The sequence below is a fragment of the Lethenteron reissneri genome, chromosome 58 (assembly GCF_015708825.2).
Source record: "Lethenteron reissneri isolate LAM-NWPU_2019-01 chromosome 58, ASM1570882v1, whole genome shotgun sequence".
Taxonomy (NCBI): Eukaryota; Metazoa; Chordata; class Hyperoartia; order Petromyzontiformes; family Petromyzontidae; genus Lethenteron; species Lethenteron reissneri.
The window spans coordinates 5,230,772-5,297,007 of NC_083836.1; the positions used below are offsets into that span (position 1 = coordinate 5,230,772).

General features: G+C 51.6%; 3 protein-coding genes across 7 annotated transcripts; 1 reads left to right on the forward strand and 2 right to left on the reverse strand.

Moving 5' to 3' along the window:
• Positions 1–6,540: 6,540 nt before the first annotated feature.
• LOC133357480 (uncharacterized) lies at positions 6,541–17,147 on the reverse strand. 5 transcript variants are annotated; one of them, XM_061575428.1, is made up of 2 exons: positions 17,015–17,147; positions 6,541–13,796 (listed from the first exon to the last, which is right to left on the reverse strand). In XM_061575428.1, exon 2 carries the CDS (start codon positions 13,698–13,700, stop codon positions 9,348–9,350), a length of 4,353 nt encoding a protein of 1,450 aa, XP_061431412.1. In that variant the 5' UTR covers positions 13,701–13,796; positions 17,015–17,147; the 3' UTR covers positions 6,541–9,347. The 5 variants fall into 5 exon arrangements, with proteins under 5 accessions (XP_061431412.1, XP_061431417.1, XP_061431413.1 ...); XM_061575433.1 differs by lacking the exon at positions 17,015–17,147 and adding an exon at positions 16,970–17,003; XM_061575429.1 differs by lacking the exon at positions 17,015–17,147 and adding an exon at positions 15,965–16,242.
• Positions 17,148–20,779: 3,632 nt separating this feature from the next.
• On the reverse strand, positions 20,780–37,223 carry LOC133357531 (zinc finger protein 850-like). Its single transcript, XM_061575502.1, has 8 exons — positions 36,927–37,223; positions 34,741–34,824; positions 32,867–33,118; positions 31,623–32,516; positions 30,250–30,351; positions 28,324–28,488; positions 26,957–27,031; positions 20,780–25,640 (listed from the first exon to the last, which is right to left on the reverse strand). Exons 2-8 carry the CDS (start codon positions 34,820–34,822, stop codon positions 24,205–24,207), a joined length of 3,006 nt encoding a protein of 1,001 aa, XP_061431486.1. The 5' UTR covers positions 34,823–34,824; positions 36,927–37,223; the 3' UTR covers positions 20,780–24,204.
• Positions 37,224–38,983: 1,760 nt separating this feature from the next.
• On the forward strand, positions 38,984–47,551 carry LOC133357521 (signal peptidase complex subunit 2-like). Its single transcript, XM_061575489.1, has 5 exons — positions 38,984–39,138; positions 42,368–42,451; positions 43,199–43,358; positions 44,319–44,454; positions 45,847–47,551. Exons 1-5 carry the CDS (start codon positions 39,046–39,048, stop codon positions 46,031–46,033), a joined length of 660 nt encoding a protein of 219 aa, XP_061431473.1. The 5' UTR covers positions 38,984–39,045; the 3' UTR covers positions 46,034–47,551.
• Positions 47,552–66,236: the final 18,685 nt, after the last annotated feature.

Genomic DNA, 66,236 nt, shown 5'->3' on the forward strand with positions numbered 1-66,236 from the left:
GAAGGAGGGGAACCGGAAGAGCAAGGGAAGTGACGGGGAACCAGGAACAGAGGAAGGCCACGAAGGGCGAAGCGGGGTGTGGCGAGATCGCCACGAACACGGGGGAAGCAAGGATCGGCACCGTTGGCCAGCGGTGACCGACCCGAAGCAGCAAGGAGGCTGCAGTCAGCAGCGGGGCTGCACAGAGAGAGTGGGCAGCGGGTCTGCATACAGTGACAGCCAGAGGGTCTGCACATAGGGGTAGCAGCGAGTCTGCAGGGAGGAGGTTACAGTAGATGAAGCAGAGAGTCAGAGGGGTGAGGAAGCTATAATAGCAGTGAATAGCCGGGGGCTACAAATACAGGAGTTATAACAGCGTGCCGTGTGGGTAAAGACGTGAACCTGAATAAAGACACGAAGACAGAAAGAAGTGTTCGAGTCCTTTTATTACACCTGTATAAAAGACACCTGGGAGTCGGAAATCTTTCTGATTGAGAGGGGGACAAATACTTATTTCCCTCATTAAAATGCAAATCAATTTATAACCACCCTCCCCACCCAGCCCCTCCCCACCCAGCCCCTCTCCACCCAACCCAGCCCCACCCAGCCCCTCCCTGCACGACGGACGGACGGACACAACAATCCCCTGTGGGCTGGTGTAACCAGGAGGTTCCTACCAGTAACAAATGTAATGTTAACAGCTTGAAAAAGTCAAACAGTCTCCACTTTCTCGCCATCGTTGTCAACGCGTGGCCTGGAATCTTCTTCAAGGTGGTCGGTCTCTCCAGAGCCCGAAGGCTGCAACATTTCTCGTGGTGGTGGTGTTGTTGCAAATTCTCAGAATTGTTCACATTTTTTGAAACACCCTGCATATACATGTGTCGTTAAACCCGCCACCACTCGACACAGCCCAATTTAGTAAGGTTTGTCACGTACACGGAACATGCAAATTCGTTACTAGTGCAGCACACCGGTGATGCAGAGCAACTGCACAACATTTACAATCGGAGTGCGATGTTTCAATTCGTGTGCACGGCGATTGATGGTAAGTGTGTCAGTAGTGCAAAGTGCAGTGATGAGTGTACAGTGTGGTGGGTACAGTGTGAGTGCGTACAGTGTGGTTGATGTACAGTGTGGTTTATGTACAGTGTGATTGTGTACAGTGTGGTTGATGTGGGGGGGGGTGAGGTCCACCCACCCAGGTGCCCCCCCCCACCCACCCACCCGCCCCCCCACCACCCACCCACCCAGGTGCCCCCCCCACCCACCCACCCAGGTGCCCCCCCACCACCCACCCACCCAGGTGCCCCCCCCACCCACCCACCCAGGTGCCCCCCCACCCACCCACCCAGGTGCCCCCCCACCACCCACCCACCCAGGTGCCCCCCCACCCACCCAGGTGCCCCCCACCCACCCAGGTGCCCCCCACCACCCACCCACCCAGGTGCCCCCCCCCACCCACCCACCCGCCCCCCCACCACCCACCCACCCAGGTGCCCCCCCCACCCACCCACCCACCCAGGTGCCCCCCCACCCACCCACCCAGGTGCCCCCCCACCACCCACCCACCCAGGTGCCCCCCCACCACCCACCCACCCAGGTGCCCCCCCACCCAGGTGCCCCCCACCCACCCACGTCCCCCCCCCACCCACCCACGTGCCCCCCCCCACCCACCCGCCCCCCCCCACCCACCCACCCAGGTGCCCCCCACCACCCATCACAACGATCGTCACCACCGTCACCACCACCACGACGGTCACAGCGAGAGAGAGCGGGCGCGGTGTGTTGAAGGCGCGAGGGGTAAACTCACGTGCGCAGAGACGCGGGCTGCTGCCCGACGACTCGTCGACGAGGAGTTCAACTTTCTCGCGGCTCGCTCGCTCGCAGCTGAGGTTGGGTGTGGGGGGTGGGTGGGGGGTTGTGTGGGGGGTGGGTTGTGTGGGGGGTGGGTGGGGGGTTGTGTGGCGGTTTGGGTGGAGGCGGTTGGGTGGGGTGGTGTGTGGGGGGGTGGAGGGGTGGGGTGTGGGGGTTTGGGTGGAGGCGGTTGGGTGGGGTGGTGTGTGGGGGTTTGGGTGGAGGCGGTTGGGTGGGGTGGTGTGTGGGGGGGTGGGTGGGGGGTGGAGGGGTGGGGTGTGGGGGTTTGGGTGGAGGCGGTTGGGTGGGGTGGTGTGGGGGTGGGTGGGGTGTGGGGGTTTGGGTGGAGGCGGTTGGGTGGGGTGTGTGGGGGTGGGTGGGGGGTTGGGTGTGGGGGGTGGGTTTGGGGGGGGGTTGGGTGTGGGGGTGTGGGTGGGGGTTGGGTGTGGGGGGGGCTACGAGTGGGGCTGGGGGGGGGTGCCGAGCTGCAGGGCGCGCGCGTTCACAGACGCGGGCGGTGGTGGCGCGTCACGTGACACGCGCAGGTTACAGCCCCGCGCGTGTCACGTGACACGGGGGGAGGGGTGATGGTGAGAGGGGGGGGGAGGTGTTAAGGGGCGGGGTGTTAAGGGGCGGGGTGATGGGGGGAGGGGTGATGGGGGGAGGGGTGAGTGGGGGGAGGGGTGATGGGTGAGTGGGGGAGGGGTGAGTGGGGGGAGGGGTGATGGGGGGAGGGGTGAGTGGGGGGGGGATGATGGGGGGAGGGGTGATGGGGGGAGGGGTGAGTGGGGGGTGGGGTGATGGGGGGAGGGGTGAGTGGGGGGAGGGGTGATGGGGGGAGGGGTGATGGGTGAGTGGGGGAGGGGTGAGTGGGGGGAGGGGTGATGGGGGGAGGGGATGATGGGGGGAGGGGATGATGGGGGGAGGGGTGATGGGGGAGGGGAAGGGGTGAGTGGGGGGAGGGGTGTGTGGGGGGAGGGGTGAGTGGGGGGAGGGGTGTGTGGGGGGAGGGGTGAGTGGGGGGAGGGGTGATGGGGGGAGGGGTGATGGGGGGAGGGGTGATGGGGGCAGGTGTGAAGGGGCCATCCACTTAGTAGGCTGCGCAAAAAGTCTGTCAAACCTTGACCCCCCCTCCCTGTACGCACGCGAACCTTTGACACCCCCCCCCCCGAATCCTATAGAACGGCCGATATTAATCCTCGCAGAAACGATCGAGGATTAACAATATTGCCGTGACTGCAGGGATCCATTCACTTTGGTTCTTTCGGTAAAGTCACGGAGGTAGAAAATTAATAAAATCAACGACGTTTCGGGCGCAACACCAGCCTGATGACTGACGCTTGTGTTGCGCCCGAAACGTCGTACTTTAATTTATTTTATACCTACGTGACTTTACCGACAGAACCAGAGTAATATTAACGTGTTTAAGCAAACAGATCGTCCACCGCCGGACGATCCAATTCATCTTCTTGGTTCTTTCGGTAAAGTCACGTAGAAGAAAAATAATAAAATAATAAAAATAAAACATAATAAAATCATTGATAATTGGTTTTTTTACCCTTCTATCTGGTAACAAAACTGACAACTTTTTACGAGGAGTCATGTTTGCATAGACCGCAATACCTGCAGTCATAATGCAAACAAAAAACATAACTCTGATAATGTGCACTGTCCTTGAAGTTGATTGGTCCACACCCGAGACAGCTTTCCTTAGAGCCCAGTCTCACATGGGTTGGACCAGATGACGCCAAAAGGCGCAATAAAATAATTCTCACGACGTTTCGGCCACAACGCAAGCAGCCGTCATCAGGTGGAGAACAGGTCTGCCTTCTCGACAGACCTGTTCTCCACCTGAAGACGGCTGCTTGCGTTGTGGCCGAAACGTCGTGAGAATTATTTTATTATGTTTTATTTTTATTATTTTATTACTTCCCTTCTACGTGACTTTACCGAAAGAACCAAGAAGATGAATCCCTGCAGTCACGAAATCTTTAAATCGAAGGTCAATGTAGATAAATTGTTATCGAGGCTTCAACCCCCCCCCCCCCCGTTTCCTATGCGCACATTGTCAGTAGCCCCCCCCCCTCCATAGGCACGCTACGAATTTGGGTTAAACCTCCCCCCTTCATGCGTACGGACTAAATGGATGGCCCCTAATCGGTGTATCGACTCCGAATGGAATCTTGCGATTCAGTGAGCGGAATCGATTGTTGACGCACTCAGAGAGGGGGAGGGGTGAGGAGTGAGGGAGGGGTGAGGGAGGGGTGAGGGAGGAGTGAAGTGGGAGGGGGGAGGGAGGGGGGGAGGGGTGAGGGAGGGGTGAGGGAGGGGTGAGGGAGGGGTGAGGAGGGAGGGGGGAGGGAGGGAGGAGAAAGGGGGAGGGGTGAGGGAGGGGTGAGGGAGGGGGGAGGGAGGAGAAAGGGGGAGGGGGGAGGGAGGGGTGAGGGAGGGGTGAGGGAGGGGTGAGGAGGGAGGGGGGAGGGAGGGAGGAGAAAGGGGGAGGGGTGAGGGAGGGGTGAGGGAGAGGGGAGGAAGGAGAAAGGGGGAGGGGGGAGGGAGGGGTGAGGGAGGGGTGAGGGAGGGGTGAGGAGGGAGGGCGGAGGGAGGGAGGAGAAAGGGGGAGGGGTGAGGGAGGGGGGAGGGAGAGGGGAGGAAGGAGAAAGGGGGAGGGGGGAGGGAGGGGTGAGGGAGGGGTGAGGGAGGGGTGAGGAGGGAGGGCGGAGGGAGGGAGGAGAAAGGGGGAGGGGTGAGGGAGGGGGGAGGAGGGAGGGGTGAGGGGTGAGGTGTAGTGGGGGGGGGGGGCAGCTTGATCATCATCACGATCCATGTGCAGATATCCCGTAATCAGTGTTCACCGCACATTTCGTCATTTGTTTCCACTTACATCTGTCTCGTTGTGCCCACACAGCTCAAGTAGTGGCCACATCTTTCTGGCATCAAATCTCTTCTGATGTCGTCAAGCACATTCTCTGTGAGCTCTTCCTCTCTTTCCGAACAACAACAACCACCACACTTTGAATGTCCCCGTCGTCGTTGTTGTCCATCCTACAGATGTGTCCAAATAATGCTAATTCCCTTCTCAACCAGGTGGTTCCTTTTCGATTTAAAGCTTTCGTGACTGCAGGGATTCATCTTCTTGGTTCTTTCGGTAAAGTCACGTAGAATGGAAATAATAAAATAATACGCATTTCACAAATAGTACTAATCGCATATCTGCATTTCCCATAATTATGCTAAATGCCTCTTGATATGCTAATTATTTTGTCAAGGCGCTCTTCCCCCCTCCATCCCAGATTAAATAGTCGCTCCAAGCCTGGGGTGTGTCATTCAGACTCTGTCTTCTCGACAGACCTGTTCTCCACCTGAGGACGGCTACTTGCGTTGTGGCCGAAACGTCGTGAGAATTATTTTATTATGTTTTATTTTTATTATTTCCATTCTACGTGACTTTACCGAAAGAACCAAGAAGACAGGTGGTTCCTACCAGTATAATTGATCTCTGTCTGGTACCATGTGTTGTTGGGAACCATTCTCATAATTTCCTGTCCAAACCTTAAATGCTGACTTTGAACCTTTCACCGATATCCTGCAGAATCTTTGAGTAATTTTCCGACTCCGTATGATCTGGATTGCGATCCGCCGAGGGGGAGTTGAGTAGCTTGATAAGCGGTCATATTTACATTGCTATATACAGGCGGCTTCAATAAAATGTTAACACCTACATGGGACTGTCGTTTTTAATGGAAAAAGGACGGATGATACACTGTAACATGATAACAAATGTGTGTTACTCTTTGGTTCTTTCGGTTAAAGTCACGTAGGTAGAAATAAATTAAATCACGACGTTTCGATCGCAACACAAGCGGCCGTCATCAGGCGGAACCGATACAGCAGGACAACTGCTGATTTAGGAGAAAGATCTGCTAACAACAAGAGCTCATACAGGGTTTTGGTGGGATCAACCCCAGGGGCAAGTGGGTGGAGCGTGAGAAGGAAGAACAGGGGGGATGGAGGGGGGCACAGGTAATAGATGGAAGCTGGATTAGTGATGCTGAGACAATTAGCATGTCAATGATACTGGATGTTGCAGCGTTGGCTGCCGCGCTGAGACAAGGGGAGGCAGGGAGGGAGCTGGGCACAGGTAATAGATGGAAGGGAGAGAGAAGCTGGGTTAGTGATGCTAATGTGAGACAATTAGCATGTCTATGATACAGGATGCTGCAGTGTTGTGAGAAAGGGGGGGGGAGGTAAGGGGGGAATTGGGCACAGGTAATAGATGGATGTTAACAAGATTGTTATCAATCAGAGTAACAAACGTCGTGATTTATTTTATTTCTACCTACGTGACTTTACCGAAAGAACCAAAGAGTATGGATTCCTGCAGTCACGAAAGCTTCAAATCAAAATGTATGGTGATAGCTTGAAAAAGCTGTCTCGGGTGTGGACCAATCAACTTCAAGGACAGTGCATATCATTATCAGAGTTGTTTCTTTGTTTGCATTTTGACTGCTTGTGTTGTGGTCATTGCAAACATGATCCCTTGTATAAAGGTGTCAGTTTTTGTACCAGTTGAAAGGGTAAAAAACCTACTACTAAATAATTTGTCGTTGAACCAAATCTTGACTGTAATCATGGCTATTTAAGCCGCACATCTTCACGGTGATGCTGAAGTCGTAGAGGTAAGCAGAGGAGGCGGCGGCAATTGGGAAAAACAATCTAACTTTTTTTATTTAACCAGATGAATCCGTTCAAATTCACTATGCATCGTTACAAACCACAAGCAATAAAATATATTCACATAAACACAGCTCGGCTAGTAGAAAGCTACACGGTTTCCCATTCATGCGCTCACACTAAGGACACAGAAGCCGTTCTGCACCAACTCAAATTTCCGAATTTCCACGTTGCCTCTGGTGCTTAGCTAAGCTTTATGGACACGGACTAAGCAATCAGAAACGTGAGCTAAAACATCTGAAATGTTTAAAGAATATAGTTAATCTATGTCAGTTGAACCATTTAAAGTTAGGCTTGTGTAGCTCTATACACTCGTTGTCTTCATTTTTCAAAAACACCAAGTCAGAGAGAGGGATCACATCGCTACCAGCATGTGCTGCTGCTGCCAGAACATGTCTGCTTGCACCAGATACTGTTGGTGACCGACAAACCACGTGTTTCTCAGTTGTCCTCTGACATCTACGCACGACTTACATATAGTTGTAACAAAAAACGTGAGTAGATTACAATAGAAGGCATTTAAAACTATATTATTCACCTAACATTGATACGGTGGATACAAGGACAAAAAAAACGAGTTACGCGTCCACATGGCAAGAAACTACCAACTCCTTTCTCACGATAATTACAACACGTTACCGCTCATGTCATCTGCACAGCAACAAACACAACCGCACAAACCCGGAGACCCGCAAGCTCAAGTCCATGTCAACGAAGGGCGAGACGGTTCACCAGCAACTCTTAATGTGATATTGCCTGTGATGATAGGAATTCTAATTTACCTAGAATATGATCTGAAGTATCCCGTTTAAAACGTTATGATGAAACCTCTTTGTACATACGTGTGTGTGTGTCTGCAATCCAGTGAAAAGTGCACGAGGTTTAAACTGAGCGTGCAGCAAATATCAACTATTCGCTGTGCCATGAGTTCGGCAGGCGGGCATCTCTCGTGTCTAGATTGCAGAAGTCGTTGCAGACAACTTTGCCAAATTCGCTTTTGTTCGAACGGGGAGAACACGTGGGCCTTGGCAATTTTTGTTCCAATTTGTTGGCAATGGAGACCATTGGCACATTTTCATCAAATAAATGAACGATCACTTGCAGCCCAACTTGTCAATCGGCTGCTGGTTGAGGGCCTCCACACACCATGTCGGTTGTTGAAGGGGCGGGGGGGGGGGGTTAACCATACTTCACCACGCTGGTCATTGCGGGTTGGGAGGCGGTGGCCCCAGTACCAGTTCAAATATCACTCGCTACTGACGCGAGCCGTGGCTAGAGACTGAGCTCAGGCAGCCGGATTCGTAATGAACGTAAGCAAATCAATACACCACACCACTCCACTAATGGGTTCTTGACCAACTTTCCTGTATTTTTTTTACCACATCTTATCATTAAACAGGCGTTGGTGCGACGCAATATTCGTTGCGGTGAAATGCCAGCTCAGATCTTCTTACAGCGTAAAAAAAAAAAAACTTGATCCGAGTTGCCACTTTTACTGCAGTTTGGTAAAAAAAAAAGAGACTAGCCAAACACGTGAATGGGTCACCCCCCCCCTCGCCTCACCTTTACACGCAGACACGTTGACGACCAGTGCGGGAGAATGCGCGCCCCTGCGACAATGCAAACCGGCTACAATTTGGCTGTAGTGAGGTCACGTGGGTTGTAAAAGGCTGTTGTGGAGGGTTTGTTACTGCTGAGAAAATAGCGACACGTTTTTCTTCCTCGGGTAAAATTCAACAAAGATGTAACTGGATAACAAATAAAAAAAAATCCTCTAAAAATTAAAGGATAATACATCCTTTATCAATTCTGACTCTAGCGGGTTTCTTTATCAGCAGTATCTGGGATTCGTTTTTATTATTTGTACACAATTGAGTAGGGCAAAGAAGGCCGCAGTTTGTCCCTTTAAAGAAAACAGGCCTCTGGGCCTATTTCAACACGGATTTAATGAATCAACGGATTATCATAGGTTACAATAGCTTAATAAAACACTCTACAATACGTAAGAAACAAATTGTATGCAGTCGTGATGTTCAACAGAAACTTTTACAACACGTTCAAGTTGCTACCACAATGCAACGTTGAAGTACAGCTTTGTAATGCAGAAGTGTCACAACGGACTTGGTTCACGTGGCAGTAATAATTGGGTGAGTGTGAAACCCATATATATATCGGGTGGAAACCAAAACAATCAAAAGGAAAATTGTGGGTCACCTTCAATACTCTTTGGGTCTTTCGGTAAAGTCACGTGACTTTACCGCAAGACCCAAACAGTATGAAGACCTACAGTCACGAAAGCTTTAAATCACCTTCAATACTTTTCAAAAAAACAAAAAAACACGTCTTTGGAAACGTAACGCAATGTGCAGTAACAACAAAACGAGATACATCCAAATTAAGGGAAACACTGAACAATTCACTTTCCAAGGCATATTTACAAACGGTCAACATTGATTTAAATTTGAATGTATTTTAATGCACTTATTGCTATTTATATGTTTCATACATGCCGAACCTTAGCTGGAGCGCCAATGAAAAAGCACTCCGCGTGACATAGCCATAAAACACCCGGCGACAACTTAATATAATTTCTCCAAATGTTAAGATCACCTTCTCACCGCTAAAAATATCCATTACTGCTGCCCATGGCAGTGTGTGGTGTAGCCTTGTGAAACTGGGTTGCCAACTGGACGAAAACAAAGCCTTTCAATAGAACCAGGACTTTTCGATGCAACAAACTACAATGCCATCAACGACAGCGACCGAGAGGAATCGCCAACTCAGCCACTGTGGCTTTCGGGAGCAGCGTCGCCGTCCCAGTGGAAACTCTGCCTGTGGCTCCAGAGGCGGAAGTTTGTGCGGAAGGACTTGTTGCAGTCGTGGCACTGGAACGCCTTCACCTCGCAGAACAGCTCCTGATGACGCTCCAACTGCTGGAAGAGGCTGAACACGACGCCGCACTTGGTGCACGTGTGCGGGAAGTCCACGCCCTGCGCCGCCGCCGCCGCCACGGCGCTGGGCTCTAGGTGTGGAGAGCTCTCCACGTCGGCGGCGGTCACGAGCGGAGCTGCTCTCCGATCCGCTCTAGCCGCCCGCGCCTTCAGCTGTCTCGCTTGGGCCGCACTGTCCCTCCTCAATCGCGGCGGCGGCGACACAGGATGCACAAGCCGGGGCTTGCGGCAGCTGGCGTGCGCCGCCTCTTCCTCCTCGCTGCCCAGCTCGTGAACCATCTTGGGCTGCGGCTTCGTCTTATCCTCACCGATATCAGCGCCGCTCTCAACTGCGGGGCTCTCCGACTCTGGGCTGGCGGAGCTCGGGATCGCGCCCTCCGCTTGAGATTCCTGGAAGTCGTCATTGTGGTCATCGCCGCCACCGCCGTCATCGTCGCCGTCACCTTTGTGAGTGTTTACCTCGACAGTCACGAAATTAGTGTCCGCGTCTTGACACTCCACTTTTTCCTCTTCTGCGGAAAGCATCTCATTTGTTTTGGGGTCATGCTTTAGCGCTGGGCCCAGCACTATCAGGATTTCTGAAACCGCCTTGGCCTCTTTGTCGCTGTCAGTCTCCACTGGAATGTCGCTCTGAAGCGAGCCGGCCGCTGCAGCGTCAGAGAGGGACAGCAGAGAGTAGGCCGACGGTTCGGCCGCAGAGGCCGATGCTAGATAGATGGCAGGCAGCGGTGACGAGTGAGCGACGATTTCCTCGGACTTGTCCGCGTCTGACACCGCGTCCGACACAGCGTCCGACACAGCGTCCGACACAGCGTCCGACACCCCGTCCGACACCCCGTCCGACACCCCGTCCGACACCGCGTCCGACACCGCTTCCGACACCGCTTCCGACACCGCCTCAGCGGCGCCAGCGGATTCCTCTCGCTCGGCGGCGGCCTCGGCGGGGGATAAAGGCTGGGCAGCAGGGCTCTCGGGGAGGAAGGCGAATGTCTCCGAGTCGTGGTGCACCTCCAGGCGGTGGCGCCACAGGCTGAAGGCCGTGCGGAAGGTGCGTCCGCACGCTCTGCACATGAGGCGCTGCTGCCCACACATCACTTCATGCTCCTTCCGCTCGTCGGCCGACCACAGCACCAGATCGCACAGCCGGCACGGCACCGGCTCTTTGTCGCCCTGCTCGGCCGCGGAATCCTCACCCGTTGTTTTCGTACGGGGTGTTAGACTGGGCGCGCCAGGGCTTCCCGCTAGCCCGAAACGAGGACCCCTCCTCCCCACGTACTTCCTAACCCCGGGCGTAGCGAGGGCGGCGTCCGGCGACGTGGGCGAGGTGTCCAGCTCGGCCAGCAGCTCGAGCCGGTGCCTGCGTTGGTGCATGCGGAGGTTGCCCTCCCTGCGGAACGACTTGGGGCACACGGAGCATACGTACGGCCTCTCCAGCATGTGAGTCTTGGTGTGCTCCCGGAAGCGGCAGTAGAAGGGGAAGCTCTTGCCGCATTCCCTACATATGTAGCCGCAGCCCTTGCCAGCGGTTTTCACCTTTTGGCCATCTTGGGCGCTCAGGTTGGCCTCTTGCGACTCTGCCGGGGGCTCCTCTTTCTCATGATCGTCCTCGTCATCTTCTTCTGTGTTGTTCTGCTCAGAATCCTCGCCAAATTGGGCAAGTTTTTTCACGAGAAGCCTCTGCTCCAATTTCCCACCTGCAGCTTCGTCGCCCCACGAAATGTTTTTGCGTTTCCGTGGAACCTTTTTCTGACTTTCCTCCGAGACAGCATCTGTCTGCGTTTCACTGTCAATGCCAGTGACTGATTCTTGGTCTTGACATCCTTTGTCTCCATCACCAGATTTGGGGTCAGTCGACTTTTCCGGACTCAACTTAACAATGGATTTCTTGGCTTGAGAAATGTCCACTTCTGCAGAATCTCCTTCAACATTTGGGCTGCTCTTTTGGTTTCCATTAATTTCTCCACCGTCGTCAATGTGGAACTCGATGTCATTGACTTTATTCAATGTCGCGTTTCTCTCCCCACTGACCAGAAGGGTCTGCCCATCACTGCTCATTTTCAACGCATCATCATCTTTGTCCCCCTCCACTGCTTGGCTCCCATCATACGACAACGTCTCCTCCTGAGCAGCTTCCAAGACGTGGTCCTGTGTAACAGCTTTGATTTCATCTTCAATGCCTTCGACAGTTGTTTCAACGTTCTCCATCGCATGCTCCACATCGTCCTCGTCAGGTTTAACATCAGCAGGCTCTGTCTGCAGTAACTGTTCACTGCTAGAGATTTCTTCATTCGTGACATCCGCTTTCTCCGCATCTGCCAGAAGACCGTCAGACTCTAAAGCATCGTTCTGGCTCCTGGCAGCGCTTCTATTCCCCCGTTCAGCCCTGGCACGCCTTCCCAACCCCAGCGGCGCGCGACCCTCCTCCACCCCGTCGGCGCCTCCGTCCCCGAGGCGGTCGCCGGCATGAGGCTCCGCCTGTCCATCCAGCGCCCCGCTCACGAAGGACGGAATCACGAGGAAGACGCGGGAGGTGGCGTCTTCCGAGGACTCCTCCAGACCGGCGCCCAGCGACGCGGCGTGCTGTGTGCGCCGGTGCGTCCAGGCCTTGTAGCTCGTGAGGAAGCGCTTGCCGCACACGGCGCAGGGGTATGGCCGGTTGGCGCTGTGGTAGACATCGCCGTGGCGTTTCAGAGCCCGCACCGTGCGGAACACCTGGCCGCACTCGTCGCACCAGATTTTTGAGGTGTTCTTGACGCGGAGCTTTTCCAGCGACCACTTTTGCGCGGTGTCGCAGTCGGCGGCGGGGGGCCCCTCCTCCGCGAGTCGGCCCAGCACCAAGCTCGTGCGAAAGCTTTTCAAGCTGGGGCTCCCATCGTCAGCTACATTGCAGGGTCTCTTGTTGGAAACGCCGCGCTTAAGGCCCGGGCCAGACGCCGCTCTGCTACCCTTGTGGCTACCAGTACCCTGCATAGCCCCCGCCGACGAGGAGCCCTGCAGTGATCTCTCTACCTTGGCCTGCATGGAAAAAAGACGATCGGGGCTGCAGGCTTTGTCTTGTTTCTCCACGTCCTGCTGCAGTTTTCTAATCGTCGCCTCCAGTGGGGTGGTCCGTTTTGCTACCGTCGGTCTCACGGGGGCTTCCAGCGGCAGCGAGTCCTGCTCGCACCGGGTTCCATTCTTGACGCTTTCGCCAGGATCTGCATCGGGACGGACGTCGCCACTTTTGCCTTCGTGGCAGACGGCCGTGATAGAAATGCTGACGAGGGTATCCAGAGCCTCGCAGCCACCGTGTTCCCGAGACTTCGCCGCAAGCTCCGGGGTCTCCAGCGCGGAGTTCTCGGAGAAGTCGGCACTTAACTCTCGTTGATCTGGAGCACCTCCGACTGTCCCCTGTTCTTCTTCGCTCGCCTCAATCCTTTCTGGCTCGTTCACTCTCACACCTCCACCGCCGGCCTCTTCCCCCTCACAGCAGGCTTCTTCAACGTGGGCGCGCAGGTGACACACCGACTGCACTGCGCCCAGGCCATTGTCCACAGGGGAAACTACTCCGACGATCGCAGGAACGTCATCCTCATCCGAGTGAGTCCCATCGTCCGCCTGCCCTTCGCCAGTCGCGCCGTCTGCTTGCCCTTCGCTCACCTCTCCCTGTCCCACCGCCTCACCCAGGGGATTGTCGCTCACCGGCACGCCCTCGGTGCTCACGTCGCCGCCGCCGCCGCTTCCGCTCTCGCGCGCCGCGTGCTGTGCAGGCCGCCCGCTTGGCAGCGCGGCCAAGAAGGGCACACCCAGCGCTCGGCCCAGCGCCCGCACAGCGCGCGCTCGCGCCGCGTCCACGCGCACGCTCGCCGTGTACAGGAAGGACAGCACCAGCTCAAAGGTGCCAGGTTCCACGCCGGCGATCTCCACGTTGTACACGGCCGAGGAGGTGCCGGCGCTGCCGCCTGCGAGAGAGAGGCGCTCCTCCCCGGGCGCCGACCCGCACGGCAACGCCGAGAACAGGCGGCGGAAGTAGACGCTGCCCGCGGCCAGCACGGTGCGGTGAGCACGGAACTTGCGTTCGCCCGCAATGAGCGTCACGTCGCATAGCGAGAGCGCGGGGCGCGCCTCCCGGTCTGCATCCAGGAAGCGCAGCAAGGCCCTAGCGTAGGTCTCGTCCGTCGCGCACAGCATCGACTCGGCCATGATGATACTGGATGCCCAGTTCACGGTGCCGCAGCGTGAGAGTGGGGGATGTCGTGTCCCGTGCCGCCAGAGATTCAATTCACCTTGAATGTCCCCCTGCACACACACACACAAGGGAGAGCACAGTTGGAAATTAAGACCTGCACACAGTAGTAGAGCTTAACAAAGCACATTCTACAGAGCGATGCTTCAATCCATCAGGGAGTCGTTCCTGTCAAGAGCATTGCGAGTCATCTTTGTGGTTGTTGAGCGCTATGTTGCCCATGGCTGTGGTTGTTTAAAAGCTTACTTCAAACGATTTAATAAAGTTATAACATTGTGTACTACTCTTTCAATACTGTTACCCTTTCTAACATGGTTAACATTTATAATGATAGAATAAACTATAAGGTGAACCACTAAATTCTGGGTTAACGTCACAAAGGTGTACACCTGAAGTACACCTGAAGACGGAAGCTTGTGTTGCCTCTGAAACGTCGTGATTTTTATTTTATTTTAATTTTATTAATTTTGATTTTTTTACCTACATGACTTTACCGAAAAACCTAAGAATATGTGTACACCACCCACATCGGGCATGCAGTTTACTCCTTCCCCCACCCCCGAGTCCCTGAGAATCATAAGCGGAGCTTCTGCCACAAGAGCAGCTCTTCATGGAAATTGGCGCCAAAATCCGACTGCAGCCGGACTGGCTGGTGAAGCGGGAGCAACGACGTAACAACGTGTCGTTACCACTTGGCTGTGAAATTCGCTTTTCTCGCTGCGATTCTTTTCGCAGAGTACACAGATAGTTTCCTGCTTAGATTAACACGATTTTTTTCTGGCTTCCACACAACGGGTTTGGCACCTGTAATCACACGTACAGTTCAACAAACTTGTTGAGTTCTGCAGATCATTCGCCCTCTTATGCTGCCTTCAAACGGTACTCAATTTGCACGGTAGTTGCACTCAAGTGAAAAGCAGAACTAAGAGGCGGTGTTCAGAACTCCACCAGCAGCAATTGCGGCATCCCTTCTTCCCATCGCTTTTGTGCAAAAAACTCTCCCCTGCGCACACATTGAGACCCAAACTGAAGAGAGTGTGACACTATGAGGTGCCAGTGCAAGACAAAGAACCAGGCATTCAAAACCCATCACATGGCTAATTCCATGACAGCCTGACGGACCAGGCTCTATTCTATTAAACCAGGTGGCAGTCCATTTCAGTCTGTGGTCCAAACAAAGCGTTAGTTGCTACCAAGTGAGGTGAGAAAACGTTAGTGGTGGCCAATAAGGGGATTGGTATAGCCCACAGATTACTGGCTTCCATCGTCCGCGAAGCTTAGGGGCAACCCTTAACCGCAAACCACGGCAGATGTGAATACTTGACGTGCAAATGGAAAATGTAAAAACGCTCCGGTGTGCGACTGTGGTCACCCAGAACAGATTGGAACATATAACCCGATTCAGGAATAAGAAGGAAGCATCACAGCGATTCACCACTTGACTACTCCTGACGGAATTGTCTGGCTCAACCACCTCAATGTAAAAATCAGTTTCATCGGCCACACGCAGATGCAGAGAACTCTGCATCACGACAGCCTCAGGTCTTACCAACACAAAGAACATCAGCTCTTGAGCTCATGTGCCATGCAAGGCGGTAATGATGTGTGGGTTGCTCGGTCAATGGCCAGGGTCAACGGCGGCGTGGTGTATTCCGCAAATATGGCCGACTGTGAGGGCGGATATGCCACTAAGTTGAGCTATCATTTGTGGTCAGGTCGCTCCTGAAAAATAGCTGTATTGATCGGTCGGGTATTACCTGGTATTAAACATGGCAATGTGAGATACAGGACTACGTATGTATAACTTATTTCATATTGTACGTAGCCAACCGTGTTATGCATTCTAGATTTGAAGCTTTCGTGACTGCAAGGATTCATACTCTTAGGGTTTTTCGGTAAAGTCACGTAGGAAAAAAATAAATAATAAAAATAATAAAAATTAATCTATTATTTTTTACATTTATTATTTCTATTATTTATTTCTATTATTTATTTCTATTATTTTCTTTTTTACCTACGTGTTATGCATGTAGAACTTCTTTCGCGCCGTACGTAACCAACCGTGTTATGCATTCTAGATTTGAAGCTTTCGTGACTGCAAGGATTCATACTCTTAGGTTTTTCGGGAAAGTCACGTAGGAAAAAAAGAAATAATAAAAATGTATCTATTATTTTTTAAATTTATTATTTCTATTTTTTTATTTTTTTATTTTTTACCTACGTGTTATGCATGTTGACCTTCTTTCGCGCCGTACGTAGCCAAACGTGCCAACCGGGAGGCGCGGGCGGGTGGCAATGGCAACCAAGTGGACAACACAAAAAGGAGCAGCTCTGGAGCGAACCGATAGGAGCTTGCGCCGTACAAATGCCGGCCCGTGTGAGGACGCAACTCTCTTTGAGCAAACTTCGCGGATGCCCGAGCGGAGCCACGACAAAAGTGTCGCGTTGCGGCCAAGACCACAACAAGTGCCGTGGAGGCGGCGACGGCGGCGTCTCTTACACTTCCCGTTCGAGCCTTTTAACAATGCGAAGAGACTGGGGGGGGAAGGGAAAATCGTCACCATTGACGTCAATCGCCAGTGACGTCACCGCGCACGCGCGCCGCTCCCCAAAAAAATTACAAAATGCAACGCGATGACGTCATCGCGGCTTGGACCGCCAACGGCTTCCCGCGCGACGCGATGACGTCAGAGCGCGACGGTACAACGCGATGACGTCACCGCGCCGTGATGACGTTGGGCGCAACGATACGACGCGATGACGTCAACGCGCCGTGATGACGTTGGGCGCAACGATACGACGCGATGACGTCACCGCGCCGTGATGACGTCGGGCGCAACGATACGACGCGATGACGTCAACGCGCCGTGATGACGTTGGGCGCAACAATACAACGCGATGACGTCACCGCGCCGTGATGACGTCAAGCGCAACGGCACGACGCGATGACGTCATCGCGCCCGACACAATTGAAAGCGCCGCTTTTAACGGCCCTCAAAATGGGGCGGCAGAGCGCGATGACGTCGTCGCCTCGCAATGTGCTCGACGCGATTACGTCACCGCCGCCAGCCAATGGCGAGGGCGGCCCGTGACGCCGTGCCATTACGTCACCCCGCGGAAAAAAAAAAGGACAACGCAAGTTCTCTACGGACAAAAACACGCAAAAAAAGCAGAAAAAAAGGCGCTTAAGTTTAAAATCTCCCGCCGTTTTTGCGCCGAGATGTACCCCGAGCCGAGAGCTGCGACGTGCCCCCGTTCCCCGCGCGTTCACCTGGCGAGGCGCGGACGGTTCCCCTCACGCAGCGCTGCCTTTCCGCCTGGGCGGGAAAGAGCGCGCTCCGCCGTCAGCAAGACACACCGACCATGTTGAGATGACGTCATGCGCTGCGCCGGATGAGGTAATGCGCGCGCGGTGGGGGGGGGGCGTGGTCAAGTGTGGGTGGTTGGGGCGGGGGGCGTGGTCAAAGAGGTGGGGGCTCGCTAGAATGGGCGTGGCCAAGCGCGGGGGGGTAACGGTGGGCGTGGTCATAGCGTGTGGGGGGAGGGGCTTGCGTGGTGTATGGGGCGGGGGAGTGGTCAAAGAGGTGGGGGCTCGCTCGAATGGGCGTGGCCAAGCGTGGGGGGAGGTGGGGGGGGTAACGATGGGCGTGGCCATAGCGCGTGGGGGGAGGGGCTTGCGTGGTGTATGGGGCGGGGGGCGTGGCCATAGCGCGTGGGGGGAGGGGCTTGCGTGGGCGTTGTGTATGGGGCGTCGCCTCGCGCGCTGCGAACGTTGGGATTTAAAATAAAACATCAAAATCGTTTTTATTTTTATTTTAATGTTTTACTTACGTGACTTAACCGAAAAAAACCCTAAGAATATGAATGTTTGCAGTCACGAAAGCTTCAAATCTAGAATTAAAGTCATGGTCACAGTCACCATAGGCGGCATGGAATGCGGGCACCGTTAGAGCCGAGAGAGATTCATTTTAAACTTAAACTTCTTTTTCGATTTAAAGCTTTCGTGACTGCAGGGATTCATCTTCTTGGTTCTTTCGGTAAAGTCACGTAGAAGGGAAGTAATACAATAATAAAAATAAAACATAATAAAACGTCGTGAGAATTATTTTATTATGTTTTATTTTTATTATTTTATTACTTCCCTTCTACGTGACTTTACCGAAAGAACCAAGAAGATTAAACTTATTTTGTTTTGTAAAAACGTGGCCACCGCCTCCACCTTGACTGCTGTTGGGCTCGCGAGTGCGTGTCGGAGGTGGCTGTGGGACATCTGCATACCCATCACATCCCACACGCTTCACCCCGTATTCTTGTACGGGGGAAATTGAATTTTCAGGTCCATACATTTGTACAGCCGTTTCAGTACGGGGCAGAAAATAATGTTTATTAGTTTGTGTTTCTCCCTTGTGATGTGAGTTTATAGGATGAATGTTGAGATTTAGAAGGCGACGGGGTGACCAATAGGGCCTGCATTGGTCTGTGATAAAGTAGGGTACTGATAAGGGATTGACAGGTTTGCTTTTCTACACTACACTATACACTACACTATACACTACACTATACACTACACGACTACTTACCCGTCACAACCCACACGCTTCACCACGAATTCTTGTACGGTGGAAATTGAATTTTCAGGTCCATACATTGTACAGCCGTTTCGGTACGGGGCAAAAAATAATGTGTTTGTTAGTTTGTGTTTCTCCCTTGTGATGGGAGTTTGTAGGATGAATGTTGAGATTTATAACGGGCACAGGGTGACCGCTAAGGTCTGAATTGGTTTGTAATAAAGTAGGGCACTGATAAGGGGTTGATAGCTTTGCATCTGTGAATTAGCTGTATAGCTCTTCGGATTCCTCCAGTAAAAAAATTAACATGAATTGAACATAATATGATTTGAACATAATACGATTGGAACATAACACGATTGGAACATAATATGATTTGAACATAATGTGATTTGCGGTAGGGCGTGGACTACAAGGGAGTGATTCACCATCCCAAGGTGGACCAAACCCTTGATGCACTGCCCTCTAATGACAGCATAGGCTGCGCCACAGCCTATAACATCTGGTGTACACGGCACCTTATTTGTTAAGGAACACCGTCTCGTATATCCGTAGATCCGATGAGCACGGTTTTGGATACGTACTGTGTGCGAAAGGAAATCAACATATTTTTTATTTGAAGCTTTCGTGACTGCAGGAATCCATACTCTTTGGTTCTTTCGGTAAAGTCACGTAGGTGACTTTATACCTAGTGAACATACACGCAGATAAACTCACACAGAGACCCATAGACTCACACACAGACCCATAGACTCACAAAGAGACCCACAGACTCACACACAGACCCACAGACTCACACACCGACCCATAGACTCACACACAGACCCATAGACTCACACACCGACCCATAGACTCACACACAGACCCATAGACTCACACACAGACCCACAGACTCACACACAGACCCACAGACTCACACACCGACCCATAGACTCACACACAGACCCATAGACTCACACACAGACCCACAGACTCGAACACAGACCCGTACTCACACACATACCCATAGACTCAGACCCATACTCAGACCCATATTCACAGACCCATAGACTCACAGAAAGACCCATAGACTCACAGAGAGACCCATAGACTCACACACAGACCCATAGATTCGCACATAAACCCATACTCACACAGAGACCTATAGTCTGTTGTCCTGCCATAACTCCGATTAGCGCGGTTGGCTACGTACGGTGCGAAGGAAATTAAAAGTACATATATATACGTTTTCGCATTCATTGTGGCTCTTAAAATATTTTTTTTACCTAATTCTAATCAAAATTACTCTGTTATTTTGGTTAGCCCCTGCCCTGGCAAGCAGTTCCCATCACGGTACACATCGTTTCTTGTAAAGGGATGGCTGGGCCCCTTCTCAATGCACGTAAAAAAAACCCACCACGTGGCGTGACCTCATTCCAATTACGGCTGTTTCAGAGCGGGTGGAAGAAAAACACCACCGTCATGTGCTTTAAACAAAAAACAAAATCTGCACGAGTGTTTTTTTTATTCTTTATATTAAGTTCGCTTGCTTGCGTGCTTGCTTGCTTACGACCGTGCAAATCTTTCGGTCGTTTTTAACCCACTTCCCGTGATCCAATCGAGCTGACATTTTCCACACAGACTTGTGCGTGACAATTAATTTTGGTGAAAATTTTTTTCCAAAATTTTACACTTTTTAGGGAAATTTTTTTTAAATTACCAATTGCTTAATGCTGGCAGACAATCATCTGACCCATAGGTGGCAGCCATCTCAAGCCAGAGGACGAGAGGACTCTAGCCGCCACGCATATAAAGGATTTAGAGTGAAAAACTTTGTTTTTACGGGTTAATTTTTTACGTTTCAAGTGAAACTTTATTCAACTCCACCAACAACAAACAACCCACGCAGAGCCACAGTGCAAGCTGGCATTGCGTGAACTTTCACGTACACACGTGTAGCACTGCACATTCATTCAATTGTGATATCTTGTACTAGAAAAAGGGTGAGGTTATGGACAGGGTGGTCAATGTGTTGTGACCCCCCCCCCCCAAATTAGTGCAAGCTATCATTCCATGAATTGTGAACATTAGTGTACACACGTGTAACACTGTACATTCATTCAATTCTGATATCTTGTACTAGAAAAAGGGTGAGGTTATGGACAGGGTGGTCCAGATGTCTTGTGACCCCCCCCCCCTCCAAATTAGTGCAAGCTACCATTGCATGAATTGTGAACATTAACGTACACACGTGTAACACTGTACATTCATTCAAATGTGATGCTATTTTCTGTACTATGGGGAGGTACTGGAAAGGGTGGTCCAGATGTCTTGTGACCCCCCCCCCCCAATTAGTGCAAGAAGCTATCATTTCATGAATTGTGAACATTAAGTAGACACGTGTAACACTGTACATTCATCCAAATTTGATCTTGTACTAGGGGGTGGAGGTACTGGACAGGTTGGTCCAGATGTCTTGTGACCCCCCCCCCCCCCCCCCAAATTATTGCAAGCTATATTTTCATGCTATTATTGCATGAATTGTGAACATTAGTGTACACACGTGTTACACTGTACATTCATCCAAATTTGATTTTGTACTGGGGGTGGAGATACTGGACAGAGTGTTCCAGATGTCTTGTGACCCCCCCCCCCCCCAATTAGTACAAGAAGCTATCATTTGAACCTTATGGCGGGACCCCGTGGCTCCGAATAAACGGCAGTCAAAATCGTAATTAATGAATGTTTTTTTGGCGACTCCGTCCCACCGCGCACATAAAACGTCGCGACCCACGTGGCGCTGATCATTCTGTTGTCACGTCGTGTCCAAGCGCAGCAGCAGCAGCAGCAGCAAGGACGAATTACGCAGAAGAGCTGAACAAGCGAATGCACTCCACACGCTCAGGTATGGGCAGGATCATCATAAGTCTCATCCAAAGCTGCTCAAACTTCCTGCACAACTTAAGTAATTTATTTGTCATCACGGTTTGCGTAATACAGCGAAACTGCTATACTCGTTGGGTTTTTTCGGTAAAGTCACGTTGGTAAAAAATAAAAAAAATTAAATCTTCAGGTAACCTGAAGAAGGACGCTTGTGTTGCGCCCGAAACGTCGTGATTTAATTAATTTGTTTTACCGACGTGACTTTACCTAAAAAACCAACGAGTATGAATCCTTGCAGTCACGAAGACTTCTAATCTAGAATAAAGTGAAACTGCTCTCTTATCTTCATTATTATTTGTGACCTACCAATGTCTGCAGCCAGGAGCGATCAATGACAATCCGATTACCTGCAGATATTTAACAGATGAGATGCGTTGCACCGTTTATTCCTCCTGTTTGATAATACTTCTCTTTCTAGATTTAAAGCTTTCGTGACTGCAGGGATTCATATTCTTGGTTCTTTCGGTAAAGTTCACGTAGAAGGGAAATAATAAAATAATGAAAATTAAACATAAAATTCTCACGACGTTTCGGCCACAACGCAAGCAGCCGTGCTCAGGTGAAGAAACAGAGCTGTAGGAAAGACAGCGTCTTATTTCCCTTCTACGTTACTTTACCGAAAGAACCAAGAATATGAATACTTCTCTTGTCCGTACGCATCTGTGCAGATAGGTTTTTGTTGTTGCGGTTAAGCCATCGTCCCCACATACCGCTCATATCAATGCAGGTAATAGGAGCGGCCACCCACTACTCTGTAGAGTAACTTTGGTATAAACGCTTGTGACAATATGAACAGCGCATTGAAAACGCGTACTATTTCATGTACCGTTTACAAAGTGTGTTCACAATTCCACACACTGAGAAACACGATGATTGACAGAGGGGTGTAAATTATTTTTTCGATTGTGTATTTAGAGGTACTGCAAGCTAAGTAGTTTTCAGTTTTAAAGGCATCGTTTAACAAGACAACACTTGCCACCATCTTTCAAACCCATTGGTGAAAAAGAGAAAAGTTTTTGTTTATATTATAATATGTTTACATTGTAAATGTAATGTTTACATTGTAATGTAATGTTCACATTATAATGTAATGTTTACATAATGTAATGTTTACATTATACTATGTTTACATTGTAATGTAGTGTTTACATTGTAATGTAATGTTTACATTATAATGTAATATTTACATTATAATGTAATATTTACATTATAATGTAATGTTTACATTATAATGTAATGTTGACATTATAATGTAATGTTTACATAATGTAATGTTTACATTATAACGCAAACAGCCGTCCTCAGGTAATGTAATGTTTACATTATAATGTAATGTTTACATTGTAATGTAATGTTTACATTATAATATAATGTTCACGTTATAATGTAATGTTTATGCGAGAGCCGGGGGCTTATGGGACCCCGGGGTCCAACCATAAGATTCATTTCATGAATTGTTAACTTTAATGTACACACGTGTAACAACACTGCACATTCATTCAAATGTGATACATTGAACTCAGGTGGGAGGTGATATTGGACAGAGTGGTCCGGATGTCTTGTGACCCCCAATTAGTGCAAGCTGTCATTGCGTGAATTGTCAACATTAATGTACACACGTGTAACACTGTCAATTCATTCAAATTTGATAGCTTGTACTATGAAGGGGGGGGGGGGGGGGGTACTGGACAGAGTGGTCCAGCATGATGGACAATGTCAGTGTGGAAACACAGCCGTGGACTTTTCAACCCACTCCATCGTAACCACTCTCTGCCCACTATTCGTGTGCTATGAAGGGCCATTTCCCGAAGACACCTCTTATATATTTTACCTTTTAAGGCCGCACAAAGTGTTATGGATGAACGTGTTGGGTTGTTTTTAAATCCTTTATATTAAGTTCACTTGCTTGCGCGCTTACGACCGTGCAAATCTTTCGGTCGTTTTTTTACCCACTTCCCGTGATCCAATCAAGCTGACATTTTGCACACAGACTCGTTGTGCGTGACAATTAATCTTCGTAAAAAAAATTTTGTTGACCAGTGTATTAGGAAAACACTAGGAGTTATGGACTTTTAAAAATACAGTAAAACCTTGGCTTGCGAGTAACTTGGTCTGCGAGTGTTTTGCAAGACGAGCAAATTTTTTAAATAAATATAAATTTGATAAACGAGTGAGGTCTTGCAATAAGAGTAGTACGTGTACACGCTTTGTCTGCCGAGCGTCACATGATCACAATTGATGTACGAGTGCTTTGGATGACAAACACGTTTCCAGAACGAATTATGCTCGCAACCCAAGGTTTTACTGTATGTTGAAAAAACTAATTTCTTTAGAACTGCTGTTTGTGTTTAGTTTGTCGTTGTTCCCCCGCACACCTCAAATTAGCAACAACAATAATTAGTTAACAAAAAATCTTAACACATTCGCCACTCTCTGGCCGATTCACGTGCTCTGAAAAAGTATAATTTCATCTAACATCACATATATTTACAGTATTTATATTCCTAAGGCTGTTTTTTTAATTTGTGCTTGTGCACCACAGCTAATGCAGTAATCGCCAAATAATCGACCAAAATGTATTAATATAGGTCAGCGACAATATACGAATTTGCAAGCAACTAAATAAGTACGTGTCAAATACAGGCAATATAAATGACTACACCGTGGATGAACAGTAACACCCCGGTTTAAGTCGGGGATGTGTTCCTGAAAGTTGCGACGGATAAGGAGACAGGACGGACGATGCTGTCAGCGATGTGAGTGTGGGCTTGAGGCGACGTAAATCAGGTGGCGGTGTTAATCAAGTGACGACGTATTTGCGACTTAAAATTGGGAAGACGTAAATCGGGGCATTACTGTGAACGTTAAGCCAATCGTACGGTGGAGATCTTGACACATCGCGACCTCGGGGAAGCCCAGGACAAATGCAGGTAATCGTCACTGGTGTTGGCCGTGAGTGGAAATCTCCGAGCTACGACGGCTGGACGCCGGCCGCCTCCCCCGCGTGCTTCTTCTGGTGGCGTACGAGGTGGTGCTTGACGCGGAACGGCGTCCCGCAGACGTGGCACGGGTAGGGCTTCTCGCCCGTGTGGATGCGGCGGTGCGTGCCGAGCTCCGAGGGCCGCGCGAACGCCTTGCCGCACTCGACGCAAGCGTAGGGCCTCTCGCCCGTGTGGCAGCGCCGGTGCATGACGAGCCAGGAGCGGCGCGCGAACCCGCGGGCGCACACCTCGCACGCGTACGGACGCTCGCCCGTGTGGCTGCGCGCGTGCGTCGCCAGGAAGCCGGCGCGAGCGAAGCTCTTGCCGCAGCGCTCGCACACGTAGGGGCGCTCGCCCGTGTGGCGGCGCCGGTGCAGCGTCAGGTTGGAGGAGTGGGCAAAGCGCCGGCCGCACTCCTCGCACACGTACGGACGCTCGCCCGTGTGGACGCGCCGGTGCGCCGCCAAGTGCGCCCGCTGCCCGAACGCCTTGCCGCACTCGGAGCAGGCGTACGGCCGCTCGCCGGCGTGCGCCAGCTTGTGCGCCTGCAGGTTGCAGCGCAGCGAGAACGTCTTTCCGCACTCGTCGCACATGAAGGGACGCTCGCCCGTGTGCGAGCGGCGGTGGCGGTTGAGCACGGAGGCCTGCGCGAAGGCCTTGCCGCACTGCTCGCACGCGAACGGACGCTCGCCGCTGTGCGTGCGCTCGTGCTTGCGCAGGTCGTGGCGCCGCGAGTAGCGCTTCCCGCAGACGCCGCACGCCAGTCCCGCCGAGACGCCTCTCTTGCGGCGGCCGGGCCTGTGAGAGGGCCTCTCCATCACGTCCGTCGCGCTGTCGACCTCGCGATCCTCGACGGCTGCCCCCCCCCCTCTCGGACGCGTCTCGCGCCGCTCCTCCTCCCCCTTCTCACCCTCCTCCCCTTTGTTATCCTCCTGCCGCTGCTCCTCGGTGGCACCCATGATGACGATCACCACGGCCGCGTCGTCCTTGCCTTGGCCCCACACGCTGGCGGCCGCCGCGTTGTGATACACGGACGCGTCCTCCTGCACGCCGCACGCGCTCGAGGCTTCTGTGACGAGCTCGTGTTGTCCGTGCTCCGCGTGCTGTTCGTGCTGTTCGTGCTGATCGTACTGCTCATGCTCCGTGTGCTGTATGTGCTGCTCCTGTTGCTCGTGTTCCATGTGCTGTCCGTGATGCTCCTGCTGATCGTACTGCTCATGCTCTGTGTGCTGTTCGTGCTGCTCCTGCTGCCCGTGCTCCGTGTGCTGCTCCTGCTGATCGTACTGCTGGTACTGCTCATCCTCCGTGACCTGTCCGTGCTGCTCCTGCTGCCCGTGCTCCGTGTGCTGCGTGTGCTGATCACGCTCAGCTGCGACCTCGGGGCAGGACTCCGCACCTGGTTCTGTCAGAGACGCCCCCCCTTCATCTGCGAGCGAGGGTCCAAAACGTACGCGAAAAATAAAGCCCTTACCAAAATGAGACGTAAGCACACACGCCTCTATGGTAAACAAATTATAAACTAAAAGCGTTTTTTTATTTTACCAGGTAAGGCCCACTGAGCTATAGATCTTTTTTTAGAAGCGACCTGGTCACAGATGATAGCTCAACCGAGTGGCTTATCATATGGAAATTTATAGCAACCAAATACTCTAAACGCTTGTTTCTAAATATGGAGGGAACATCCGGAAGACCCGGAGAAAAATCCACGCAACCAGAGTGAGAGAGACATGAAATCTACAAATACCTCGGAGATCGAACGCACCTGAACTTGAACAAATCGGTGTTCGAACGACATTTCTGAACATTTTTTGCCCAGGAAACCGAACGAAATTCGGAGGTCGAACGGGCAATCGCGACTTGAAAGAACCTGTACGGCTGAGATGCGTATGGGCAGCGTGCATGACGCTTGCCCAGACAAAGGCGACTCCCCTTCCAAACAATAACACCACCACCACCTCCTCCTCCTCACCACCTTCCACTCAAACCAACAACTCTCCTTACTACAGGTAAAGTGAAGTTCAATGTTCATTAATTTAATTTATTTATTCATGTATTCCATTTATTTATTGTTTCTTTTTTTATTATTTTATGCATGTAATTACTGTAAACTTCGTGTAAAAATGCTTTATAATGAGATATTTATTGTGTCTAGAACCAATTAATGTCATTTACATTAATTCTTATGGGGAAAATGTATTCGGTGTTCGAACAAATCGGTGTTCGAATGGCCTTCTGGAACGAATTAAGTTCGATCTCCGGAGTACCACTGTATACAGAAGGTGTCAGGTTCGGGATCGAACCCACGATCTCCTGCATACCAGGCCAGGTAGTTAACGTCTCTCCATCGTGGTGATGCTACTGCATTGGCCTAAGCGCAGTTAACAAACAAACAAAACAACTGCCATTCGTCAATAACACTGCCCTTAAAAGTCAAAATATTTAACAAGCGACGTTTTGGGTACTGATCCGTCTTCATAACCCATGAGTCGACCTAGGGGGAGGCCCATGTGCTATGAAGAAGGCCCGATGCCTGAAACGTTGCCTTTTTTGTACACATACAAAGATCCCCCCTGTAGACTTTACAGACTTCTGGGTCAAGTGCTGTTAGTGAGTACCTATGAAGGCCGGCACACGAGGAGGGTGGTGGCCACCACCACGCCCGGCCGCCTTTGTCTCCCCAACGTTGACGTTTTTACACAAACATACAATGACCACCACACAGACGCCACCGCACAATCTCACCTGGCTGTACTGGGGTCACAGAAGCAATATGAATAATCACTTGTGTGCATTCGTTTGCAGGGTCACAATCTTCGTCTGCAAAAAAAAAGGCACGAATTATGCCGTTATCAAAATAACATCTTGCGCTGAGCATTTTCCAAACAAGACGCTTTCTATGAGACCTCCTTTACCAGTGGCAAAATATAGTAGTCGGTTTTTACCCTTTAAACTGGTAAAGGAGGTCTCAGAGTGTAAATGCTTACCCCGAGCTCTCAATACTCTGATAGTGCGCTGTCTTTGAGTTGTGCGCCTTTTGGCGTCATCTAGTCCAACACCAATGGAGACTAGGCTCTAAGGAAAGCTGTCTCGGGTGTGGACCAATCAACTTCAAGGACAGTGCATATCATTATCAGAGTTGTTTCTTTTTGTTTGCATTTTGACTGCTTGTGTTGTGGTTATTGCAAACATGATGCCTTGTATAAAGGGGTCAGTTTTGTACCAGTTTAAAGGGTAAAAACCTACTACTATAATACGCTTTCTACCGCGCGTTTCTTGATCAATGTAGTTATCGGGATCAATTCGCTCGCGTCTTGAACCACCTATGGGCCAGTGAAATGTCTCTCAACCATGCAGGGTGCTAGCGCTGAATCCTATTCATCATCTGCCATGGTCTACCCTCTGCTGGACGAAGCCCTTCCCCAAGCCGTTGCCATCTCGCTCCGATTCAGATGTTCGCCGCTGATGTTGACTGTGAGCGGGAATAAAACTGGTGGCCAGGTTCGGGGAAGCGCAGTGCGCTAACCACGATACCACCGCTCCCCACTCGCCCTACGCAAACAACGATCGCCCGAAGAGCATTTAACAATGTTGGATTCAAGTCCTGCTCGAAGGCAACGATGAAGGCCGGCACAGTACACGAGGCACCGCGCCAAACGCCCTTCGTCTCCCCAGTGCTGTTTATGCACCGCCTTCAGATAGTTTTAAACAATTAAACTATTTTTTTTTATTTTACCAGCGATTAGCTAATTTTTCAGAAGCGACCTGGCCACAAATGATGGCTCAACCAAGTGGCTTACTGCGTGGAAATTTATAGCGGGCAAATACTGTAAACGCACTTTGATTCTAAATGTGGAGGGAAAAACCGGAGGACCCGGAGAAAAATCCACGTGACCACGGGGAGAGAGACACACAAACTAAAAATATACAACAGGTGTCAGGGTCGGGCTCGAACCCACGACCTCCTGTATACCAGGCGAGGTCGTCAAATGTCGCCACCACGGCGCCCAACAACGAGACGAGGCCTCGGACAGGTTCAGGATAAGCATCAAACGGTGTTGGCGGCCGTGACCGGGAATCGAAGTCGGGTCACCGTCCCCGTGCCCCCTCACCGTCGTAGCTGTCTCCACGGTCCAGCACCTCGCGAAGCACGCGGCTCAGGTCGGCCTCGTGCAGCTCGCTCGGCTCCACGGCGACGAACTTGATGGACGGTGGCGGCAGTGGTGGTGGCGGCGATAGCGGCGGCAGCGGCGCGTTAGTCGCTCCGGGTCCCAGGCCTGGGCAGCGAGCGTGGGGGATCGGGCGGATGCGTCAATTCAACCGACGGCATCAAGGGGACTGCACGAGCGGCTGTCGGTGGGTATTTTCGCGAGCAGGGATATCGAACCGAATCGTCGTCGCATGACTCTGTTCGTCGGAGCCCCGCGCCGGCTGCCAATGAAATCCCAGATCGACTCCAAATTTAGTACAGCAAAACCTTGGATTGCAAGTAACTTGGTCCGCGAGTGTTTTGCAAGACGAGCAAAATTTTAAAAGAAATTTTTACTTGATAAACGAGCGAGGTCTTGCAATACGAGTAGTACGTGTATACGTCTTCTTGGTTCTTTCGGTGAAGTCACGTAGAAGGGAAATAATAAAATAATAAAAATAAAACATAATAAAATAATTCTCACGACGTTTCGGCCACAACGCAAGCAGCCGTCCTCAGGTGAAGAACAGGTCTGTCGGAAAGACAGCGTCTGAATGAACACCGCCAGGCTTGGCAGCGTATATTTAAGCTGGGTTGGAAGGGGGAAGAGTGCCTTGACAAAGGAATTTGGATATAAAGAGGAATTTAGCATATTTATGGGAAATGCAGATATGGGATTAGTCACTACGTGTACACGCTTTGTCTGCAGAGCGTCACGTGATCACAACTGAGCCGATGGTTCTTCTCTCTCTCTCTCGCTGCAGGATTGTGGGTAATCGTCTTCCATGCTCAGTCTCAGTCAGCGTGCCTCACTCGTATAGTCAACATCCGTGCGAGCGTATACCGTTTACTATAGTACTGTATAGTGTTGTGACCACGTATGTGTGCGTAAAGCATTTTTTTATTTTGTGTCCAAGTGTAGTGACTGTTCTTTAGTAACTGTACCGTTTGCCTCCTCAAAAGGAGGCAAAAGCAAGTGTCATTGGATAGGTTCCTTGTTAAAGTCGCACAAGAAGAAAAAGATTCCAGTGAGCCAACAGACGGCAGTGATTCCGTTAGTGACGGTGAAAGTCGTCCTACACAATAACTCTCCTCCTCCTCTCTCTCGTCTCCCTCACACCAGCCACGATTACATTTAATGAATAAATTTGATTACTTTATATTAAATTTTAATAATAAAAATATAAAAAGGTATTTGGTATTAATCATTTTTTCTGAATATTTTTGGGTCGTGGAACGAATCATCCGAGTTTCCATGATTTCTTATGGGGAAATTCACTTTGATATACGAGTGCTTTGGATTACGAACAAGTTTCCGGAACGAATTATGCTCGCAATCGGCCTCGGTCGTCCTCGCAGCAGTAGCCGCGGCGGCTTTTAGCTGGTCGTCGAACGAAGACAGATCACCGCATCGAGCGCTATCAGGTGCGCTTCTGCGGCCGTCTGGAACACTCTTCTATTCGATGTTAGGAAGGCACTGGAGTTATGCACTTTAAAATCTAGATTTACAACTCATTTCTTTACGACTGCTTTTTGTGTTTAGGTTGTTGTCCTACCCCCGCATACTCCGATTAGCACTGTTGGCTACAATCTTGTTAAACTTTATAGATTGCTCTTCAACACACTGGTGGTGCTGCTAAGGCAGTAATAAAGTGACAGGTTTATTCAGGTGACTTGATTAATCGGCTGTGTTGGGTGGAGGAGGGTTTACAACACACATTTTACTTTTGTGATCCGACTCAAATTTTAGCTTTCCCATACATCTGTCTTTCCATATATCGCCACAACCGCCGCCACCACCTCCGCCAACGCAGCCTCTCGTGGCGAAGGCCTACAGACCGCGACTCACCCTGCATGACGCCCTGGCACGTGACAAGGTGGGAAGAGGTGGCCACCTCGACTGTCCACGGCGCCAGCACCTCCAGGCCGCACGAGAGGGGGGCCTCCTCCACTGCGGAGATGAGACAATCCCGGCAAGGATGAGACCCGACTAGCCATCGCCCGTGGCACGAAGGGTAACTCTTCAGCCATCGCCGAATCGATCGACCCTCATCACCTTACCATTAGTACGGTTGGCTACGTACGGTGCGAAAGAAGTTCTACATACAGCGAGGACGAAGTGAGCAGGGACCAACGTGAAAAGGACGTCATCCTTTTCACGTTGGTCTCTGCTCACTTCACACATCGCACTACGTTCCATTCACCAAAGGCCTGGGTCAACAGGTCAACAGGTCAATGTCATCGGTGCCACTGCAATTCGTCAGTTTCCTTCAAGCCGTTTTATCCGGCGGTTCTGTCCACGGTCGACACCTGACCTCCCTGGTTCATTCTTACAGATGCACCACCACAACCGCCACCACTTGAGGTCTTCCCTTCAGTCTGGGCAAACTGCCCTCCATCCTACACATATCGGCACCTTGCCTACTTATCCAATTACATTGACGACAATGAACAGAAACTTAAGATCTCTGCCCCCCCATAGCAACACCGGCACTATTCCTTTCTCAAACACCTGCCACGTAAACACTTAAGTTGACCTCTCTACTTGTCCTAAGTAAAAACTATTCAACTATTTGTATTTTACGAGGATCCGGAGAAAAATGCATGCGAGCACTGGGAGAGAGACACGCAAACTCCAAATATACAGTAGGCGTCAGGGTCAGGATCGAACCCACGACCTCCTATAGACCAGGTGAGCGAGTTAACATCTTGCCGCGGTGGCGATATGTTAAGTGGCTCGTGTAGCGTTTGCCACAGACAGATTAAACTCAACACTGGGGGAACAGGTCCGATAGTGGCGGTGATCAAAATAAAAGCACGGCGCGGCGGCCAGAGACCGACAGCCGCACAGGGGCGGGAGCGAGCGCCAGAGGTCGCAACCGGGTACCCGATACCCGTACCCTACCCTGGTGCGGCCGGGTACGGGTAGGCCGTGAGTCACTGGTGAGTAACCGTTTGTCACTCATATCCCAACGTCTTGTCTCCTCTCACAATTCAAGTTCCTAGAATCAACCCACCAGCGCCTGCAACATGGCTTCATCCCAGAGGTCGCAATCGGGTACCCGTACCCTACCCGATACCCGGCCGGGTATGGGTAGCCGGGTATCGGGTAGGGTACGGGTACCCATTTGCGACCCTGGTGCGGCCGGGTACGGGTATGGATAAGGAATCAAAACCCGTTTGCGACCTCTGGCGAGCGCGCGGCCTCCGCGGCCCACCCACCCTCGTCGGCGCAGGCCCCGTGCTGCCGCTGGTGGCGCGCCATCATCTGCTTGGTGCGGAAGGCCTTGCCGCACAGCTCGCACACGAAGGGCCGCTCGCCCGTGTGCACGCTGCGGTGCTGCGCGATGGCCCAGGCGCGCGAGAACCCGCGGCCGCACACCTCGCAGCGGAAGGGCCGCTCCCCGGTGTGGCAGGCGCGGTGCTGCGCCAGCCACGCGGCGCACGCGAAGCCGCGGCCGCAGCGCTCGCACGCGTACGGACGCTCGCCCGTGTGCGCGCGCCGGTGCACCGCCAGGTTGGCGGAGTGGGCGAACGCGCGTCCGCAACGCTCGCACACGAAGTCGCGGGCGCCCGCGTGCTTCCTGGCGTGCACGGCGAGGTAGCGCGCCTGCGCGAACGCCTTGCCGCACTCGGCGCAAGCGTGCGGCCGCTCGCCGGCGTGCACCAGCTTGTGCGCCTGCAGGTTGCAGCGCAGCGAGAACGTCTTTCCGCACTCGTCGCACATGAAGGGCCGCTCGCCCGTGTGCGAGCGGCGGTGGCGGTTGAGCACGGAGGCCTGCGCGAAGGCTTTGCCGCACTGCTCGCACGCGAACGGACGCTCGCCGCTGTGCGTGCGCTCGTGCTTGCGCAGGTCGTGGCGGCCGCTGAACATCTTGGCGCAGACGCCGCACGCCGCCGGCTTGGGGTCGAGGCGCGGGCGCCCGCGGGGGCGGGGGAGGCGCGGGGGCAGCGTCGGGCTGCCCTCCCCCGTCTCGTCGCTCGCGACGTCCGTCGGCGGGGTCGGCGTCTCCACTGTGACCGCTTCTCCCGCTTCACGGCTACTCCGCGTGCTCCTCCTCGTCCTCGGGGGCTCCCTCACCTCACCTGTGCGTCCCTCCGCCGCGTCTCTGCCTTCTGCACTCACGAGTGGACATGCGCGGTGGTCGAGTGACCCAATTCATAGAGCTCCTTAAAAAACAAAAAAAACAGACCTCTTAGCTTGGAGATGTCAAGCAGCCTGAATATTACCAAGCTCTCTGACGTCGTCACGATCACTAGAATGTCTAGACTGTCTGACACACGTTTCAAGCATTGTTAATAACAATGATGAAAAAAAGACTTTATAGTTACGATCAAGCCCACCATTCCAGGCGGCTGGGAATTAATCTCCTAAAGAAGCCGGCAGCACGTCGAGCGAAACTACGGACGTCGCTGTTGCAGCAACCCCCGCCCCCCCCCCCCCAGAGCAAAACGTTTCATCTCACCGCCTGTGCCATCGGGAGGCTGCGGTCCATCCCCAGCGACGCTCGCTCCCCGTCTGCGTCTCTGCGCCCCCCGTGGACTGTCCCAACCGGGGTCACGTTTCCCGCGACCCCCGCGCCCCCCGCACCCTGGGCCCCTCGCATCCCCGGCTCCCCCGGGCCGCTCAACGGCCACGTCGTCGTTCGTGGCGCCCAGCAGAGGCGACGCGGGAGACTCGAAGTCAGCGGCCGCCGCGAGGGCTCCCGTGTCTCGCCCTGCGTGCAGCCGATTAAGACACAGATCCCCCGTGTAGGCCTCGGCAAGGCAAGGTAAAAGTGTAAAAACAACGAGCCTACCTTTACCCTACCCTTTACCCTTACCACAATACAATCACTCTACCCTACCTTTTACCCTTTAGCAGGTAAGGTAAAAGGTAAAAAGCAACGAGCCTACCTTTTACCCTACCCTTTACCCTTACCCCTTGGCATGTCGACACCTTTACCTTTACCCTTTTACCCGGTAAAAAGGGTACAATTACCTTACCTTGCCGAGGCCTACCCCCGTGTAGGTTGCAGGGCGTGGGGGTCCCCGTTCACCGCCGAATCTCAGAACACGTTAATTTTATTTAGAGAGGCGTAACGCTGCTGCTTTTAACGACATTGCCCTCACCGCAGGGGACTGTAACGACACGAGCGCACTCTATGATAGCCGGCGCCAAACTGAACCAGACGCCCTCCCGCATGGCCTCTTCTGATTCCGTTTCGATGACGGAAAAGGTTGAACAGACCGTCAGGGCAAGTTCTCTTCTCCGTTAACTATTAATAGCGGCATGACACGCGAGGGGGTGGTGGGGTCACAGCACCATGCCTGGCCGCCTTCGTCTCCCCAATGCTAATGTTTACACACCGCACCAGGTGATTATTTAAGGCTGAGTAGACCTAGAGGAGGCCCAGGACCGGTTCAAATATTCGTCATCGCGCAGTGCACAAACCACTACAATACCACTCCCCCCCCCCCAATTAAATACACACATGCGCAACAACAGGCATAAACTTTTCCCAGGGTGCATCACTGATCCTAGAGACTATTTTCAAATGCCGTAAAAAATGGACGTAGGCACACCCCATGGGAGCAAGAACAACCGAGCTAAGATCAGATGTAGTGTTGTTATAAACGAAGGCGTGTGCTTTTATCAGAAGTTGCCATTTGCCTTCACCCTCCCCTACCAGTGAAATGCAAGCATGCTTGCTGATATCTGGTTGTGGCTATGTACCGCTTTTACTGAATAAACACTTCTGTGTAACCGGTTCAAAGTAAAATGACATTTACAACCATCAGTCTATGGGCCTCCCAGGCCAATATTTCCCACGGGCACGTGTTCTCCATCTCAGAGACTAATTGTCATAGTGTAGCCCGCTATATGTATGCCGCTGTACTATCTAAACGGCTGACTCAGTCAGGCCCTGTTTCTACGCTGTACGAACGCTGGAACCATCAGCAGCAGCTGTAATACTGGTAGGAACCGCCAGGTTACACCAGCCCACAGGGGATTATTGTGTCCGTCGTCCATCCAAAAATGGGAGGGGTGGGGCTGAGTGGAGAGGGGAGGGTGGGGAGGGGCTGGGTGGGGAGGATGGGGAGGGGCTGGGTGGGGAGGGTGGGGAGGGGCTGGGTGGGGCTGGGTGGGAGGGGTGGGGCTGGGTGGGGAGGGGCTGGTCACCCCGTGGTGCCCTTATAAAACTCAACGTTTAACCTACTCACGCCGGCTTGTGCCCGCTCTCAGTCGGGCATATTTGCGGAATACACCACGCCGCCGTTGACCCTGGCCATTGACCGAGCAAGCTAACGTTCCTACCAGCTCCCTCCGCAGGAATGTGTTCGAGTTCTCTGAGGTCACCTTCACTGTGGTCGGAGATCCGGTGTGCAGATTTGGCACCGAGCTGCTCATCTTCCCTGGATGAGTTTGCATTTGCATCCATGCCTGGCGGTGTGAGAGGAACAGGGCATTCAGTGCGATACGAATTACATGGTGGTGCACAAGCACAAATATCACGAGAGAAAAAAAAAACACGTGTCAATAAGACTTTTGCCTCAAAATAAAAAATATTTGTAACAGGTGACGCTTCAGGCAATGGCAGAAAGTATTTGATGCGTTGTGAAAAAATGCCCATGGCCTGAAACGTCCCCAATTAGATTTTTCATTTTATGTTGACGCACGTTTTGAGTTTCAGTCCAGGCCGCTTTACAGTTTGTTCAATTCATCAATTTTAACCCAACTTTTCAATACGTTACGAAGCATACGCGTTCCGTGCAGAGGTAATTTCTGTGTGATCTCATCTGCTGATGACCGTGTGACCTGATGAGGCCAAGGAGATGCATTCAGTCGACAGGATTAACTTGAATCTGTAGAATCCGATGGTTAGAGATGGAGTCATCATTAAAAGTGTCTAGGTTAAGGCTAGGATAGAGGCAAAGTTAATGCTATAGGTAAAATTGTAATGTCATTTACTGGGCTATAGTTAATGCAGGAGTCAGGATGGGTTAGATGAACGGTCAAAGTTAATCAGGACACGATTAAAGATATATTCGGCACTTGAGATAGATAATGCTATTGTCAGGGTTAGGGTTAGGGCCAGGGCTAATCCAGGGGTCATAGTCTTAGGGTTTGAACCAGGGTCAGAGAGAGGTGGAATGCCTGTGTGAGAGCTAAGATCATGGTTATCGTTAGGGATAGGGTTACAGCCAAGGTGTGGGTAAAATACTCCGGTCAGAGTCAACGCAAGAGTCGGTGTTTTGGGTCAGTGTGGGAGGTCAGGTCAGAGATAATGCAAGGGTCAGAGCAGGGGTTAGGGTCATTGGAACAGGGATGGTTTGAGGGTGAGGGTTTTGTCTCGGATCAAGGTTAGGATCATGGCTAGAGAAAGGGTCAAAGCTAGGATCAAGACTAGGGTTAGAGTCGGGGCTAGGGTTAGGATCAAGGTTAGGATTGGGGCTAGGGAGGGAGCTGGTAGGAACGTTGGGTTGCTTGGTCAATGGCCAGGGTCAACGGCGGCGTGGTGTATTCCGCAAATATGCCCGACTGTGAGGGCGGGCACAAGCCGGCGTGAGTAGGTTAAACGTTGAGTTTTATAAGGGCACCACGGGGTGACCAGCCCCTCCCCACCCAGCCCCACCCCTCCCACCCCCCACCCAGCCCCACCCTCCTCACCCAGCCCCTCCCCACCCCACCCAGCCACCCTCTCCCCACCCAGCCCCTCCATGCACGACGGACGGACACAATAATCCCATGTGGGCTGGTGGAACCAGGTGGTTCCTACCAGTATTAAGGTTAGGATCAGGGCTAGGGTCAGGATAAGGGCTTGGGGTTAGAGTCAGGGATGGAGCTAAGATCACTGCTAGGGTTTAAGATCAGGGCTATGGATAGGATCTTCTTTAGGCCCAGGGTCAGGATCATGGCAGGGGTCAGGATCATGGCAGGGGTCACGATCATGGCAGGGGTCAGGATCATGGCAGGGGTCAGGATCATGGCAGGGGTCAGGATCATGGCAGGGGTCAGGATCATGGCAGGGGTCAGGATCATGGCAGGGGTCAGGATCATGGCAGGGGTCAGGATCATGGCAGGGGTCAGGATCATGGCAGGGGTCAGGATCATGGCAGGGGTCACGATCATGGCAGGGGTCAGGATCATGGCAGGGGTCACGATCATGGCAGGGGTCACGATCATGGCAGGGGTCAGGATCATGGCAGGGGTCAGGATCATGGCAGGGGTCAGGATCATGGCAGGGGTCAGGATCATGGCAGGGGTCAGGATCATGCCAGGGGTCAGGATCATGGCAGGGGTCACGATCATGGCAGGGGTCAGGATCATGGCAGGGGTCACGATCATGGCAGGGGTCAGGATCATGGCAGGGGTCACGATCATGGCAGGGGTCAGGATCATGGCAGGGGTCAGGATCATGGCAGGGGTCAGGATCATGGCAGGGGTCAGGATCATGCCAGGGGTCAGGATCATGGCAGGGGTCACGATCATGGCAGGGGCCAGGACCAGAGTTCGGACCAGGGTCCTGGGAACCCCAGGATTACCTGAATCTCAAGGCCCAAACCTCCCTCCCCGCGAGGATTTCTCCACGATGCCGGCCCGCCCGCCTGCCTCCTCTCTCTCCCCGTGCTCTCGGAGTGAGACGCGTGGAGCCAGGGACACGGGAGGACACGGAGGGACACGGGAGAGACACGAGGTCGTGACAGAGGAGACGACTGATGCCACTCGACTTGCAGGGCAGCAACAACTTGCGCGTGCCATGAACCGGCGTGGATCGATTACCGGCGTGCATCGATTACGTCGGTGTCGATTTACAAAGTTGGCGATTCCGTTGCTGTCGATTCCGCACGTGCACGCTTGTGTTGCCTCCGAAACGTCGTGATTTTTATTTTATTTTACTTTTTTATGTTTTTACCTACGTGGCTTTACCGAAAACACCTAAGAATATGTGCACGCAAAGCTTTAGGGGTAATTCTAGATTTGAAGCTTTGGTGACTGCAATATTCATACTCTTAGGTTTTTTTCGGTAAAGTCACGTAGGTAGAAAATTATAAAAATAAAATAATAATAAATGAAAATAAATAAATTTAATCACGACGTTTCGGAGGCAACACAAGTCTCCGTCTTCAGGTGGGACCGTCACAGCTAAATTGACCATCAACTTATTGGTTCTTTCGGTAAAGCCACGTAGAAGGGAAATAATAAAATAATAAAAACGAAACAATACCATTCTCACGACGTTTCGGCCACAACGCATGCAGCCGTCCTCAGGTGAAGAACAGGGCTGTCGGAAAGACAGCGTCTGAATGAACACCACCAAGCTTGGCAGCGTATATTTAAGCTGTGTTAGAGTGGCAGCCCAGGCGTGAAACACGTGACATTAACACCACCACCGCGAAGATGGAGTGACCAAGTTTATGTATTAGGTGTAGCCCTGTGAGCCATTCGGCTCTTGAATCGGGTGCAACCGCAACAAACAAAAACATGAACAAAAAAACATCTTAAAGTGAATATGTGACTGAGTGCAAACAGAAAATCCAAGAAAAGACAGCAAAATATTGCAGAAAAAAACACCGTACACCAACGCTGTGTGCAAAAATCCCAGTGGGATGCAAGTCAAACAACCAACAACAACCACAAGACAACTTAGATTAAAGCCATCAGTCTAACTCTGTACTACAACAAACATGGCTAAACCAATACACTTTTCGAAATCACCAAAATAAAGCCATGAAACCAATGAGACAGTGATCATAGGAACTGACGGAATTTTCACGATAAATGGCATAAACAACATGTACTACCAAAACCCTGCAGCCATAGCTGGCTGCATGAGTCACCCCACAACAGCAGGAGCATCAATTGGAGTATTATAATTTTTCAATGCAATTGCACGGGGTGAAATAGAATGTAGCAACATGGGGCCGTGGCGGGGTGAGTGAGTGGGGGAGGAATGCGTTCATCCAGCGGTGGATAGAGCCACGTGGAGACGCTGGGAGAAATCGATTCAAAACAAATTGGAATCATCTAGAATCGATGTGCGTCACGTGACGCCGGTCGTCCGCCCCCACCCTTCTCCGCCCTCGCCCCTCACCGGAACCCCCCTTACCCCTCCTACCCCCCACCACCACACGCGCTGCGATTGGTCCGCACAGCCAACCCCCCCCTACAACCGTTACACGCTCTGTGATTGGTCCGCATTCACCCTTACCCCGCCCTCCCACCATCGGTAACCCCCTCAACTTCCCCCCCCCGCCACAGCACGCGCCGCGATTGGTCCGCATAGCTCCCCCACCCCCGATTTTTCCGCACAGCCCCCCCCCCCACTACCGCCACACGCTCCGCGATTGGTCCGCATATTTCCCCACCCCTCACTTTACCCCGCCCCTATTGGTACACCCCTCCCACCCCCCACCGCAACACGCCCCACGATTGGTGCTCCCCCACCCATCACCCCTCCCTCACATCCCCCCCGCAAACCGCACGCGCTGCTATTGGTCAGGCAACAGCCCCCCCCCCCACCGCCCCCGCTTCCCCCCACCGCGTGACGTCACCGCGGGCGCGTGGCAGAACAACCCCCGCCGCCGCGAGCAACTCATCTCCCCCCCCCTCCTCTCCTCCTATTGGCTCCGGGGCGCCGGTCACGTGGCGCCGCGTCGACCAATGGGAGACGTGAAAGAGAGACGAGAGATGGCGGCCGCTGGTGGTGGTTCTTCGTCGTCTTCCCGCGGCGCGGCGCGGAATGGGGGCCTCGAGGTGACCGCCGCCTTCCTCCCTCCCTCCCTCCCTCCCTCTCTCTCTCGCCCCCCTCCACTCCCCTCAGACTTCTCGGCGTGCGAGACGTTCGGTTCACGTGCGAATGCTATCGGTGCCGCCGACGCCGCCGTTTCCGTTGTTGCACGCGAGTAGTAGGGTGCACCTAGCCTGGCACGCGTGCTGTTTGCATCCAGGCTGGTACGTGAAGTGTGCCGAGCCTGGCACGCGAGGATCAATGTTCCGATTAATCGATTATCTTGTCCAATTTGCGCCGCCTATGATGCGGTCTCGTGGTCCGTGCGCTGCCTCGTAATATATCCCCGTTATTAGCTCTTTAATATTACAGGACATCGTTTTTTAGTATATACTTTTTATTTATATACTTTTATATATATACTTGGCATTATTCGTCGATAAAGCGCACGCGGGCACGATTAGATACGGTGCGACTTCAACTGATGACTTGATTGATCATGACGCGTCTGCTGATATAATCAGCTGGAGCCATGATCGATCCACTGCTGGATTAAGGCCTCAAGTCTCCCTCTATCTCAAACATTTAATGTAATAACCCCCCAGAAACCGCTTCAAACACTGTAGATCCAACTTAATCACCGCAGAGGCAGATACAATGCGTCCTTGTGTGCACTGTCCACTATAACAACGCAAGTCAGTCCGCTTGCCACTGATGGCACTTATTTTAGATTCAAACTCCTGTCATCCTGTCAGATCTTATTCGTTGTTCATCTCTTCACTGGCTTCCTGCCGAGTCTTCAAGCAGCATTGCTAAAAAGAAAAAAACAGGAACCCATCCTGGGTGGCTTTGTGAGCACAATGAGACATATGGTAGCGTTTTATGGATGGGGGGGGGTCATCGGTGTCTAATAAAATCAAAACTATTTTTATTTCATCAGGTAAGCCCCACTTAGCTATATATATATACTGTATAGATAGATTTTTCAGAAGCGACCTGGCCACAAATAATATCTCAACGAAGTGGCTTATCACGTGGACATTTATAGCAGGCAAATTTTTAAAAACATGAGTGGGCATCAAATATGGTTGCTGTTGCTAATTTTTTTTTTTATCCTGACCCGAATGTGCGGCCTTTTGTTATTGTGTGAACATTGGCATGTCACGTTCACGAAATTCGTTCAGCTGGAGATCTCTTCCAGAGACCGGGACCCGACTCGGAACACGACTCGGAACACGACTGAGTGTGCGTCCACGAACTTACCCCGGTGCCATCGGATTCCTCCTCCAGTATAAACACAATATTATCTTTCGATTTAAAGCTTTCGTGACTGCAGGGATTCATCTTCTTGGTTCTTTCGGTAAAGTCACGTAGAATGGAAATAATAAAATAATAAAAAATAATACAATAATTCTCACGACGTTTCGGCCACAACGCAAGCAGCCGTCCTCAGGTGGAGAGCAGGTCTGTCGAGTAGACTTTCAGACTGTCTACTCGACAGACCTGCTCTCCACCTGAGGACGGCTGCTTGCGTTGTGGCCGAAACGTCGTGAGAATTATTTTATAATGTTTTATTTTTATTATTTTATTATTTCCATTCTACGTGACTACCGAAAGAACCAAGAAGACACAATATTATCATTCTGAACTTGGGATGGATATTGATGTCGGATGGTCAAACGAAACGTTGAAATAACATTTAAGAGCTGGACAATATCAGGTTGGTTGGGAGTTCCTTTGGAAAGCTGTGCTCGATTTATCAAGGGTAACATACAAAATGTGTCCAAAGTAGAATGCGTTTAATCTGTACTGCACCGCTTGGTAACGTGGTTCAGAAAACGCGGTCGCTACCGAAAAATATTTCAACGTGAAAGACAGACGGGAAAATCATGGAGCGATGCACCCGTGGAATCGCATTTAAAGGAGGAACACGTGGGTTAGAGACCGTACCGCGGGGCAATTGAGACACGTCACGGCGAGAATGGATGGTGGGTGGCAGATGGTCAAGAATAATAACGGCGTGGCAGACGAGAGATGTCGTAATACGGTAGAGCGCGGACGTCAACCACAGCTATGAAATCAACTCAAAAGGCACCTCCGATTAAAAACTGTTGGCTATGTACGGCGCGAAAGAAGTTCAACGTACGAGATCTAGGTCAGCCGCATGCGGCTCTTTTTAAGGACCGCTTCGTGACATCGTTTATTAAGCACCACCGTCTCTAGACGTATTCACATGCATTGCGGTTCTTGAAACTTTTTTTATTACCGAATTCTAAAATAATGGCGGCTTCTTGTTATTTTTGTTGCCAGCCCCTGGTGTAGGTGGATAGTTGTATCCCAGTATCGTGAGCGATCGGTTAGGGGAGGAAGGCCTTCATGTAGAACTGCAATTTCCATGGCTGATGATCATAAATAATCTCCTGTTAATTGTCGCCGGTAAATATTGTGAATATTACCTTCCGGATTTTTGTTAACCAGCAGAATTTGTTTGAACACGTGCACACTCTCGACCGGATTTTACCTCCTGCGTCTCATCAGCAGGCAGGCGTGCCAAGCAAGAACATACTGCTGCTGCTTAACAAAGTGTTGTTGGAAAGTGCTGTTTTTCTACGCCCATTTAGGGGCCGTTTGCCTAAAAAAAACAACGTAATAATTTGACATCGCTTTGTAAATTCGAGGCTGGATGAAGGTCTGCCCACGCCGTGTTGGTCTGTGGAGTTGTTTGGACATTCTGTACCATAGTAGTAGGTTTTTACCCTTTTAAACTGGTACAAAACTGACACCTTTATTCACGGCATCATGTTTGCAATAACCACAACACAAGTAGTCAATAAAGCAAACAAAAAGAAGCAACTCTGATAATGATAATGATATGCACTGTCCTTGAAGTTGATTGGTCCACACCCGAGACGGCTTTCTTTAGAGCCTAGTCCCCATTGGTGTTGGACCAGATGACACCAGAAGGTGTACAACTCAAACACAGTGCAATATCAAGAGTATTGAGAGCTCGGGGTAAGCATTTACACTAAGAGATCTCTTTTACCAGTGGCAAAATATAGTAGTAGGTTTCTGTACCATACTGGTCAGTGTGGGTTGGTAAAGATGAGAAGGGGGTGGGGTGAAGGCCCAGGACCGGTTCAGAAATCACTTGCTTGCCGCAAATGTTATCTGCGGCCAGGGTGTCTTTGTTATCGGAATTTGGGGGTGGGGGGGGGGGGCAAGCTGAGACTGAGCCGCCGTTTTGTTTTCCCGCAGCGGAGGAATGACGACGAGCCGGTGAAGGTGGACAAGTGGGACGGCACGGCGGTGAAAAACGCCTTGGACGACGCCGCTAAGAAGGTGCGTACGTGTGCGTGTATGTTGAACTTAAGTTGGCACAGCAGCGGGTACAGCTGGTGCATCTCCCGGTAATCTCAGTCGGCCAACACACGGCACCTGCCTCTGCCGTGGGCTCCTGTCAGCGAGCCTTCGACACTTCACGTGACCTCGGTGCACCCGGCCTGGTACGGGCGCAGTGGTGACGTCACCGTCACTTGGTGGCGAATGGCGGGTAATGGTATTGATATGTTTAACTTCTTGGAGAATCTTCTTGGTTCTTTCGTAAAGTCACGTAGAAGGGAAATAATACAATTATAAAAATTAAACATGATAAAATAATTCTCACGACGTTTCGGCCACAACGCAAGCAGCCGTCCTCAGGTGAAGAACAGGTCTGTCGAAAAGACAGCGTCTGAATGAACACCACCAGGCTTGGCAGCGTATATTTAAGCTGGGTTGGAGGGGGGAAGGGGCGCCTTGACAAAGGCATTTGCATATCAAGATGAATTTAGCATATTTAGGGAAATGCAGATATGGGATTAGTCACTACTTGTGGAATGTGTAGGAGGTGGGGGGGGGTTTCAAAGTCATTATGCCCGTGCATTATGCAGTATGCAGGATTAGCAGCATCAAAGGGAGGGAGTAGGGTTAGCAGTAATAGAGGGAAGGAATTTTAATAGTAAGGAGCTGCAGCAGCTAAACCACCACGTAAAAAAACTAGAGAATGTTGACGCGAGGGGTAATCCATGGGCCGTGTTTCGAGCGCAGGTGCTGTTGGATAACTACGTCTACGAGGAGAACTTCCGCCTCATCGATTGCCGACTGCTCATCTGCACCGTGTCCTGTGGCTTTGCGCTGTTTGCGCTCGCCTGGGACTACCTGCACCCCTTCCCCGAGTCCCGCACCATCCTCGTCTGCTGCGTTGCGTCATATCCCTCGCGCTCGCTCGGGGGGGCGGGGGGGGGGTCACCCGTTTTCACCCTTCGGGAAAGCCGGTCCAGCGTCGGGTGCACGTGATTGTAACGTACGAGCACCTGCGTGTCGACAAGTCTTTTTGGGGGGATTGTTTAGCTGTACTTCGCCGCGCTGGTCATTGCGCGTTGGTCAAGGTTGGGTGGCGGCAGCGCAGTATTGGTTTGGACATCAGCCATGGCCAGGGAATCCAACTCAGGCATGCTGGTTTCAGAGCGCTGAGCTCAGGCTGCTATGGCACTGCTGCAGCGCTTGTGATCCCGGAAGACCGTATTCCGGTTCCCTGTCACGGATAACATCAGTGGCACAGCGATTTATTTGAAACGGTCCTGAACATCCCATTTACTGACTTGCACTGACAAGGTGAAATATGGTTGAATGATCCGCACGGACCTGAATGGCTAGGTAAGGGGTGGGGTAGTTGGGGGGGTGGGTGTTGGGCTGGGTTGTGTAGGGGGGAGGCGGTGGTGGGTGGTGTTGGGCTGGGTTGTGTAGGGGGGAGGCGGTGGTGGGTGGTGTTGGGCTGGGTTGTGTTGGGAGGCGGTCGTGGGTGGTGTTGGGCTGGGTTGTGTAGGGGGGAGGGTGGTGGTGGGTGGTGTTGGGCTGGGTGGTGTAGAGTGGAGGCGGTGGTGGGTGGTGTTGGGCTGGGTTGTGTGGGGGGAGGCGGTGGTGGGTGGTGTTGGGCTGGGTTGTGTAGGGGGGAGGCGGTGGTGGGTGGTGTTGGGCTGGGTGGTGTTGGGCTGGGTGGTGTGGGGGGGGTGGTGGAGGGGATGCCATCTACCATCAGTGGGTTGACGTAAGGGCTGCACTGGTGTACATATGTACACTGGTTGTGATTGGTTGTCTTTAGAAGTGTGCCGTTTGAACGGCGGCGCGCGCATCTCGCCAGCGTTGCCTTTCCCTGACGGACGCCACACGTACTTCCTGCTCATGGTGTTCCTGACGGTCTACACCTCCTACGTGGAGCAGAACACCTTCCTGGTCGCCAAGGAGAAGGACCGCTCGGGCCTGGACCCCGACAACACGTGGACACTCGCCTCTGGCATCAAACGGTGAGGGGCTACCACCGCCACCACCACCACTCCCCGTTCTCCCGTCTCGTGATGTCGTGTTTTAAATGTTAGCACCCACGTGTGCGTAAGCTTGCGTGCGCCTGCGCCTAACGCACGCACCTGTGGTTTTGAGTAAAAGGTGGTGAGCCGTTAACTACCTCGCCTGGTTATAACAGGTCGTGGTTTCGATCGTGACCCTGAACACTTGTATATTAGGAGTTTGCATGTTTTCCTTGTGGTCACATTGATTTTTCTCCGCGTCTTCCGGTTTTTCTCCTCCGCATTCACAGTCAAAGTGCATTTAGAGTATTTTGTCTGCTATAAATTTCCACACGATGATAAGCGGCTTCATCGAGCCGTCATTTGTGATGGTCGGGTCAATTCTGAAAAAGAGCTGCATAAACACAGTGGGCCTTACCTGGTAAAATACCAAAAAAAATTTATAGTTTAAAAGGTAATTACTGGGCCTGTTGGTCCAAACTCCATTGCATTGCCTTTTGTGATCACGTGCTCTGAACTGCCAGCTTATACACTCGATAAACTTCTCACGCCTCCATCAGAAGTATCTCGTGGCCTTATCTACATTCCGGGGAAGGTGTTTTGGTTTCGTGCCTCGCCAAACGTCTTGGAAGTGGTGGTGGAAGTTACCCACACTTTGCTTCAACACTTGCGGTACCTGCTGTCAATCTTGTCAAGATCTGCTATGTTTATACAGAGGCGGGGTGGGGGGCCAGAGGGACATAATGCAGCATTGTTTCAACTGCCGCTTACTTGAGTGTTCTTCCCTCCACACTTAGAAACATGCGTCTCTAGATTGTTTAGATTACTTGGTTGCTTTAAATTGTAATGTGATAAGCCACTTCGTTGCAGACCATTTGTGGCCAGGTCGCTTTTGAAAAAAGCTGCAAACCTCTCGGTGTGCCTTACTTACCTGGTAAGATAAAATGAATTCTAGATTTGAAGCTTTCGTGACTGCAATAATTCATACCCTTAGGTTTTGTCGGTAAAGTCACGTAGGTAAAAATAAAGAATAATAAATAATTGTATTTCTATTATTTTTATTATTTATTTTTACCTATGTGACTTTACCGAAAAAACCTAAGAGTATAAGATAAAATTAGTTTATTTTGATATATATGTTAAGTCATTTGTTTACCTTTCTCTGTACTTTGCAATGTTGTTTTTGTAATGTAACGTTCTGACCTGCCCCCTTACTGGTCAATCTGAAAAAGAGCTTCATAGCTCATCGGATTCCTCCAGTAGAACTAAATATTTTGATCACTTGGCAATCCTCTTAACAGGCCGGAGACTCCCTTATGGGGGTACCGGCTCGCTGGTTCCGTTGTGTTGGTGCCGCGCCGTTCACCTAACGCCGATCGCGCGCGCCCGTAGGTTTGACGACAACTACACCCTCAAGATGACCTTCAGGGACGGCAAGAGCGGTCGGCACCGCGAGAGCGAGTTCACCAAGTCCGTGGCAAACTTCTTCGACGAGAACGGCCTCCTCCTCGTCGACCTCTTTGAGCCGGAGGTGTCCAAGCTGCACGACGGCCTGTCCAGGGGCAAGAAGACGCAGTAACGCGGGTGTCACGTGGGGGGGGGGGGGGTCGTACGGGGTCACACGCGGGGTCACGCGGGGCAGAGAAACAGGAGCGTCGTCAAAAATGTGCTCGTTTTGCGATCCAAGTGAGAGGACGGCGTGGATGACGACGGAAATAAAATCCACAAAACCCAGGACGACGTGAAGTGAAGCTAAAGAAAAAAAAATAAAGTTGCTTTTCTTAAAAGGTGGGCGTTATAATTTTTACGAAGTTTTTTTGTCGTCGTCGTTTTTCTTTTCCGCCTTTGTGCCGCTGCTTAATTTCAATTGTTGCCATTTAAAACGTGAAGCAGTTTTTCCCCCATTCGAAAACCCCAGAAAGCGCACCCCCCCACCACCACCCACAGGCAGATCCACGTATCGTGTTGAATAAAACAAGTGACATCGATCACCCATCGCCTGACCGTCCTTCCAGGGGCCTGTCCTGCGCAATCGATGCGCAGCTACAATACACGTGACTCACTCACGCTTTGTTTACACGTGCGGTCGTCGGGAGACCGTGCGAACGCCGCCAATCAAACTTCATTTCCACAGGAACGTCATGCAATTTCGGGTGGGTGGGTAGGTGGGATAGACCTTTGCTCTGGATTTGAAGCCAGGATCTTGGTGTCCGCTGTGATTCCCGCGATCGAATGGGGATCCACTTAGCCACCATGGGCCGTACGCCCACCGCGTTTTCTTTAAAGTCGCTCAGCCGTCGTTTGCAGCTGCTGAGAAGCACGGGATTTGTTTGAAGTGGGGTTGGTGGATTGCACGCAGACAATAACCTTCATTTATTTACACTTGTTTTAAGTACCTTTTTTTGGCCAGAGGTCACCAAATGCTGTACAGAGCTAAAAGGTTTATGGAGAGAAGAGAAAAGGTGACAAAGCACCGGTCCAGTGATCAGAACAACCCCACCAAATAAAGACCCCAAGGTAAAAAAAAACTAAACATGTGTTTTAATTATGTGAAAAGGCCTTTAAGAATCCACGTGTGCTCGGGTGGGATTTGAAGCCAAATGCGTGAGGCAAAGCCGCAAGGGGTGGTGATGTTCCAGTATGGGGCTGTACAGAAAGTAGGTTGCCGACTTACCAGTCCAGCGTTATCTATTCATCCCCTCGTACTGAAGTAACCAGTCACATTTTCACGTTTACTTAGAAGTTCATCATATTCCCCATATGTACCGTTCGTTCAAAAAGGGCACTGCATATTACGCACCGTTTCAAGTATTTCTATGACTTGGTCATTTTCATGTGAAAGTTTATACGAACTGCCGCAGAGTGATTGTTTTAGGAGCTCGTCGAGAAATGAGACGGAAACCAGCAAAACGCATGCTTGTGTAGTATTTTTACGAACATTTAGCCTCGCAGTAACTTGCTTGTGTACCGCTTATCGCTTCTCATTAGTTGCAGTTGTTATGAAGCACAGGCGGTCGTTGGGAGGGGTTGAAGGGACACGATGAGACAAGTCTGTGAAGCTAAGGGTTTCTTAAATACAATGCATTGTAACGATTCAGTCTTGTGTGGCATTGGTTTAAAACTTACAACGGATGGGGGCTGCGTTTGCAAATTGGTCTGCGCTGGGTGGTGAGCCGAACCGCGATTGTCCGCAGAGTTTGCGACGGCAACTTACGATGCCTTCCTGGTGCTCGCGTGCATTCGGTGTGGTTTGCATAAATGAACAATTTGGCAAACTGTGCCAGTTTGGAAGGTCCTATTGCCCCCCCCCCCCCCCAGTGGTGCTTATGTACTGGAGGCAGCGAGGGTTGGCAGATCTTCGCACAAATGTTGTGAAATTTCCACCGTGGGCGTTGAGGAGGAGCCTTATTCTTAGGTTTTTTCGGTTAAGTCACGTAGGTAAAAAATTTAAATTAATAAAAGTAAAATACAAATAAAATCACGACGTTTCGGAGGCAACACAAGCTTCCGTCTTCAGGTGGAACCGTCACAGCACGACTGCTGTATCAAGTAAGAGAGAGTCTGCGGTGCACCGAACGTGGACTCTACCTGTCTCGTCTGTATGGGATAGAGTGTTGCACCCTCGCACGCGTGGATTTTCTGTGGGTGCTTCGGTTTCCTCCCACACGTGAACACTCACTAATTGGCAGATAAGACCTTCCTCTGAAGCCCTCTCTTTGTGAGCGAATACTTTGTGCGTTACAAGTTTCAATTTGTGTGTCGCTGGGCTGTCCGTCAGTCACAGCCACTTGATTTTTCAGGCACTCCCCATCATTGTGTGTCCCCGCCCCAGTGGCATCACAGCCACCGCTGCAGGCCCCTCGCCTCGAGGCAGAGGTCGCAAACGGGTTTTGATTCCTTACCCGTACCCAGCCGGGTACGGGTACCCGTACTCTACCCGAAATGAGTGACAAACGGCTACTCACCAGTGACTCACGGCCTACCCGTACCCGGCCGCACCAGGGTCGCAAACGGGTAGCCGGGTATCGGGTAGGGTACGGGTATCGGGTACCCGGTTGCGACCTCTGCCACGAGGTGATGAGTCCAGGCGACGTCGCGGCGCGCCGTGCACGCTGGGAGCCGACGCTCGATTGCCCGGTGCACGGGTGGGGAATATGGAAAGGCTGTTGATATGTTTGTTGAACTTCTTTTGCACCGTACATAGTCAACCGCGTTAATCGGAGGTGCGGCGGAAAGGGCAACAAACTAAACGTAAAAAGCAGTTTGAAAGAAATGAGTTTTCAATCAAGATTTGAAAGTGCACTGCTCCAGTAGCTTCCTAATATCAGAAGGAAGAACGTTCCAGACGGCCGCAGAAGCGCGTATGAATGCGAGCCGAAAGCCGCTACTGCGAGGATGACCGGAGTTCGCATGATAGGACAACAAACTAAACACAAAACGCAGTTAAAAAGAAATTAGTTTTCAACTTCGATGATTTAAAAGTGCATAGACGGAAGAGCGTTCCAGACGGCTGCAGATGTGCATCTGACAGCGCCGCGCGGTCATCGGCAAGGTGGCCTCATTGTGGGCACTCGGAGTGAAATAAACGCAGAAAGGATATAATACTGGGAGGAACCTCTTGGTTCCACCAGCCCACAGGGGATTATTGTGTCCGTCCGTCGTGCATCAAAAAATGGGAGGGGAGGGTGGGGAGGGGAGGGTGGGGCTGGGTGGGGGGTGGAAGGGGTGGGGCTGGGTGGGAAGGGGCTGGGTGGGGAGGGGCTGGGTGGGGGGTAGAAGGGGTGGGGCTGGGTGGGGTGGGGCTGGGTGGGGGGTAGAAGGGGTGGGGCTGGGTGGGAAGGGGCTGGGTGGGAAGGGGCTGGGTGGGAAGGGGCTGGGTGGGGAGGGTGGGGAGGGGCTGGGTGGGGGGTAGAAGGGGTGGGGCTGGGTGGGGAGGGGCTGGGTGGGGGGTAGAAGGGGTGGGGCTGGGTGGGAAGGGGCTGGGTGGGGAGGGTGGGGAGGGGCTGGGTGGGGGGTAGAAGGGGTGGGGCTGGGTAGGGAGAGGAGGGTGGGGCTGGGTGGGGGGTGGAAGGGGTGGGGCTGGGTGGGGAGGGGCTGGGTGGGGGGTAGAAGGGGTGGGGCTGGGTGGGAAGAGGCTGGTCACCCCGTGGTGCCCTTATAAAACTCAACGTTGAACCTACTCACGCCGGCTTGTGCCCACCCTCACAGTCGGGCATATTTGCGGAATACACCACGCCGCCGTTGACCCTGGGCATTGACCGAGCAACCCAACGTTCCTACCAGCTCCCTCCGCAGGAATGTGTTTTCTGTACCAAAATGTAACAATAGGTTTTACCCTTTCTGGCAATGAAACCGTTGTGTCGATATGTTAAAACACCAAACAGAAACCTTTAGCAAAGAATCGTGTCTGCATTAACCAGACATACTTGTGGTGAACATGCAAACAAAATAATGCTCTGGTAAAATCTTGACTTAAAGCTTTCGTGACTGCAGGAATTCATATTCTTTGGGTCTTTCGGTAAAGTCACGTAGATGGGTTCAAAGAAAAATTGTGCCATATGGAGTTTTTTGTTATTTTCTTTGAACCTATCCACGTGACTTTACTGAAGGACCCAAAGAATATGCTCTGGTAATGTTTGCATTGTCTTATCAAACTGATTGGTCCACATACTTAATTTGGAGCTTTCGTGACTGCAGGAATTACTCTTTGGTTCTTTCGGTAAAGTCACGTATGAAGAAAAAATAATAAATTAAATACTAGCATACGACGTTTCGATTGCAACACAAGCAATTATCAGGTATAAATAAAATAGAAACACAAACCTAGTATACTTAGAAATGTAATGTAATACAACAGAGAGTCGGATAACATAACAGTCAACACCCTACCTGGTTGATTACGTTCTTCCTGAGAATGCTAAATTTGAGAGAGAGAATAAACACAGAACCAGATACATATAGACAGACATATAAGTACAGACATATCACAGAGATACATAGAGAGAGAGACGTACATAGGCACACAGAGAAACGTCTCTGTGTCGAGGCCACACCAGAGACAGCTTTCTTTAGAGCCTAGTCTCAAACAGTGTTCGACCAGAGGACGCCAAAATGCGAACAGCACAAAGACACTGCAGCTGTCAGGGCATCCATAGCTCGAGGTGAACAGCTACATCAAGTCTCTGCTCCCAGGCTGCAACAGCACACACGAACCAACGTGGTAAAAAATTTACCCGTAAAAACAAAGTTTTTCACTATAAATCCTTTATATGCGTGGCGGCTAGAGTCATCTCGTCCTCTGGCTTGAGATGGCTGCCACCTATGGGTCAGATGATTGCTTGCCACCATTAAGCAATTGGTAATTAAATATTTTTAAAAAATTCCCTAAACAGTGTCAAATTTTGGAAAAAAAATTTTCACGAAAATTAATTGTCACGCACAACGAGTCTGTGTGCAAAATGTCAGCTCGATTGGATCACGGGAAGTGGGGTAAAAAACGACCAAAAGATTTGCACGGTCGTAAGCAAGCAAGCACGCAAGCACGCAAGCGAACTTAATATAAAGGATTTAAAAAGTAAGGTCAAATATTCCGCACGATTTGCAAGGAAAGCCTTAATCATCCATCCGCAGTGGATTGGAACACGACGCGTTGTACACTCATGATGCTGTGCATGCAGTCGTTCTGTAACCAGCACTCGCCAGAGGTCGCAACCGGGTACCCGATACCCGTACCCTACCCGATACCCGGCTACCCGTTTACGACCCTGGTGCGGCCGGGTACGGGTAGACCGTGAGTCACTGGTGAGTCACCGTTTGTCACTCATTTCCCAACGTCTTGTCTCTTCTCACAATTCAAGTTCCTAGAATCAACCCACCCGCGCCTGCAACGTGGCTTCATCCCAGAGGTCGAAATCAGGTACCCGATACCCTACCCGTACCCGGCTGGGTACGGCCGGGTACGGGTACCCGTTTGCGACCCTGGTGCGGCCGGGTACGGGTAAGGAATCAAAACCCGTTTGCGACCTCTGCTGTGTGGGCCACCTGGCTGGGCCACTGCACGCGGGGAAGGGATTCTGAATTTCGCCTCCCGTGTCTGCCACGCGGCGCGGCCGTCACTGTTCTTGTCACTCCCCGCACCTCCGATTGGCACGGTTGGCTACGTACGGTGCGAAGGAAGTTCAACGTAGATGCACACTCAATATTCCATTCGTGTGTCGCCACTTTCTGCCTTGCTAAGACTGTAGCGTCCACTCTCCTCACCACCACGCGGAGACAGGTAAGCGTTTTAGTTTATTCTTTCCATCACACACAGCTCCCTCCTTCATCCACAGCTCTCTCTCTCCTCCACGCAACTCCCTAACGACGATCCCTTGCACTCCCACGGACCCCATCTCACATTCCCTCATCCGTGTCTCCTGATGTCCAGCCAACCAATCCCCTTTCTTCATACTAAGGGGGTTCCTCCCGCTGAACTAGGTTCAGAGCTTTGACATTCAGGGGGTAGGGAATGGTGATGTGTGGGACCGTTATTGGGGGCTGTTACATGACAACAGCTATACTACTCATTTCATAGCCGACAGCGTCGTTCACACAACTGCATCTGACCACAGTGTGAGATCAAGGCCTCAAAATAGCCCTGATATTGCTTCCCCCCGCAAGGCATCCATTATTCATCTGTACATTATTTAACCAAGCTGGTGCCGCTTGTAAAGTGCTGCTGCAGCGACTGGCGGCTGCCACGATGCCATTTGGGCGTCTCTGCACCGCCGGAAAATTCAGGAGAGGCCCACAGTTTTTTTCTACAGATTTTCAGGTTCATTTATTAGGTATAGCCCTGTGAGCCATTCGGATCTTGAATCGGGTGCAACCGCAACAAAAAACACATGAACAAGAAAACATCTTAAAGTGACTATGTGACTATGCGCAAACAGAAAATGCGGGAAAAAAACTGCAAAGTCTTTCAGAAAAAGCACCGTACACCAACGCTGTGTGCAAAAATCCCAGTGGGATGCAAGTCAAACAACAACAACAACAACCACAAAACAACTTAGATTAAAGCCATCATTCTAACTCTGTACGACAACAAACCAAAAAACTTTTCGAAATCACCAAAATAAAGCCATAAGCAATGTAACAGTGATCACCCAATCGGTGGCTGGGAGATGTTCACCACCTCGCCCGGTACGGAGGAGGTCGTGGGTTCGATCCCGACCCTGACGCCTGCTGTTGTATATTTGGAGTTTGTGTGTCTCTCTCTTATCATCATCACGGTGGCTAGGAGATGTTAACTCCCTCGCCAGGTGTACAGGAGGTCGTGGGTTCGATCCCGACCCTGACGCCTGCTGCTGTATATTTGGAGTCCGCGTGTCTCTCTCCCTTCGTGGTCGCGTGGATTTTTTCCCGGGTCCTCCGGTTTTTCCTTACACGTTTAGAATCAACGTGCGTTTAAGAGTGTTTGGCCGCTATACATTCCCACGTGACAAGCCACCTCGTTGAGCAATCATTTGTAGTCAGGTCGCTTAGGGGCCGTCCATAAATGACGTCACGCACCTGGGGGAGGGTGTCATACATTTGTGACGATGTGTGACGATGCGGGGGGGGGTTGAGAAATGTGACGTCACATCAAAATGCGCAACTTTAAATAAATATAGACAACACGTTCTACTTAATTAAATATACTTTTTAATAAATGTTTTCTTCTACAACATCAGAGTGCAGCGGCACATTAAATACGCACTACAATGACAATTGTTTAAAGCGATCTGAAGCATGTTTTATTTTTTTTTGGGGGGGGGGGCAGAGCTTTGTGACGTCATATTTGAGGGGGGGGGTCTGACATTTTTCAACGCCGTGTGACGAAGGGGGGGGGGGTAAAAAATCGTACAAAATCGTGTGACGTCATTTATGGACGGCCCCTTACGTGATAAAACATGTTTTTTTTAATAAAAAGGTTTCAATCTCACACAGACGACTACGCAGCAACGCCTCTGCCCGCTACGATCATTCATATTTGTAAAGCTGAGTCTCTTAGGCCTCCGTGTGTAAAAGTCAACGACTCTCCATGCGGATACGAACCTCCAATGCGAGCCTACGGTATACAGCAGGCATCGTCGGGGTCTGGGATCGAACCGTCGAATTCCCTTTGCGCGACCAGACGGGGGAGACGGGCATCTCATCGTCACCGTAACTCGCAAGCAGACAGCCTGCATTCTTCCGATGAAATGGGGCGCTGTGCCCCAAGCCCAGTGCCGGATTAAGCTTGTATATGTTCATCTTCTTGGTTCTTTCGGTAGAGTCACGTAGAAGGGAAATAATAAAATAATAAAAATAAAACAAAATAAAATAATAAAAATAAAACAATAAAATATGTTTTATTTTTATTCTTTTATTATTTCCCTTCTACGTGACTTTACCGAAAGAACCAAGAAGATGAATCATTGCAGTCACGAACGCTTTAAATCGAAATCTAGTATATGTTATAAAGGGGTCCTAAAATAAAAAAAAACACAAAAATATTAAAACACAATTTTTTTAATTGCATAGTAAAGTAATTGTATTTTTATGTATTTGCTATACAGCCAGATAATACGACAAATCGCTAACCTTAAACGCCCAGTCGTTCGTAAAAGTTGAAGGCAGTATAGTACTATAGTAATAGAGCGAGTGCAGAATCACTGAACCGGAATTGATAGCTTGAAAGCATTTAGCGCGGGGCCCTTGAAAGTGCGGGGCCCGTAGCTACAACACGTGTAGCTACTACACGTGTTGTAGCTACTACACGTGCAGCTGCTACTACACGTGTTGTAGCTACTACACGTGTTGTAGCTACTACACGTGCAGCTGCTACTACACGTGTTGTAGCTACTACACGTGTAGCTACTACTACACGTGCAGCTACTACACGTGCAGATACTACACGTGTAGCTGCTACTACACGTGTTGTAGCTACTACACGTGCAGCTACTACACGTGCAGATACTACACGTGTAGCTGCTACTACATGTGCAGCTACTACACGTGCAGATACTACACGTGTAACTATTACTACACGTGTAGCAGCTACTATACGTGTAGCTACTACACGTGTAGCAGCTACTACACGTGCAGCTCCTACACGTGCAGATACTACACGTGTAGCTACTACTACACGTGTAGCAGCTACTATACGTGTAGCTACTACACGTGTAGCAGCTACTACACGTGCAGCTCCTACACGTGCAGATACTACACGTGTAGCTACTACTACACGTGTAGCAGCTACTATACGTGTAGCTACTACACGTGTAGCAGCTACTACACGTGCAGCAGCTACTACACGTGCAGCTACTACACGTGCAGCTACTACACGTGTAGCAGCTACTACACGTGCAGCAGCTACTACACGTGCAGATACTACACGTGTAGCTGCTACTACACGTGTTGTAGCTACTACACGTGCAGCTACTACACGTGCAGATACTACACGTGTAGCTGCTACTACATGTGCAGCTACTACACGTGCAGATACTACACGTGTAACTATTACTACACGTGTAGCAGCTACTATACGTGTAGCTACTACACGTGTAGCAGCTACTACACGTGCAGCTCCTACACGTGCAGATACTACACGTGTAGCTACTACTACACGTGTAGCAGCTACTATACGTGTAGCTACTACACGTGTAGCAGCTACTACACGTGCAGCAGCTACTACACGTGCAGCTACTACACGTGCAGCTACTACACGTGTAGCAGCTACTACACGTGCAGCAGCTACTACACGTGCAGCTACTACACGTGCAGCTACTACACGTGTAGCAGCTACTACACGTGTAGCAGCTACTACACGTGCAGCTACTACACGTGCAGCTACTACTACACGTGTAGCTACTACTACACGTGTAGCAGCTACTATACGTGTAGCTACTACACGTGCAGCTATTACACGTGTAGCTACTACTACACGTGTAGCTACTACTACACGTGCAGCTACTACACGTGCAGCTACTGCTACACGTGCAGCTACTGCTACACGTGCAGCTACTGCTACACGTGCAGCTACTGCTACACGTGCAGCTACCACAACGTGTTGCAGCTACTATACGTGTGGCTACTACACGTGCAGCAGCTACTACTACACGTGTAGTAGCAGCTACTTGTGCTACTACGCTAACCCGGCACTGCGTCCGTGATCGAACCGTCGACCTTCCCCGCGACCAGGCCAGGAAGACGGCCATCTCGTCACCGCCGTAACTCGCAATCAGCCGGCTGCCTTCTGCCGACGCAATGGCACGCTGCGCCCCAAGCAGAGGTCGCAAACGGGTGTTGATTCCTTACCCGTACCCGGCCGCACCAGGGTTGCAAATGGGTACCCGTACCCGTACCCGGCCGGGTACGGGTAGCCGTTCCCTACCCGTACCCGTACCCTACCCGAAATGAGTGACAAACGGCTACTCACCAGTGACTCACGGCCTACCCGTACCCGTACCCGGCCGCACCAGGGTCGCAAACGGCTACCCGTACCCGGGTATCGGGTAGGGTACGGGTATCGGGTACCCGGTTGCGACCTCTGGCCCCAAGCCATCAGGCTCGGGCGGTGGTTGACGTTGAGACGCACGGGCGAGTGGGTGGGGGGTGGGAGCTGTCAATTTACGATGCGACGGGGATTTTGCGGCGTCGTGGAAGACGTGGGAATAAAAAATTAACCCGTAAAAACAAAGTTTTTCACTATAAATCCTTTATATGCATGGCATCGGTTTTATTTTATTATTCATTTCTGTTTTTCTTGAGTAAGAGTTTCATTTTTATCACATTGGTATTTTAAATTAAATATGAAAAAAAAATCCTAAAAAGTGGAACATTTTGGAAAAATGTTTTCACGAAAATAAATTGTCACGCACAACGAGTCTGTGTGCAAAATGTCAGCTCGATTGGATCACGGCAAGTGGATTAAAAAACGACCGAAAGATTTGCACGGTCGTAAGCGCGCAAGCAAGTGAACTTAATATAAAGGATTTAAAAAGGCGGCCGTCCCAAAGGTCTTGTGTCATTTCAATGCGTGCTCTCGTAATTGGTAATTGCTTGGAATTAAGTCATCCTTCACTCGGCCCCATAACTAAGGGGGTGGTGGGGGTTGGGGGATTGACTGCTGCTGCTGCTGTGATGAGCCCGGCACGAGACGACTACATTTATCTTCGGGGCTTCGTGCCTCTCCCCCCCCCCCCCCCCCCCCCAGGGGACATTCGGCAGGATTTGTCAAAATTCCCTTCTAATACGAAGGAAGATCTTTACGAGATCTTCCTTGGGGGGAGGAGGGGGGTATAAGCTGGCGGTCCAGAACACGTGTGAGTGACTTCCACCACTTCCAAGACGTTTGGCTCGGCACGAAACCAAAATACCCTCCCTGGAGGGTGTAGATAAGCCCTCGAGATACTTCTCATGGAGACGTGAGAAGCAAGGCCGTAATTATAATTTATATTGGGGGGCACATCCCCCCCCCCAATATTCAAATATGCTCAAAATGTCCCCTTCAATATATTGCTATAAAAATAATTGCTATGTAAATAAAAACAACAATTTGCTAAACCTTGGCCACAATAGCTGGTCTTGTCTTCATATAAATCAATGCATAGATTTCTGTTTATATGATTGTGGTTATGGTTGTACTTTATTAATCCCTAATCTCTGTCATTACGTACAATGAAGCAATAAATGTTAAAAAAGTAAAAACAGAGAAATGTAATACAATACACTATTAGACGTTATTGTACAAAAATAAATAAAAAGTATTTTTTTTATATTTTAGGCAGGAAATGAGTTTTCAAATGTAGATATTTTTTCTGGGTTGGGACCCCCAGACACCCTGGAAGATTTGCTCCCCCCCCCCCAATGTTGACTCCATTGGTGAGAAGTGTCACGGAGTGTATCAGCTGGCGGTCCAGAGCACGTGATCGCCAAGGGCAATGCATTTGGCGTTTGGAGCAACAGGCCCGCTGATCGCGAGGTGGCACTCATCACACACAAAGCGCTTGCCGCAAATGAACCACAAACACCTCTCTGATCTCAAGGAGCATCAACCATCACGGGGACTCCGATCATCCTCGCACCAGCGGATTTTGGATAGCCATCGATGCCACTTTTAAATCTAGATTGAAAATTAATTTCTTTAGAACTGCTTTTTTATGTTTAGTTTGTTCTCCTTACCCTGAACCTCCGATTAGCTCGGTCGGCAATTTGTTAGGTCAGCAAAGTGACTTGGGATGCAGTTCTACGTGAACTGGTGGCGTTGCATGATTGCGACGCTGTGGGAGCCTTTCGACTTTACCGGCCTGCACTGGTTGTCCTGTTGTGATGAACTGTTGTCGTCCTTTAACACGTGAGCATGACCGGCCCCTGTCTGCAGATGCACGTGGACAGAACGACGGTACACAATACTGTGGCCGGTGGAACTACGTGTAATAATCACTTTAAAGTCTTTAAAAAAACTCATTAACGAAGCTCCTAACTAATTCATGCTTGATTGCCAACACAAGAGACATTTTAGTTTGCGGGGTTTTTGTTGTTGTTGGCTAAGCTGTGTTAAACAATTATGTCTCTTTTTCGGTAAAGTCACGTAGGTAAAAAGAAAACAACTAAATTAAATCACGACGTTTCGGGCGCAACACAAGCGTCCTTCTTCAGGTGGGGACACCGTAGCGAAAGCACAAACACTTAAGCGTTTGTGCTTTCGATCCTTGTAGTCACAAAAACTTCAAATCTAGAATTAGGTCTCTTTTGTTTTTGCGCATAACAGAATTTAGTTTGGGGTTTTTAATTGGCCCATCGCGTCTTCTCTCGACGCGTGTTTACCATTTCATTCAGTTTGCATTACATTTATACCTCGTCAATGGCCATGCGTCTGAAATAAATAAAAACTAATTAGCAGACATTTCGACTCCTTCCCATAATATAATGTCCCTCTGCAAGTCCGTGTGGGTATTAGCGGTAGGATAGTGATGAGCGCATTGCACTACCACCCAAGTTCGATTCCCATACCTGTCAACCCCTTATCAGTGCCCTACCTTATCACAGACCAATTCAGACCTTATTGGTCACCCCGTGCCCTTATAAATCCCAACGTTCATCCTACACAGTCCCATCACAAGCGGAGAAACGCACACAAATAGACAAAAACGTATTTTTGCTAAATTTCCCTGTACAAGAATACGGGTAACCCGTGTGGTAATGGATTCCCTCTCAAGGCCACCACCAATGAAGATTATCTGAACTGCTCCTGGACCTCCCCTATGTCGACTCAGCCTCAAATGAGAGTCTGGTGCGGTGTGTAAACATCGCCACTTGGGAGACAAAGACGGCTGGGCGTGGTGCTGGTCGCCCACCCCCTCGTGTGCCGTGCCGGCCTTCATAGATGCAGCTCGCTAACAGCACTTGCCCCAACAGTCTGTTAAGGCTACACGGGGGATCTTTGTCTTTGTTGGGTAAATTTTTTAGAATCTTAATACTGCGAATGTTTTTGTATCCTGTAGATGTCCCTCCAGATTAAACAAAAACAACATATAGTTTAGCACGTAGGCTTTCGCGAGCAATATAATTTATAATAAACATTTACAAAGATTCCAAGAACACAGGATGAGATGTTACTATCCTTTGTGCAAGCACTCCCAAGAGTTCATGAACAGTGAGCCTGGTGAAATTTGGGGAGCGCATCGTCAGTAGTGTGCCTTTGGTTCCTAGGGTGTTTCAGCCTTTCACACTATACACCCTCCCCAAAGGCGGCCAGCGACAGGGTGATCAATCCTACGCTTGCGTCCCATTCCCAATTAGTCATAGGAGTTGCCTTGTTGTTAATAGCCAACATTGCCAGAATACGTGAATCAATCCTCCAGCTTCTGGTCTCAAATAGAAAAAGATGACGCCATCACTGAAGCCGTCGGGTTACAGAGATCAGAGGCGCTGGAGGGTCGTTCTTGTGATTCGCCCGATGATGCTGGATGTAATTACCAGCGAAACGTCACAGTTTTCAAATTGTAAATGTTGTGGATTTACTCTCAAACACACCGGTCGGCTGAAGTGGTAAACTAATTGGCGCGTTAAATTTCGATTTAAAGCTTTCGTGACTGCAAGGATTCATATTCTTGGTTCTTTCGGTAAAGTCACGTAGAAGGGAAATACTAAAATAATAAAAATATAAAACAAACAAAATTCTCACGACGTTTCGACTGCAACACAAGCAATCATCATCAACATTTAAAAAACATTATTGCTGTGGAATTATTTTTCTTGCTGTGGATTTCACACCTGATGATGATTGCTTGTGTTGCAGTCGAAACGTCGTGATACATTTTTTTCTTGTTTTATATTTGTATTATTTCCCTTCTACGTGCCTTTACCGAAAGAACCAAGAATATGAAATTGGCGCGTTGTTTACGTGACAAACCTTACCGGCCGTGTCGCGTGGTGGAGGGTTTACGACACACCATTAATACTTACGCGATCTAACCCTGAAACACCTTCATTATAAAAAACATTTATAAAAGTATCTATATATGTTTTACACGTCCCAATCAGCCGTCGTTTCAGCAGCAACACAAAGCAAATCTCCGCACGGACCGTATTGCGCCATGCACGTGTTCTCAGAGTCAGCTCGGCTCGCTTGAACCACGACACGCCGATGGTGTTGACCAGCCCGATGAGTTATAATTAATGCAACACAAGAAGATACCCCCCCCCCTCCCCCAGCCGCCACAAACCCCCCCTTGTTAGGTGTAGCGGTTCGGGCGCAAGATGCAGACTGCGGATGTGAAAAAAAAAAAGATCGTGTCGTGAGCTGCAGACACGGGGTCAGCAAGAGCGTCCTTGAGAGAGAGACGCAGAGAGAGGGGGGAGGGTGGGAGGGGAGGGGGGAGGGGAGGGAGGGTGGGAGAGAGGGGAGGGATGGATGGATGGAGGGAGGGGAGGGAGGGAGGGGTGGGAGGGATGGAGGGGAGGGAATGAGGGATGGATGGATGGAGGGGAGGGAGGGATGGAGGGAGAGGAGGGAGGGGAGGGTGAGAGGGAGGGATGGAGGGAGGAAGGGAGGGAGGGATGGATGGAGGGGAGGGAGGGGATGAGGCGGGGGGCCGCTTGGGATACGGGGATGGAGAAGCGACGGGGTATGGGAATGAAAACATCTCTGCGTGCGCCACGGGAGGGATGTCAGCGGAGTGCGCGTGCACGTTGGACTTCTTTCGCGCCGTACGTGGCCAACCGTGCTGATCTGTGTGCCCCGTGGCACGGCGCACTCGCTCACCCCACCGCCCACCCCACCGCTCACCCCACCGCTCACCACACGGCTCACCCCACCGCTCACCCCACCGCTCACCCCACCGCTCACCACACCGCTCACCCCACCGCTCACCCCACCGCTCACCCCACCGCTCACCCCACGGGTCGCCCCACGGCTCACCCCACGGCTCACCCCACCGCTCACCCCACCGCTCACCCCACGGCTCACCCCACCGCTCACCCCACGGCTCACCCCACCGCTCACCCCACGGCTCACCCCACGGCGCACCCACCGCTCACCCCACCGCTCACCCCACCGCTCACCCCACCGTTCACCCCACGGCTCATCCCACGGCTCACCCCACCGCTCACCCCACGGCTCATCCCACGGCTCACCCCACCGCTCACCCCATCACTCACCCCACGGCTCACCCCACGGCTCACCCCACATCTCAGCACCTCCCCCACCACTCCATGCTCGCAACGCGCCCTTGCAGTCACCGCCAATCCCCGACTCCGCGTTCTCTCTCTGTCTCTCCTCCCTCTGCGCAGACAGGCAGCAGACCCCAGCAGCTGATGCTGCTGCTGCTACACAGCGGCGGTGTGGACTGCACAACAGTGGATACAGTGACGGCTGCATGATGTGTCTGTGTGCGTCTGTTGTGTCTGTGTGCGCGTGTCAAGGGGGGGAGCCGGTGGTGTAGTGGTTAGCGCTACGCTGCGCTACGAACACGACGACCCCGTTTCGATTCCCCGCTCACGGCCAACACCGGTGACGATTATCTGAACCGGTCCCGGGCCTCCCCCTAGGTAGACTCAGCCTGAAACTGAGTACCCGGTGCGGCGTGTCAAAATCGCCACTGGGGAGACAAAGGCGGCCGGGCGTGGTAGCTAGCCACCCACCCACCCCCTCGTGTGCCGCGCACGCCTTCACCGGTGCTCCTCGCGAACAGCACTTGCCCCTACGGCCCGTCGAGGCTATACGGGGGACCTTTGTCTCTGTCTGTGTGACGGCGGGGGGACAATGTCGGCGTGGGGTTTTGTTTTTGCTGCAGTCCGCCCGTCTGCGGACGCGTCTCGCTGCCTCCTACCGAGGGGGTTCCACTTTGGGTGATGTGGGATCGGTGGCTTTTGTTCGTCAAGGACAGGCCGCTGCCTCTGTAGCGGCACTGCACACACGGTGTGTGTGTGTGTGTTTACACGTAACAGCACTCGCTGCTGTGCCCTATGCTGGCTAGAGAGGGGATGACAATTTGTGTGAATGGGGGAGCGGTGGTGCAGCGGTTAGCGCTACGCTGCGCTATGAACCTGGTGATCCGGGTTCGATTCACGCTCACGGCGAACACTGGTGATGATTTTCTGAGCCGGTCCTGGGCCTCCCCTAGGTCAACTCAGCCTCAAATTAGTACCTGGTGCGATGTGTAAACATCGCCGCTAGGGAGACAAAGGCGGCCTGGCGTGGTGTTGGCCACCCACCCCCTCGTGTGCCGTGCCGGCCTTCATAGGTGCTCGCTAACAGCACTTGCCCCTACAGTCTGTTAAGGCTATACGGGGGATCTTTGTCTTTATTTGTGTGAATGGGGGAGCGGTGGTGTAGCGGTTAGCGAGCTGCGCTACGGACACGAGTTCGATTCCCGCTCACGGCCACCAACACCGGTGACGATTATCTGAGCCGGTCCTGGGCCTCCCCTAGGTCGGCTCAACCTCAAATGAGTACCTGGTGCGGTGTGTAAACATCGCCACTGGGGAGACAAAGGCGGTCGGGCGTGGTGCTGACCACTCACCCCCTCGCGTGCCGTTCCGGCCTTCATAAGTGCTCGCTAACAGCACTTGCCCCAACAATCTATCAAAGGCTATCCGGGGGTTCTTTGTCTTTGCAACCGCAGCCGATGCCGCCCGCGTGTTAATTCGCGTCTCTTTCCCGACAGGTGGACCAACTTTAAGCAGGGCCATTGCCCGAAACGTCGCCTACACGATACCCCCCCTCCCCCAACCCTCTCCCTTGTTAAGGACACGCGCGCGGTGCTACACAGAGACGAACGCGTCGAGTAACTGTGTTTGTTGTTGTTGTTGTTTACAAGCAGTGACTCGCTGTGTTTGTTGTTGTTGTTTACAAGCAGTGGCTCGCTGTTTGTTTGTTGTTGTTGTTTACAAGCAGTGGCTCGCTGTTTGTTTGTTGTTGTTTACAAGCAGTGGCTCGCTGTTTGTTTGTTGTTGTTGTTTACAAGCAGTGGCTCGCTGTTTGTTGTTGTTGACAAGCAGTGACTCGCTGTGTTTGTTTGTTGTTGTTTACAAGCAGTGGCTCGCTGTGTTTGTTGTTGTTTACAAGCAGTGACTCGCTGTTTGTTGTTGTTTACAAGCAGTGGCTCGCTGTGTTTGTTTGTTTGTTGTTGTTGTTTACAATCAGTGGCTCGCTGTGTTTGTTGTTGTTGTTTACAAGCTGTGGCTCGCTGTGTTTGTTGTTGTTGTTTACAAGCAGTGGCTCGCTGTGTTTGTTGTTGTTTACAAGCAGTGACTCGCTGTTTGTTCTTGTTGTTTACAAGCAGTGGCTCGCTGTGCTCGTTTGTTGTTGTTGTTTACAAGCAGTGGCTCGCTGTGTTTGTTTGTTGTTGTTGTTGTTTACAAGCAGTGTCTCGCTGTGATGCCAACTCGGACGAGTCACCCCCACCGGGGTGGAGGTGTCGCTGCTTGTGACTGAGCTTCTCGCTCGCCCCTGCAGTGGCGCATTCACATCGGCCGGAGTCTGAAGGTGGACAACGCCAACACTCACGGGCGCACGCAGAGCTGCTGCTGCTACTGCTGCTACTGCTGCTGGTGGTGGTGGTTGTGGTTGATGTTGGTGGTGGTTGATGTTGGTGGTGCTGCCAGCATCGTGAGCGCCTCGCAAGGGACCCGTCTCGCGTCTCGTCCAGCAGCCGGCAACGACATCAACTTGATTAGTCGGTGTTTCATCAATCGAGATCAGCACCACGGCCAGCACCATCTGCACCAGCAGCAGCAGCACCACTAACATCAACCACCACCAGCACCACCACCAGCACCACCACTAACATCAACCACAACCAGCACCACCAGCACTAACATCTACCACAACCACCAGCAGCACCACCACCAGCACCACTAACATCAACCACAACCAGCACCACCACCAACATCAACCACAACCAGCAACACCACTAGCACCACCACCACTAGCACCACCAGCACCACCACTAACATCAACCAGAACCACCAGCACCAGCACCACTAACATTAACCACCACCAGCACCACCACTAACATCAACCACAACCAACAACACCACCACCAGCACCACCAACATCAACAGCACCACCAACAGCACCACCACCAGCACCACCAACATCAATCACAACCAACAGCACCACCAACAGCACCACCACTAGCACCACCACCACCACCAGCACCACCACCACCACCACCAGCACCACCACACCAGCACCACCACCACCAGCAGCACCACCACCAGCAGCACCACCACCACCAGCACCACCACCACCACCAGCAGCACCACCACCACCAACATCAACCACAATCCACCATCTCCAGCGGCGTCTCCTCGGCGGGCCCACCTCGTCGACACCGATGAAGAAACACGACTCGGGAAAGGAAAGAGGAGGGGAAGAAGAAACAAACAACAACAACAACACAAACAACAACACAAACAACAACACAAACAACAACAACACAAACGACAACAACAACACAAACAACAACACAAACAACAACAACACAAACAACAACACAAACAACAACAACACAAACAACAACACAAACAACAACAACACAAACAAGCCGGCACTGCGCATCAGAGACGTCGCGTGGGCTGGCTGCGTGAAGAGCCCCGCCCCTCCATCCCTCCCTCTCTGGGTGCCGAGGGGCCGTGCCAAGGTTGCGGCTGCGTTCGACGTCAGTGCGGTGAGTGGGTGGCTGGTGGTCGTGGTGGGTGGTCGTGGTGGGTGGTGGTCGTGGTGGTGGGTGGATGGGTAGGTAGTGGTCATGGTGGGCGGTTGTGGGTGGGTGGTGGTGGTCGTGGTGGATCGGTGGGTGGTGGTGGTCGTGGTGGGTGGGTGGATGGGTAGGTAGTGGTCATGGTGGGCGGTTGTGGGTGGGTGGTGGTAGTCGTGGTGGGTGGGTGATGGTGGTCGTGGTGGGTGGGTGGATGGTAGGTAGTGGTCGTGGTGGGCCGGTTGTGGGTGGGTGGTGGTGGTCGTGGTGGGTCGTTGGGTGGTGGTGGTCGTGGTGGGTCGGTGGGGTGGTGGTCGTGGTGGGTGGGTGGTGGTAGTCGTGGTGGTGGGTGGTGGTAGTCGTGGTGGGTGGGTGGTGGTAGTCGTGGTGGGTGGGTGGTGGTAGTCGTGGTGGGTGGGTGGTGGTAGTCGTGGTGGGTGGGTGGTGGTAGTCGTGGTGGGTGGGTGGTGGTAGTCGTGGTGGGTGGGTGGTGGTAGTCGTGGTGGGGGGTGGTGGTAGTCGTGGTGGGTGGGTGGTGGTCATGGTGGGTCGGTGGTGGTCGTGGTGGGTGGGCGGTGGTGGTCGTGGTTGGTGCGTAGTGGTGGTCGTGGTGGGTGGGTGGTGGTGGCTGCTGCTGAAATCTGTGAGCAAGAGAGAGCGGCTCACAGACCGACGCTGCCGGACCGAGCGGCTGCTGTTCGGCACAGCTGAGCTCTCTGCGCTGTCCGCGGTGTCCTCGTCGGCCACCAGCAGATCGATGATTTGTCCAGCGCCCCTTGTCGCTCTGCTCGTCCACCCAGGAAAGTCTCCCGACTATTTTACCACGAGCTTCTCGCAGTCGGAGGTGGAAGGGGGGGGGGGGGAACTTGCCGCTGCGTTTCTCATCCCAATCGTGCCGTTTTCCGACGCAAACCAACAACTATTCCAATTGTTGTCGCCCGACTGTTGTGAACCAATAGTTCCCCGGTCCACACCAGAGGTCGCAAACGGGTTTTGATTCCTTACCCGTATCCGGCCGGGTACGGTTACCCGTTCCCTACCCGTACCCTACCCGAAATGAGTGACAAACGGCTACTCACCAGTGACTCACGGCCAACCCGTACCCGTACCCGGCCACACCAGGGTTGCAAACGGGTACCCGTACCCATACCTGGCCGGGTACGGGTACCCGTTCCCGGCCGGGTACGGGTTGCCGGGTATCGGGTAGGGTACGGGTATCGGGTACCCGGTTGCGACCTCTGGTCCACACACACAAAGCGACTTCTATTACTCCCCTAGGATCTTTAACGCCACAAAAACTGTGAGCGCGGCAGCCGCGGTTAATACACACAACGATATACATATTCCACCTACCCCCCTCCTCTCCACGTATAGCCTTAACAGAGTGTTGGGGGCGAGTGTTGTTAGCGAGTAGCGCCGATTAAACGGGGCGGCCGCCACTTCGAACCGCGATTCTCAGCGTCGGCAATCGGCGAATTGCTTCGAGGTTCACCCTCCACCGCACGCAGAGACGGTGCAGTTGGCACGTGTCAGGGCGAGGGAGGGGAGTATTCTGTGAGTACTGTGTGTGTA

Bases quoted from the DNA above. Each gene is read 5' to 3' on its own strand.
- LOC133357531 (XM_061575502.1), bottom strand. From the start codon at position 34,822: ATGGATGCAAATGCAAACTCATCCAGGGAAGATGAGCAGCTCGGTGCC. The intron at 33,119-34,740 runs GTGACCTCAGAG...GGCTGCACGCAG, and splicing joins GATCTCCGACCACAGTGAAG to GGCGAGACACGGGAGCCCTC. The intron at 25,641-26,956 runs GTGAGATTGTGC...CCTCGCTCGCAG, and splicing joins TGTGACCCCAGTACAGCCAG to ATGAAGGGGGGGCGTCTCTG.
- LOC133357521 (XM_061575489.1), top strand. From the start codon at position 39,046: ATGGGAGACGTGAAAGAGAGACGAGAGATGGCGGCCGCTGGTGGTGGT. The intron at 42,452-43,198 runs GTGCGTACGTGT...TTTCGAGCGCAG, and splicing joins TGGACGACGCCGCTAAGAAG to GTGCTGTTGGATAACTACGT. The intron at 43,359-44,318 runs CATATCCCTCGC...ACGGACGCCACA, and splicing joins CCTCGTCTGCTGCGTTGCGT to CGTACTTCCTGCTCATGGTG.
- LOC133357480 (XM_061575428.1), bottom strand. From the start codon at position 13,700: ATGGCCGAGTCGATGCTGTGCGCGACGGACGAGACCTACGCTAGGGCC.